Source organism: Hylobates moloch, unplaced genomic scaffold (genome assembly GCF_009828535.3).
Source record: "Hylobates moloch isolate HMO894 unplaced genomic scaffold, HMol_V3 SCAFFOLD_21, whole genome shotgun sequence".
In the NCBI taxonomy this organism is placed as follows: Eukaryota; Metazoa; Chordata; class Mammalia; order Primates; family Hylobatidae; genus Hylobates; species Hylobates moloch.
Window position 1 is genome coordinate 33,205,701 of NW_026652296.1, and position 68,544 is coordinate 33,274,244.

A 68,544-nucleotide genomic window follows, 5' to 3' on the forward strand; every position below is an offset into this window, starting at 1 on the left:
GCACGGAACCTTATGCCTGTAATCCCAGCACTTTGGGAGGCTGAGGTGGGTGGATAACCTGACGTCAGAAGTTTGAGACCAGCCTGGCCAACATGGTGAAACCCCATCTCTACTAAAAATACAAAAATTAGCCAGGCGTGATGGCAGGTGCCTGTAATCCCAGCTACTCAGGAGGCTGAGGCAGGAAAATCACTTGAACCCAGGAGGTGGCGGTCGCAGTGAGCCAAGATTGTGCCAGTGCACTCCAGCCTGGGTGACAGAGCAAGACTCCATCTAAACACACACACACACACATTTAAACCACCACACCAACATCTGGTTCAAGATGGTGGACTGAGAACTTGTCTCTGCCATTCCTGGCCCATCCAATACCACTGAGAGCACAGTAAGTAAAGGGAAAAGGAGATAGAAGGGCTGGGAATAGGATGGCTGGGGGATGGGAAGTATCCACTGCACAGGGATTTTGATTTACTTCTAGAAGATAGAAAGACGGAGGATCACGTTCAGAAACAGATGCGGGTAAAGGAAACCAGAGCCAAAGCACGTTGAGAGAAAGCTGCCCCAGAGGCCGGAGCAGGAGTGGATTCTCTACAGGGACTCAACACACCCCAAAGGGTTGGCAGCTGGCACACGTACCTCTCCACTCCCACATGTAACACTGCAGGGCAGAGGAAATACCCTACGTGAGTTCCAGCATCAATCAACCTGCCCTTTGTTCATAAAGATGAATTGGTTACCAGTTATTACCAGACAGGTGAGGAAGACCAACACAAAGAGAAAGATCCAGAAACAAACAAGCCAGGCACATTGGCTCACGCCTGTAATCCCAGCACTCTGGGAGGCCAAGGCGGGTGGATCACCTGAGGTCAGGAGTTCAAGACCAGCCTTGCCAACATGGTGAAACCCTGTCTTTACTAAAAATACAAAAATTAGCTAGGTGTGGTGGGATCCTCCTGCTTCAGCCTCCCGAGTAGCTGGGAGGCTGAAGTAGGAGGTTCACTTGAACCCAGGAGCTCGAGGCTGCATTAAACTATAATTGTGTCACTGCATTCCAGCCTGAGTGACATAGCGAGATCTTGTCTCTTAACAACAACAAAAAAGGTAATTCTTTAAATTGCTCACTTCATTGCTGCTTATATTCCACTGGCTAGAGGTTAGTCACATGGTCTCACGTCTTTATTCTAACAGGTGATGTGCCCGAGTAAATCCTGGGGCCCCAGCGCTAAGAAGTAGGGGGAGAAGAAGCCCTGCCCTCTTGCTTGAACCCTAAAGGTGGAGGTTGCGGAAAGCTGAGATCACGCCACTGCACTCCAGCCTGGGTGACAGAGTGAGACTCCATCTCAAAAAATAAAAATAAATAAATAAAAACCAACAGCAAAGAGCTATTGCACCCTTACTGTGGGCCTGGCAGTATTATGACAACTTTCTTTTTTTCTTTTTTTTTGGAGATGGAGTCTTTCTCTGTCACCCAGGCTGGAGTGCAGTGGCTCAATCTCAGCTCACTGCAACCTCCACCTCCTGGGTTCAAGCGATTCTCCTGCTTCAGACTCCGGAGTACCTGGGATTATAGGCACATCCCACCACACCTGGCTAATTTTTGTATTTTTAGTAGAGACGGGGTTACACATGGTTTCACCATGTTGGCCAGGCTAGTATCAAACTCCTGACCTCAGATGATCCACCCGCCTCAGCCTCCCAAAGTGCCGGGATTACAGGCATGAGCCACCACACCCATCCAGTGTTCTGACAATTTTATACTTATTAACTCACTTAGCAACCCTCTGAGCTAGGTGCTATTGTTATCTCCACTTACAGGAAACTGAGTCACAGAATGGACAGTAAAATAACCTTGACCGAGGTTTACATGGCTGGTAAGTGGCAGAGAAATGAAACTTGAACCCAGGCAACCTGTTTCCTGAGTTGGGCTCTGAACTACTCAGCCATACTGCCTATTTATTTATTTATTTACTTATTTATTGAGACAGGGTCAGCCGGGCATGGTGGCTCACACCTGTAATCCCACCACTTTGGGAGGCTGAGGGGAGCAGATCACTTGAGGCCAGGAGTTCGAGACCAGCCTGGACAACAAGGAGACAGGGTCTCACTCTGTCACCGAGGCTGGAGTGCAATGGTGCAATCATGGTTCACTGCAGCTTTGACCTCCCAGGCTCAAGCGATCCTCCCATCTCAGCCTCCCAAGTAGCTGGGACCATAGGCACCCACTATCATGCCCAGCTAATCAAAAAAAAATTTTTATAGAGATAGGGCTCTCACTATATTGCCTAGACTGGTCTCTAACTCCTGGGCTTAAGCAATCCACCCACCTTGGCCTCCCAAAGTACTAGAATTACAGGTGTGAGCCACCGTGCCTGGCCAATACTCCCTCTTTAATAAACTAAACCAAAAGTGAACAAACCAATCCCGGAGGGAAGAGATAATTCAAGGAATACAAGAAAACTTATGAAAAGAAAGATTCTAGTGCCAATATATTCATAAAACAAAAAAAGCAGCTATGAAAAGAAAGCAAAAAATAATTCTTGGAAATTTAAAATAGAACTGCTGAAATAAAAAGAAATTCAATAGAAAAGAGTGTGAACATCTGTGGTTTTGGTTTCCAAAATTAGTTCACTCTTCTTTTGGTAAAAATACCCTGATTTTCCTCCTGTATTCTCAAGCCCTGTGGGTTGGTGGGATTGACACCTCTTCCATTTACTGCACAAGAGAAGCATGTTGCTGCTCACAGTTCATTATAAGGAGCCAGCAGGTAAAGACAACACTGAGGGCAGACAAAAGATATATACTAACCCTGGGTCCTTGTGGACATCACTGAGTCCCTGGATCAAGCCTTACCTAAAGCTAAAGGGATGAGTGCTTCTCATTGTTAATAGCCGCTGATCAAATTCCACAGAAGGACTCCAATTATCCTTGCCTCAGTTGCGTGTCCAGCCTCGGATGAGCTACCATCAAGGGAAACTGCCAGACCTTGGTGACAAGCCCACCCACTGAAAATGGGGAAAAAACCCAAGTCACATCATTGAACTGAAAAAGCTGCAGTTCCCCAAAAGACAGGAGAGAAGGAATGCTGGATAAACACAACAACTACTTCATCTCAGTGCACCTGCAAAGAATCCAGGCACAGGAAGGTGGACACAGCAAGTAGTCTTTCTGGCTGACATAACAGAGACAACATCTGTTTCTTCTCTCAGAAAGAAATAAGAAAGGCAATTGGAGAACCAGAAACAACAAAATCTATTCCAGGACCAAATAGAAAGAAAACACATCTGAGGCATGATTTTGAACAATTAGTGGAGTGTAAGAAAAGAGAATCCATTTGACCTTGACATCTGAAACAGCAAATATTCTCCATCAAGCCACTTTAGGGTAGAGGAAATGATACTATATTTCCTTCTCAAAGGAGCTATCTGGTTACTTGGTTCTGCAGTAAATAACATTTATACAATCATAACATTCGTTGGTTTTCAATTTTCAGAATCAACCTGAAGATAAAGCATGGAAGATTTCATTATAATTACCGAACAGCATGTAAATGTTACAAACTTTGACCATAAAAATGTAAAAAAGAGGCCAGGCACAGTGGCTCACGTCTGTAATCCCAACACTTTCGGAGGCCGAGCTGGGTGGATCACAAGGTCAGGAGTTTGAGACCAGCTTGACCAACATATTGAAACCCCATCTCTACTAAAAATACAAAAATTAGCTAGGCATGGTGGCATGCACCTGTAGTCCCAGCTACACAGCAGGCTGAGGCAGGAGAATCACTTGAACCCAGGAGGCGGAGTTTGTGGTGAGCCAAGATCACGCCACTGCACTCCAGTCTGGTCAACAGAGCAAGACTCCGTCTCAAAAAAAAAAAAAAAAAGAAAAGAAAACGAGGCCGGGCGCGGTGGCTCACGCTTGTAATCCCAGCACTTTGGGAGGCCGAGGCGGGCGGATCACGAGGTCAGGAGATCGAGACCACAGTGAAACCCCGTCTCTACTAAAAATACAAAAAATTAGCCGGGCGTGGTGGCGGGCGCCTGTAGTCCCAGCTACTCGGAGAGGCTGAGGCAGGAGAATGGCGTGAACCCGGGATGCGGAGCTTGCAGTGAGCCGAGATCGCGCCACTGCACTCCAGCCTGGGCGACAGAGCGAGACTCTGTCTCAAAAAAAAAAAAAAAAAAAAGAAAACAGCAGAAATTAGAGGGAGATGGCAGGTGACCTGGGGCTGGGGGAGGCACGATTTTTCTTACATAGTGATAGGGCTCAAGAAATTCTTTCTAAAATTGATGTATGAGGAACGAAATTTTAAATATAGATTGTTTAGAACTATAAGTAGCACCAACATAGGACTCCAGTAATCACACAGCAAACAAAATTGAGAAAACAGACATGGGGGGGAGATGAGAAAGTGTGATTTCCATTCCCAGCTTTAATGATGAGGTGTCAGTAGATGCTCTCTTGAGTTACTAAATTGAGAAACAAAGATAAAGTATATTGTTTAGAGGTGTGATGTTCAAACTCCAGAAAGGGCTGGGCGCAGTGGCTCGTGCCTGTAATCCCGGCACTTTGGGAGGCCGAGGTGGGCAGATCACTTAAGCCCAGGAGTTTGAGACCAGCCTAGGCAACATGATGAAGCCCCATCTCTACTAAAAAAAAAATACAAAAAATTAGCAAAGCGTGGTGGTGCACACCTGTAGTCCCATTTGCTCAGGATCTCACTACTGTACTCCAGCCTGGGTAATGAGAGTGAGACCTTCTCTCTCAAAAAAACAAAAAAAAAACAACAAAAAAAAAACAACAAGAAGAAAACTCCAGAATATATAAAAATGAAAAGAGGATGGAAGAGTGGAACTGCAGGGTAGACAATTTTGCATTTTGTTTCATCTCTGTGTATATGTTGACCTTTTTTTTAACCTACATGTACTATGTCATATCCGCAGCCCCCAACCATCCACAAGGCTCCAACTGCTGTGTTTATATGGAGGGTTGAGCAATCATTCCTGCCTCCTGCCAGTTCGTCTTCCTGTACTGTAGAGGCTAGAAAACTAAATTTATATCATCCAGATTCCCTTCCAGCTACCTTAATGCTACCACCTCATTCAGCCATCATTGATTCTCCACTTCACCAAACTGGTCAATAATTGTCTCTTTTAAAAACTTTAGAATTGGGACTAAGAGACACTACAGCTGACCCTTAAACAACATGGGTTTGAACTGTGCTAGTCCACTTATACACAGATTTTTTTAAAAATAAACATATTGAAAAAAATTTTGGAGAGATGTGACAATTTGAAAAAACTCGCAAACCACGTAGCTAGAAATATCAAAAAAAAAACTGAAACAAAGTTAGGTAGGTCATGAATGCATAAATATATATGTTAATTGGCTGTTTATATTATTAGTAAGGCTTCCAGTCAACAGAAGGCTATTAGTAATTAAGTTTTTGAGTCAAAAGTTATACACAGATTTTTGATGAGGAGGAGGATTAGTGCCCCCCAACCCCCATGTTGTTCAAGGGTTAGCTATATTTGAAATCTGCTGGTAGCTGGAATCGGGCAACTAAATTCACGAGATGTGGAACGGTCGTATACATGGAGAATAAATAAATAAATAAATAAGTATTTGTTGGCCTGGCGCAGTGGCTCATACCTGTAATCCCAACACTTTGGGAGGCCAAGGCAGGCAGATGACTTGAGGTCAGGAGTTCAAGACCAGCCTGGCCAACATGGTGAAATACCGTCTCTACTAAAAATACAAAAATCAGCTGGGCGTGGTGGTGTGCACCTGTAATCCCAGCTGCCTGGGAGGCTGAGGGATGAGAATTGCTTGAACCTGGGAGTCAGAGGTTGCAGTGAGCCAAGATTGCACCACTGCACTCCAGCCTGGGCGAAAGAGTGGGACTCTGTCTCAACAACAACAACAACAACAAAGCAATTGTTAAGAGAATAAAAAGACAAGCCACAGACTGGGAGAAATATATTTGCAAAACAAATATCTGATGACCCAAAATACACAAAGAACTCTCAAAACCCAACACTAAGAAATCAAACAACCCCATTAAAAATGGGCAAAAGGGCCAGGCATGGTGGCGGTGGCTCACATCTGTAATGCCGGCACTTTGGGAGGCCGAGCAGGGCAGATCACCTTAGGTCAGGAGTTCTCGACTAGCCTGGCCAACATAATGAAACTGTCTCTACTAAAAATACAAAAATTAGCCGAGAGTGGTGACGTGCATCTGTGGTCCCAGCTACTTGGGTGTCTGAGGCAGGAAAATAGCTTGAACCCGGGAGGTAGAGGTTGCGACGAGCTAAGATTGTGCCACTGCACTCCAGCCTGGGCAACACAGTGAGACTCCATCTCAAAAAAAAAAAAGGGGGGCAAAAGATGTGAACAGACACCTCATCAAAGAAGATATACAGATGGAAGATAAGCATATGAAAATGTGCTTAACCTGATGTCATTAAGGAATTACAAATTGAAGCAACAAGATACCACTAAACCCCTATTATAATGGCCAAAATCCAGAATGCTGAAAACACCAAATGCTGGCGAGGATGTGGAGTGACAGGACTCTCATTCGTTGCTGGTGGAAATGTAAAATGGTATGGCCATTTTTAAGACAGTTTGGCAGTTTCTTACAAAACTAAACATAGTCTTACCATACAATCTAACAATTACACTCCTACATAGTTACCCAATTGAGTTGAAAACTTACATCCAGGGCTGAGCACAGTGGCTCACACCTGTAATCCCATCACTTTGGGAGGCCAAAGAGGAAGGATTGCTTGAGGCCAGGAGTTCTTTCTTTTTATTTATTTATTTATTTATTTATTTTCTTTTGAGACAGAGTTTCGCTCTGTCACCTAGGCTGGAGTGCAGTGGAGTGATCTCATCTCACTGCAACCTCTGCCTCCCGGCTTCAAGTGATTCTCCTGTCTCAGCCTCTGAGTAGCTGCTGGGATTACAGGTGCACACCACCATGCCCAGCTAATTTTTATATTTTTAGTACAGACAGGGTTTCACCATGTCAGCTAGACTGGTCTTGAACTCCTGACCTCAAGTGACCTGCCTGCCTCGGCCTCCCAAAGTGCTGAGATTACGGGCATGAGCTGCTGTGCTCAGCCAAGGCCAGGAGTTCTAGACCAGTCCTGGCAACACAGTGATACTCTGTCTCTACAAAAAAAATTTTTTTTAATTAGTCACATGTGGTGGCACACACTTGTAGTGTCAGCTACTGGGGAGGCTGAGGCTGAGGATCACTTGAGCCCCAGGAGTTTGAGGTTTCAGTGAGCCACGATTATGCCTCTGCACTCCACGGTGGGCAATAGAGCAAGAGAAAGAAAGAGAGAGAGAGAGGAAGGAAGGAAAGAAGGAAGGAAGGAAGGAGAAAAGAAAAGAAAAGAAAAGAGAAAAGAAAAGAAAGAAGGAAGGAGGGAAGGAGGGAAGGGGCAGTGGCTCACGCCTGTAATCCCAGCACCATGGGAGAAGGCTGAGCAGGGAGTATCTCTTGAGCCCAGGATTTCGAGGCTGTAGTGTGCTACGATGGTGCCCACTGCACTCCAGTCTGGGTGACAGAGTGAGACCTTGTCTCTAAAATAAATAAATAAAAATAAAATAAAATTTTAAAAGGCAATCTGCAGCAAGAGAAGATGAAGTTAGCAGGTGTCACCCAGTCTGGGTGACAGAGCGAAACTCTGTCTCAAAAGAAAATAAATAAATAAATAAATAGAAAGAAAGAACTCCTGGCCTCAAGCAATCCTTCCTCTTTGGCCTCCCAAAGTGATAGGATTACAGGTGTGAGCCACTGTGCTCAGCCCTGGATGTAAGTTTTCAACTCAATTGGGTAACTATGTAGGAGTGTAATTGTTAGATTGTATGGTAAGACTGTGTTTAGTTTTGTAAGGGAGGAAGGAAGGAAGGAAGAAAGAGAAAGAAAGAAAGAAAAAAGGAAAAGAAAAGAAAGAGAAACCTTACATCCATACAAAACCCTGCGCAAGAATGTTTGTAGCTGCTTTATTCATAATTGCCAAAAACTGGAAGCAACCAAGAAGCTCTCCAATGGGTGAAAGGATAAACAAACTGTGGTATATCTATGCAATAGAGTATCATTAAGTAATAAAAAGAAGACTTAGCAAACCACAAAAAGTAATATGCATACTAAATATGCATTTAGTAATATTAATATGCATTAAACAATAAAAAAAGATGTGTCAAGCCACAAAAAGTAATATCCATATTACTAAATGAAAGAAGCCAGTCTGAAAAGGCTGCGTGCTGTATGATTTCAACTATCTGACATTCTGGAAAAGGCAAAACTACAGACAGTAAAAAGATCAATGGTTGCCAGGGGTTCTGGGGACAGGAAAGGACGAATAGGTGGAGCACGGGAATTTTAGGTCAGTGATACTATTCTATATGATACTGTAATGGTGGAGCCATGATATGCTTTTGTCAAAACCCATAGAAAGTACAACACAAAGAGTGACTCTTAATGTAAACGATATGCTTTAGTCAACAATGTATCGTTATTAGTTCATTAATTGTAACAATGTACCACACTAATCCAAGATGTTAATAATGGGGAAGCTGCGTGTGAGGGAGAGGATACATGGGAACTCTGTACTACAGCTCAATAATTTTGTAAATCTAAAACTTTTTTTAAAATAAAGTCTCTTAGAAAACAATAAAAATAAATAATAAAATAAAAAGTCAAAATTTTTTTTTTTTTTTGAGAGGGAATCTTGCTCTGTCACCCAGGCTGGAGTGCAGTGGCACAATCTCTGCTCACTGCAACCTCTGCCTCCTTAGTTCAAGCAATTCTCCTGCCTCTGCCTCCCGGGTTCAATCAATTCTCCCACCTCAGCCTCCCAAGTAGCTGGGACTACAGGCATGTGCCACCACACCTGGCTAATGTTTGTATTTTTAGTAGAGATGGAGTTTTGCCATGTTGGCCAGGCTGGTCTAGAACTCCTGACCTCAGGTGATCCGCCTGCCTCAGCCTCTCAAAGTGCTGGGATTACAGGGTTGAGCCACCATGCCTGGTCTAAAATGTCCATTTTTAAAAGGCAGTCTGGCTGGGGCAGTGGCTCACGCCTGTAATCCCAGCACCATGAGAGAAGGCTGAGCAGGGAGTATCTCTTGAGCCCAGGATTTCGAGGCTGTAGTGTGCTACGATGGTGCCCACTGCACTCCAGTCTGGGTGACAGAGTGAGACCTTGTCTCTAAAATAAATAAATAAAAATAAAATAAAATTTTAAAAGGCAATCTGCAGCAAGAGAAGATGAAGTTAGCAGGTGTACAGAAAGCAGGACAGAGGAGAGTCCATGAACAACAGGGAGAGGAAAGTGGTCATGGTGGCAGCTCTAGGCTCCTGGCATATGTTCAATTCCCTGTTCCCAGCCCTCAGGAAGCCCAGATGTCCCCACCCGCCCCTACATACAAACCCTGGATCCTTGACATCAACTTCTCCTTTCCTTCATGTGCTCTAATGAGTTTTTGTTACTTGTGGAACATTTAACTAACATCATTAACCAAGTGGACCTGTCTCAGAGTGGTGTTATGAGAAGACAGCAACCAAAAGACAGCTGTGGCCAAGCACAGTGGCTCATGCCTGTAATCCTAGCACTTTGGGAGGCTGAGATGGGTGGATCACCTGAGGTCAGGATTTCGAGACCAGCATGGCCAACATGGCAAAACCCCCCTCCACTAAAAATATAAAAATTAGCTGGGTGTGGTGGCGAGCGCCTATAATCCCAGCTACTTGGGAGGTTGAGGCAGGAGAATCGCTTGAATCCAGGGGGCAGAGGTGGCAGTGAGCCAGGATCATGGCACTTCACTCCAGCCTGGGTGCAAGAGCAAAACTCTGTCTCAAAAAAAAAAAAAAAAAAAAGCTGCAACAAATTTCAAGTTCTGTGTGCTTTCTTTTTTTTCTATTTAATTAATTTATTTTAGAGTCAGCACCTCCCTATGTCACCCAGGCTGGAGTGCAGTGGCAAAGTCACAGCTCACTGTAGCCTCAACCTCCTGGGCTCAGGCGATCCTTCCACCTCAGCCTCCTTCCTAGCTGGGACTACAGGTGTGTGCCACCACATCTGGCTTGTGTGTTTTCTTTTTTTTTTTTTTTTTGAGATGGAGTCTCGCTCTGCCACCCAGGCCGGAGTGCAGTGGCACGATCTTGGCTCACTGCAACCTCCGCCTCCTGGGCTCAAGCAATTCTCCTGCCTCAGCCTCCTGAGTAGCTGGGAATACAGGCGCACACCACCATGCCCAGCTAATTGTTGTATTTTTAGTAGAGACAGGGTTTCACCATGTTGGCCAGGATGGTCTCGACCTCGTGACCTTGTGATCCACCTGACTGGGAATCCCAAAGTGCTGGGATTACAGGCGTGAGCCACCGCACCCTGCCTGGCTTGTGTGTTTTCTTACATACTGTCAAAAGGATACTCATAGTAAATGGCAACACATTCTCAAGCCCCTTCCTTTTCTTATCCTATCCGCTTTACCACACACCATAGCTGCTCTTACCATTTTCTCCTTAAAAACTCAAAAAACCTTCCCCCAACCTATCTATCCACTTCTTGTCCTCCCCTCAAACCCGCTCCATTTTGATTCTGCATCATAAAAACCAAGCAGAGTTCTGGGGAGGCAGAAGCCTCCTTGTATGATATTGGAAGTGGGTGGATGAAATTGAGCAGACAAAGCCAGAATCCTCTTTTGTGGAAAGATGGGGGCAGTGGGCAGAGGGGAGCAGGCTCATGTCTTCCCCTCTCTTCCCTTCCCTTCTCTTTCACACCACACGCTCCGCCTGGGTGAGCTCATCGTCCTCGTGTCTTTAATTTCCACCTCCAGGAGATCGACTGCCAAATTTCTACCCGCAATCCCAAACTCCACTCTGAGCTCCAGACCCATCTACTAATTGCCTAGTCAACATTTTCCCTGTGGAGTCGAATCAGATAGGATTATATTCTGCTGTGACTAACAGAGACTGAAAATTCAGAGTCCTAAACAAAAGACTTTCTTTTTCTTGTGCTGCAAAGTCTGGAAGTACACAGCCCTAGGCTGGAATAGGGATACTGCTGGGGTGCTCCGCCTCCTTGCAGGCTGCTCCTCTGCTATCACCAGGGTTGTCCCTCAACCACACTGTCCAAAGTGGTGACTGAAGGACCAGTCCTCCCACTGACATTCCAGGCAACAGAATGGAGAAGAACAGGCTGAGGAAGGAGGAACCACAGGCACCCTCCAGCTGTTTCAAGGAAGGTTCCTGGAAGATGCTACATAACAATTCTGTTTATATCTCATTAGCCAGGCTTAGTCACGTGGCAACACCTAGAAGCAAGAAAGCCTGGGAAATATACTGTTTCTGCTGGGTTACCTTATGCATGACTAAAAAGAGAGCGCTCTGTTCTTAGGAAAATGAGAATAGACTGGGTTGGGGGAGGACAACCAGCATTGGCTACACTGCAGCCCCACAACCTCCTCATGCTTGATGTGGCTGAAATAAAAAGAGCATCTCCCCTCAACATTTCCTTTCCCTTAGTCTTGTTCCTTTTCTGTACCCCATACCCTAGCAGAGGGGCAATTCTGTGGGGTGGGCTCACTGGCAAGGGGAGGTCTCACCCAAGCTCAGTCAAGGGTGAGCAGAGAGAATTGTACAAGGAAGCTAAATTTCCAGGGGTCTGGAGGAAACACTGAAAACCCCAAACAAGATGTCCAGGTGGAGCAAATGCAGCTGAGAGTTCTTGTCCAAGGGGACAGAATGCCAGCAGAGTAGGACACAAGGGCAGGTCTCTACTGAAAGCACCAGGGGCAAAGTCACCCAGCCCTTCATCCGGCTGGCCACCAAGCACATCAGCTCCACTCTGCCTCCTGCCCGTGCCACCCTTTGCACTTTTGTCTGTACCATCTCCTCCACCAGGAGTGCCCTTCCCGCTCCTCCATGTGGTATACTGTCAGCCACCCCTCAGGCTCAGATCCAGAGCCACCTCCTCCAAGAAGTCTCCACCTATCTGCTGGGAACCCTCACATCACACTGGGAGAAGCCAAAAATGGGGGGGTCAGTACAGAGGTGTGGGAGGTAGGTCCAATCCTGGCTGGACCTGGCTTTGGGCATCATTTGGGACAGGGTATTGGGGAGGTTCAGCAGGAAGGTGGGACCCCAAGGCTTTCTTTTTATGAAGGAGGAGGCACCAGCTGTTGACAGAGCAGCAACAGCAGGGAGCCACCAAGGCTGAGCCTTGAACCCTGAGCCACCAGGCTCCTGCAGGCAACTGGGAGCAGCTCAGCCTCTCACACTCCCATTTCCAGGGAGGAAGATGATGCAGCCTGAGGCAGTTGGCCACAGGGAGGAAGTTCAGCTGGGCGGGGCAGGCAGAGGAATTCCTGGAAGGAAGCTCACCCCTCAGCACTGGGGTAGAGGGACACTAGAGACAGGGTGGCCCAGGAGCTGCCCACCTCCTATCCCTATGAATAAGCAGGTGGGCCTGGGTGACCAGCTGGGAGCCACCCCTGGGTGCTCAGGTACCATGCTTCTGGCCCAGCCTCCTGAGCTGTGGCACAGGCAAGAGCACGGGCCCACGGGGTCTGCATGGGACAGTGACCTGTTCTCACTAAGCTTCAGCTTTCTCATCTGTAGAAAGAGGGTGAAGAGTCCTTCCCCACTGTGGTTGTGGTGAGGGTAACTGAAGTGTCAGGGTAGGGGACCCAGCGGGGCACCAGCACACTTGAGGTTCAGTCAACAAGGCCCACTGGTGAAAAAAGCCTCTCCCACCCTCCCGTCCCTCCTGAGGCAGGTGGTGAAGGCACCTGCCCTCCCCATTGTGTGTGCATGAGTGTGTGTGTGCATGCATGTGTGTGTGTGTGTGTGAATATGTGTGTGTGTACGTGTGCACATGCGTGTGTGCTAAGCTCTGGAGAACAAGCAGCCAGGCTTGGGCAGGAGCCCGGGGGCAAGGGGGGACATGCAAAGTTCTCTCCAAAGCCCCTCAGTGCTAACAGGCTGAGGTGGGGGATGACATGTCTTAGAAACAAACTTCACCCTCTGCCCTAAAACTGCCTGCTGGTCTGCCACAGGGCCAAGCAGTGGGTACTTGGAAAGACGGCCCTGCTTCTGCCTTCCAAACCCAGGAAGTCTTCTTCAAATCCCCATGGAGGGGACCTGGGGCCAGGGGACTCCCCAAGCAGACACAGCACCCACACGAGGGTCTAAGGGACCCCTTTCTCCCCAACTGCCTGAGGTAGGGATGGATGTGGACAAGCAGCTCAGGGCTGGGGCTGGCCTAGGTGGAAGGTTCAGAAGCACAGAAGGCAGGATGTGCCCGAGGGGCCGGACATGGGGTTGGAGGCTAGGGCTGGGAAAGAGAGTTTGGGAGATCAGCCAAGGGCAGTCCACACCTTGGCTCTTCTCTAGGTCATGGGGAGCCACAGAGAGTATAGGAGTGGTGATGGGATGGCACCAGATTTGTGCCTTTGAAAGTCACCTCTGGTTGCAGATAGAGATGGATTGGGGGCAGGGCTGAGAGGAAGGGCATCTCATGGGAGGGGAAAACCCTGACCACAGTCCAGAGGAAAACAGTGGGCCTGGGGAGAGGCTGCTCCTGGGGAGGACCTACTCAGAGGCTGATTCTTCCTCATGCTACCCCACCCAGGGAGATGCAGGAAGCTGGTGAGGTCAGTGGGTGGGCCCACGACCATGCTGGAGAGGAGCAGGAGGGAGACGGGAGGGCACAGAGAGGTGGAGGGCAGGGACTCTGAGGACCCTCATCCATGCCCACCTGGACAATTGAATCGAGCTTCCTCTAGTGTGGAATGTGGGCTCACTGGGGCTATTTGCTATCCTTCTCTCATGTCAGACCGGACGCAGCCCAAGGGTGGGGTCTGTGACTCCCTCATAAGACTGAGGGGGGCTGAAATGTGGGGGTGGGGGAAGGAGGGAGCTTCCAACAGGAAGGTTTGGAGGGCGCTGGCACTGAGGACAGGGGATACGCCCCCCATGAGTCTTCACCCCTGCTCAGAACCTGCTGCTGTGGCCCTCAGAGACAAGCCCATCTTTGGAGCTGGAGGTGGGGACAGAGGAAAACCAGGTGGAAGGGAAAAAGAAAAAAGGGGCAGGCATGAGTGTGAGGGGCCAGACCCTGCAGCCCCCAGGACATGCACAGCAGACACACACTTCAATCCCTCCTGGCTCTGCTCAGCCTCAAATGAGGTGCAGGCCTGTAGGCCCTGACCAAGGACCCCTGTTACACACAGACAAATGCAGACACACACTCACACACAGACATAAAGACACAAGATGCAGCAACACACACACATAATGCAGAAACACAGTCACACACTAGCATACACACACACAGTCAGACAATCCAAGAAACACATTCACACATGAACACAGACATACAAGCACATGCAAAGACACACTTAAGCACAGACACAAACACACCAACAGATGCACAGATGGACACACATAGATGCACACTGAGAGGCGGCCTGTGGAGACTGCTGATTGGATACCATGCTGGCTTGGTATCCAGAATTGTTGGTGCAGCGCACACCCCATGCCTGACCTCATTAAGTAGGCCTTCTGGGGCAGTGGCCCTGAGAAGAAAGGCAGCAAGCCTAAGGAGGTGACACTGTAGCTGGGGAGCATTTTGGCTGGGCAGAGAGGAGGAAGGAGAGCATTTCAGGGAGGGAAAATAGCCCTTGCAAAGGTTTGGAGTGGAAGAGCAAAAGGGATGTCCCAAGAACTGTGCCTCATTTGATGGGGCTGTGGGGCCCTTCTCTGACGGGCAGCCTTCCCAGGCACAAAGGGAGGTGGACTGAGAAGCATCTGGAACTTCTGTGGGGGCACATGGGGCAGAGGGGAAGGGGAACAGGCAGAACGAGTCAGCTGCCTTTGAAAGCTCCACGAAGGACCTAGCAGAAAGTCATTCATTCATTCATCCATTCATTCATTTATTTATGACAGGGTCTCTCTCTGTCACCCAAGCTGGAGTGCAGTGGTGTGATCACACTTACTGCAGCCTCAAACTCCTGGGCTTAAGCAATCCTCCACCCCAGCCTGCTGAGTACCTAGGACTACAGACGTGAGCTACTACACCTGGCTAATTTTTAAAACTTTTTTTTTTTGAGACAGAGTCTCGCTGTCGCCCAGGCTGGAGTGCAGTGGTGCGACCTCGGCTCACTGCAGGCTCCGCCCCCCAGGGTTCACACCATTCTTCTGCCTCAGTCTCCCCAGTAGCTGGGACTACAGGCGCCCGCCACCTCGCCCGGCTAATTTTTTGTATTTTTAGTAGAGACAGGGTTTCACTATGTTAGCCAGGATGGTCTCGATCTCCTGACCTCGTGATCTGCCCGCCTCGGCCTCCCAAAGTGCTGGGATTACAGGCGTGAGCCACCGCGCCCGGCCTAATTTTTAAAACTTTTTAGAGACAGGGTCTCCCTTTGTTGCCCAGGCTGGTCTTTGTTGCCCAGCCAGCTTCAAGCCATCCTCCCGCCTCAGACTCCCAAAGCGCTGGATTATAGGCATAAGCCATGGTTCCCAGCCCAGAAAGAGATCTTCACCCCACAAACCCCCTATTTGGAGGCCAAGTCCCAGCATCCCCAAAAGGGCTCCGGTTAGGACAAGAAAAAGGCTGTGAGCCTCGGAGGAGAGGCTGGGTGCCCCTTGGTGCAGAGTGGTCCCCTTGCGGGGCATGGGGCCTCAGTCTGTGAGACTCCGCGCCTCAGTCGTCTGAACTTGAGCAAAGACAGAGCTAGGCCTAGCCTGGGGACCCGAGGGCCTGCCCTCATCCGCAATTCTGCCTCTTTTCTGGCCACTGAGGACCGGGCTAGGGAAACTGTAGGGGCAGTGGGGGTGGGAGGAGAGAGGGTTCTGGGTCAAGGGACTGGAGGGGTCTGGGGCAGGGAAGTGGAGGGGTCTAGGGTGGGCCCTTCCCCCTCGGCTGTTGGGCCCTCGCTGAAGGGGCCGAGGCTGAGCCCCAAGGTGGGCCTGTGGGGGCGGGGCAGGGGAGCCCCTCAGCAGCTGGACCACAGGAGGCCGACGAGGGTCTGGAATTCCTCTTCCCCTCCCTACGCCGTCCCCTCTCCCTTCTCCCACCCTCTGGGCTGCTAGCGGAGCGGGGGAGGCGCAGGAGGGGCTCAGGGAGGGGCCCTGGACGCGGGACCAGGCTGGGCCCCTTGGCGGAGGCCCGCGCAGGCAGGCCCCGCCCCGGCCTCGCACATCTGGGCCGGGAGCGCGGGCCGACCCGGCGGCGCAGGCGGCGCGGCCATCCGGCCTGGGGGAGGGGGCGGCGGGCGGGCGGGGTGGGCGGCGCGAGGAGGCGGGAGGCCTCGGGACCGGGCGCACGTCGAGGACTGCGGCCGCCGCAGCAGGCACGGCCAACGGGCTGCGGGCCCGGGATCGCGGCGGCTGGACGGGGCTCGAGCTGTCGGGAGGGCGGAGGTGAGTTCTGGGGCGGGGGCTGTTGGGCGCCCCGAGTGGGGAAAGGCGAGGTTTGCCGTCCCGGGCTGTCGGCTGAGACCCCACCAAAACCTCCAGACTCCGGGTGTCTGGTGGGGACAGATCTGCAAGCCCCTCTCTTCAGCGAGGCTGCGGGCTCGGGAAGGCACTTGGGGCAGCGACCTTGGTCTCCCACCGGAGTTTCGGGGGACCACCTCCCCTGTCCCTCGCACAGCTGCTCAGAGGCTTAGGCTGGAGAAACTCCTGTGTCTTAGGGGCTGGCAGGACTGGTGTGAGCTGGGGCCCGCTCCAGGGAGCTAATTTGGGGGACCCGGTGCCCAGGTCTGAGGTGGAAACCTGGGAGTTGAGTGTATGTGTGTGTGTTGGGGGGTGCCTCAGGGGTCCCAGGCCTTGTGGTCCCGAAGCGCAACAGAGTACTGAGTGGTCCAGGTGCCAGGGTCTGAGGCTGGGACCTGGTCTTCCGGGCCAGCTTGAGGTCCAGGTGGGGTGGGGTCCAGGTTCCCACTAGGGCAGTGGAGCCTGTCTGTGAGGCTAGCATGTGTTGATGAGAGAGACTGGAAGGGAGTGAGCACGAAACTAGGGACTCTCCAGAAAGCAGACGCAGCGCAGGAATCCCAGGCGAGAGGGGTAATGGGGGGCTGTGGGCAGAGCATGGGAGGGGCTCTGTTGTTTGTGAACTGGCTGCTCCCATGATGAGGACCCAAGGGGGTGCGGCAGGATGTATGGAAAGCAAAGATGAGGACAGGGAGGGGCCATGGGAGGCCATTTCTGTCACTCCCTGCCCCAGCGCAGGATGGGGCAGCCACCTCACTCAGCCACACATGGCCCCATCTTCTTAAGGGCTCCTCTCCAGAATAGAGTGGGGCAGCCCTTTGGGTGCCGTTTCTGATCTGTGCTTTGGGCCCTGGTTGGCCCAGTCTGTGGCTTGGAAGAAACGCCTGTGGCCTCACTTAGCCCGCTGACGGAGTCCTGTTCCATTACAGGGCTGGCTGGGTGCTGAGCAGAGAGCGGCAGGCGGAAGAGGCAGGGTCCTAGTGAGGAGGAGAGCTGGAAGGACCTGGGTGGGCTCTTTGTCTACACAGGCGTCGTGTGGAGCCCTGAAACCCAGAACACTGCATTCCCATAGTGCTCCTGGGGACATGAGTAGCCAGCTGAAACACCCCACCCAGGAAGAGATCCTCCGAGGATTCTATCAGGCAAAGGGTCGGGCCCCTGCAAGGTGGCTCATGCCTGTAATCCCAGCACTTTGGGAGGATGAAGTGGGAGGATCGCTTGAGGCCAGGTGGTCGAAGCTGCAGTGAGCCGTGATTGTGCCACTGCACTCCAGCCTGGGCAACAGAGCAAGACCCTGTCTCAAAAAAAGGAGCGGGGGCTGGCGGGGGGGCAGAGTTCGTCCTAGGCTATTGTAAGACCAGGGGATACTCTGGGATGGGAGTCTCTGGTTGTGAGTCCCTATCCTATCCTGGTCCCCAGTGACTAATAGGCCCTGTCTATTGGGTAGAAGTCTGGGCCAGGGGTCAGGGTGAAGCTGATGACTAGAGGTCAATATGAAGCCAAGAGTTAGGGGTCAGTCCATGGGCAGGGTTAGGGATCAGGCTGGGGCCAGAGTTTGGCATGTGCTTGTAGCCAGGAAATGGAGTTCCTTTCTGTGTAAATCAAACTGTCCCACTCAATTACTCTCAAACCCATAGGCACCACCAGTCTGAAATTAGTAGGTCCCTGAAGCGGGGCTCAGCCTCCCCTCATTTTCAGCTGTGGACTCTGCCCAGACCTAGCTCTTGGGAGCTGGGCTTGTCCCGTGTTCTGTGGTCAGCATTCTCCTTAAGTGTTCCTGGGTGTGTGTGCTCACTTGGCAGTCAGCACCTCTTGGCTTACCTCCATCTCTCAGAATCCGTGGGATCCTCCTTCTTTAACACAATTTTTTCTTTTTTTTGAGACAGGGTCTCACTCTGTCACCCAGGCTGGAGTGCAGTGGTGTGATCATGACTCACTGCAGCCTCAACCTTCCAGGTTCAAGCAATTCTCCCACCTCAGCATCCAAAGTGGCTGGGACTCTAGGCATGCACTACCACGCCGGGCTAATATTTGTATTTTTTGTAGAGATGGGGTTTTGCTGTTGCCCAGGCTGGTCTCGAACTCCTGAGCTCAAGCAATCCACCCACTTTGACCTCCCAAAGTGCTAGAATTACAGGCATGAGCCACCACACCCAGCCTTTAACACAAATTGATTTAGTTCCTACCTCCTTCCTTAAAGAACTCATGATGACTAGAATGCAATTCTCAGTAAGACCAAAATATCTAACAAGAAAATTCAGAATCCGTATCACGAAGGGAAAGAACACTGCTCAAACCTGCCCAACTCCCTGCTTTTATCAACACCTTGCATATCTGGACTTGTTAACATAAGCCCTCTGTGTCACCCATTCTACAGGAAAGGGCACTGAGGCACAGAGATGTGGCATGATGCACTCACGCCAGGTGCCATAATAGGCTCCTGCCATCCCTGAAACCCCAGCATAGGGGCACTCAGCATATCGCACAATGAGAGACGGTAGACAACTGGACAAACTTCTGATAGCTGGGAAGAGTATAGGCCCATGGTTTGGATGTGGAATCCAGTGTAGAGCGAGGACTCAGTATTTTTTTTTTTTTTTTTTTCTTGAGATGGGGTCTTGCTCTTCTCGCCCAGGCTGGAATGCAATGGCGTGATCTTGGCTCACTGCAACCTCTGCTTCCCAGGTTCAAACGATTCTCCTGCCTCAGCCTCCTGAGTAGCTGGAATTACAGGCATCTAATACTACGCTCAGCTAATTTTTGTATTTTTAGTAGAGACAAGGTTTCACCATGTTGGCCAGGCTGGTCTCGAATTCCTGACCTCAGGTGATCCACCTGCCTCAGCCTCTGAAAGTGCTGGGATTACAGGAGTGAGCCACGGCGCCCGGCCCAGAGTCTTTTTTTTCTGATGGTTCTAGGTTGTTTCTCCTCCAGGAGAAAGCCTTGGTCCAGAAAATCCATTCATTCATTCAGCAAAGTGGTTCCCCAGTGCTTAGCACAGAGCCTGGCATGAAGAATCTCAATAAGTGTTTGCTGAAGAATCAGAACAACATACAAATAGGGCTGCCAGCTCCTCCCTCGAGACCTTGATCCAGTAGTATGCTGGTTAATGGTTTCCAATCAGCTCTGGAAGAAGGATAAAATCCTGATTTGTAGTGCTTGCCAATTTCTGTCGTGTAAATACTCCCAGCCATGACTGATTTGAAGCTACCAATGTGATGTCATTGAATGCAGAATTGGGAAGGGATAGAAAGAATCAGCTCATATGAGCTGGCAGGACCCAGCTCAGCATCCCACTCCATCATCCTGAGCTGGGCTCCTGCCCCAGGCTCCTAAGAACCCTCCCCTCCCCTCTCTGTGCTTTCCCTTTTCTCTTCAACAGCCAGCTGCTATATGTGTGCCCACAACCAGCACCCATCCTTCTTCTGATTCTGATTCCTGAGCACTCAACTGTGTACCTCCAATGGTACAGAGGACAGCAAGAGTGTCTGGAAATCTCCATGGTGCTGGCCATGCAGGAGAATCCTGGACATACAAGAGTGTGTGGGAGTCCAGGTGTCTGTCCACAATGGGGCTGGTTTGTGTGAAGTGTGTGAGCAAGGGTGTGTGCATGTGTGTATGGGCATGCCAGAGCCAGCTCTGTGTCTGCTTGTGTTCTGTAGCAAAACTTTCTGATCGGGCCGCTGGTGACAGAGAGGGAATGCATTGGCCCTGTGTAGCCTCCCCCTTTGTTTAGAGGAGCAGCCAGGCCCACCAATGAGAACACAGTGTCAGTGGTCTGCAGACTGGCTGAGATACACTGTTGAGCAACACTTCTCAAACTTCAGTGTGCACCTGAATCACCTGGGAATCTTGTTAAACTAGTCCAGACACGGTGGCTTATGCCTGTAATCCCAGCACTTTGGGAGGCTGAGACGGGCGGATCACCTGAGGCCAGGAGTTCAAGACCAGCCTGGCCAATATGGTGAAACCCAACTCTACTAAAAATACAAAAATTAGCCAGGCATGGTGGTGCATGCCTGTGGTCCCAGCTACTTGGGAGGCTGAGGCAGGATAATCGCTTGAACCTGGGAGGTGGAGATTGCAGTGAGCTGAGAACTGAGATCACGCCACTGCACTCCAGCCTGGGGGACAGAGTGAGACTCTGCCTCAAAAATAAATAAATAAATAAATAAATAAAAATAAAATACAGGTTCTGATTCAGCAGGTCTGGGATGGGGCCTGAGGTTCTGCATTTCTAACAAGCTTCCAGGTGATACCAGTGCTGCTGATCCTTAGCCCACACTTTGAGTAACAAAGCTGTTGATGGTTTGGAATATCCTGCCTATAGCCTGGCCCCAGAACTTCATAGACAGGATCGAGCCCCTCCCATCTTAGAAAATAAATATTCTTCCTCACCTCCCTTCAGCTTTAGTGCCCTCCAACTACTGCCCTCACATGCATTCCTGATCTCAGCCAAGCTTTTCAGAAATTCTAGCTCAATATGATTGCGTCACTACACTCCAGCCTGGGCAACAGAGTGAAACTCCATCTTAAGAAAAGAAGTTCTAACTCATGTGACCTCTTGCTCACTCCTCACCTAAGCTTACCTGCCTTGGGCCACTAAAACAGTGTTTCCAGTCTCATCTAGGACCTTTTACAGGGATCTAGCTTTACCCATCTCTTGGTACAATCTTCATGAGACCATGGGGCATCTCAATCTCCTTGGCCAGTATATGTTCCTTTGTTCAGCCTTTCTTTTTTTTTTTTGAGACGGAGTCTCGCTCTGTCGCCCAGGCTGGAGTGCAGTGGCGCAATCTCGGCTCACTGCAAGCTCCGCCTCCCGGGTTCACGCCATTCTCCTGCCTCAGCCTCTCCGAGTGGCTGGGACTACAGGTGCCCGCCACCATGCCCGGCTAATTTTTTGTATTTTTAGTAGAGACGGGGTTTCATCGTGGTCTCGATCTCCTGACCTCGTGATCCACCCGCCTCGGCCTCCCAAAGTGCTGGGATTACAAGCGTGAGCCACCGCGCCCGGCCTGTTCAGCCTTTCAATGTAGGTTCTCCTCGTGACGGAGTGACACCCTATCTCAAAACAAACAAACAAAAAAGGAAAGCCAGGCACGGTGGCTCATGCCTGTAATTCCAGCACTTTGGGAGGCCGAGGTGGGCGGATCACCTGAGGTCAGGAGTTCGAGACCAGCCTGGCCAACATAGTGAAACCCCGTCTCTACTAAAAACACAAAAATTAGCTGGGCATGGAGGCACTCACCTGTAATCCCAACTACTGAGGAGGCTGAGGTAGGAGAATGGCTTGAACCTGGGAGGCAGAGGTTGCAGTGAGCCAAGATCGTGCCACTGCATTCCAGCCTGGGCAACAGAGTGAGACGCTGTCTCAGAAAAAAGAAAAGACAAATTGAGTCATGCCCCTACCCCACCCTGCCACCTCAAACCTTTCAAGATTTGCTGTTGCCCTTCATATAAAATCAAATCTGAAATAGGGTGCACAGGCCCTGCCTGCAGGGTAAGCCCAGCCCAACCCTCCGTCCAGACTTACCATGTCCCCTTCCCACCCAGCATTATCCTTCCTAGCACTCAGCAACACTTATCATTTCAAAATCACTTGCCTGATTATCTCCTCCATCAGACTGTTGGTTTCTACAGCAGGGACAGTGTCTCTCTGGGTCACTAATATCTCCCAGCACCTGGCACAGAGCAGGCACCAGAAAACATGTAGGAGGATCCTGATTCCAAGAAAGTAAAGCCATTTTTTGAGACAAGCTGGGAACTGTGGGACTTTAGATGAGATTTAAGGAATTACTGTTAATTTCGTTAGACATGAGAATGGTGTTGCGATGACATTGTTTAAAACGTCTTTATCTCTTGGAGAGATGTATTAAAGAGTTCACAGGTGAAACAACATGATGGCTGGGATTTGCTTCAAAGGACTTCAACCAAAAGTAAACAAATAAAATAAATAAGCATTCTGATGAGGGAACAAAGGGACAAATAAATCCCACTCTGCTTGTCTGTTCCTGTTGACAGTTACAGGGCCTGCAAGGATGTTGGCTGTCCCGGAGATGGGCCTGCAGGGGCTGTACATCGGTAAGAACCCCCATCACTCTGCCCTGACCCATCACCACTCTGCCCTGACCCATCACCACTCTGCCCTGATCCACCCACGAGCAGGCACTGAGACCCACCTACAGGTTGTCCAATGTACCTCTCCCGCAGAGCTTCCCAACAGCCCTTCTGTGAGTGAGTGTGTGTGTGTGTGTGTGTGTGTGCGTGCATGTGTACAGGGCAGGTCTGTGTTTACTGGACCCCCCTGTGTGTGCAGGAAGGGTCTGTGTATGTGAGTATGTGTGAGTATGCGTGCACACAGGACTGGTCTGTTCACAGGACCCCCATGTGTATATGAGTGTGGGCTGAGTGCATGTGTGTGTGTGCCAGAAGGGTCTGTGCACACAGGAGTGTATGCATGTGCGTGTGTTTTGTTCAGGCTCTGTCCACAGGACCCTGTGAGTGTGTCAGTGAGTGTGTGTCTCTGCGGGCAGGTCTCTGTGCACAGGACCTGTGTACGGGAGTATAGTCTGCAAGTGGGCACACATGCAGAGAATTCTGCGTGTGCATGGAGGGTCTGTGTGCACAGGAATGTTTGCATGTCCATGTGCTTTGTTCAGGCTATGTGCACAGGACCCCGTGTGAGTGCATCAGTGAGTGTGTGTCTCTGTGGGCAGGTCTCTGTGCACAGGATCTGTGTATGGGAGTATAGTCCGCAGGTGGGCACGCAATGCAGAGAATTCTGCGCGTGCATGTGCGTCTGACCATAGCCTGGTCTGGGAGCAGGCTTGGGTTCTCTGCAGGGGTGGGAGGCCGGAGGCAAGAGGGACACTCCTCAGGAAGTCCATTCACAAAGACCTGGTGGGCTGGGCCCTTCCTTCCTGCCTCCCTTCCCAAGCTCGAGTCACAGCAACTTGGCCTCTCAGGCTGCAGCTGGTGGCAGGGCCAGAGCCTGCCCTGGCTGCCTGAGGAGAGGGAGCCCTTGAAATGTGGCCATTTTGTCCCTGCCCCTCCAGCACCTCAGACTCTGGCCCTGTCCAGGCACTTCCCAGAGTCCCCCTCATGCCTGGCCCTTCACCTGTGTTCCCAGGTTACCCCCAAGGCCAGGGAGAGTGGAGACCTGCCTGGCAGCACACGACAGGACTGTGGCTGAGGGAGCACAGGGCCTGCCCGGCTCAGCCTAAGGCGAGCCAGACCCGCCTGATCTGTCCATGGAGCTTCCTACCAGATCTCACTCTCCCTCCCTAGCCAGCCTCCCTGGCCTGTCCATGGATATCAAGGCTGCCCCAGTACTCCTCACATGCCCCTTAGCAATGCCCAGTGTGGTGGTGGCAGCTACCAGCAAGGCAGGCCCTCCTGCCCCATGAGCCGCCTGATCCTCGGGGCCAGGCCTGGGGCTGTCCTCCAGGGCTACTCCACTCCCTCCCACCAAAGGTCCAGCTCAGTCCCAGGCGTGCAAGAGGGTCTTGATGGGGCCTCCTGCCCTGAAATGCTGGCTCAGGGTGTGTGTATGTGTGTGGGTGGGGGTGGGAATCAGACTTCCTAATGTTGTGGACACCCCCAGTTCAGGACTGGGCTATCTCTATGAGTGTGGGAGGAGGTGCTGCCCCTCCTATATCCTCCTCAAGCAGCCAGCTGGGCCTGTCTGTGGCCCTTGTGGGCATGGGACCCGCGGAGTTCCCTCAAGTCCTGATTAGAACCACGTGGCCCAACTTTAGGGTGGAGGGGAGCAACCCCACCTCCTAGCCAGTTAGATCTGTAGCTCCACCTTTTGAAGGAGGAGGGCTTCTCTCTTCTCTACTCCCTCCCAGGAGCTCACCTGCCCTATCTCCCCTGCCCTTCCATCTGTGGACTGAGTCTCCCTGCTACACAATGCTTTTCTGACTCTCTCCCCTCCCACACTGTGTGTCTGAGGGGCCCTAGTGGGGAGACAGTGAGTCCCCAGGGAAAGCATGGGTCACCCACTGGGGAAACATTGCCTCTGATAGCAGACCCTCAGCTCCTGCCCCTATGTCATGTGTGTCTTTCCTACACCCCCCAGTCCTCCTCCCCAGCAGAGAGCCCTTTGCCTTAGCCCAGCAAGGACTGATGGAGAACCTTTGGGTGCCTGGCTTGGGTCCCCGCTGCCATCCTTACCCTGCTTGTGCCAGGATGAACTGCCGTTTCTTCTCTGCAGGCTCCAGCCCGGAGCGGTCCCCAGTGCCTAGCCCACCCGGCTCCCCAAGGACCCAGGAAAGCTGCGGCATTGCCCCCCTCACACCCTCGCAGTCTCCAGTAAGCCCGGAGCAGGGATCAAGTGGTGGGTGGCCTGGGTGGTGTGGACAGGGTTGTGCCTGGCAGTCATGGCAGGGCCTGGGCTAGGAAGGAGGAGGGGATGGGGGTACCACCATGCCTCTTGTCCCCGTACACTCCAGTCATGTGCCCCCCAGAAGGATTGGTCTTGGGCGGCCCTGGACTATAAGGGTAACAATTCTACTGAGAAGGTGAGCCCCATGTAACTAACTCCCAACCCCCCCACACAGGAGGCACCCACGGCCATTGAAGCTGGCCTGGCTGAGGCAAGTGTTCCTCTGAGCACGTGGCTTTTCTAGGTCCCCAGAGCACTGGGCCCCCTGTTGACCACAGCCCACCTTAATCCAAGTCATATCTGAAGGAGAGGAGATGTGTTGCTAAAAAATAGTCTGGAAACCATTAGCTTGGGCTGGGCGAGGTGGCTCACACCTGTAATCCCAGCACTTTGGGAGGCCGAGGTGGGCAGATTGCTTTGAGCTTAGGAGTTCAAGAACAGTCTGAGCAACATAGCGAAACCCCATCTCTACAAAAAATACAAAAATTAGCCAGGCGTGGTGGCGTGCACCTGTCATCCCAGCTACTCGGGAGGCTGAGGGTGGAGAATCACTTGAACCTGTGAAGCGGAGGTTGCAGTTAGCCAAGATCACACCACTGCATTCCAGCCTAGGTGACAGAGTGAGACCCTGTCTCAAATAAAAAGGAAAGTACTAGCTTGAAGTATCCAGGACACCATCTCCCCACCCCCAAGCTCCGTGGGTCACCCCACCTGGATGACCTTGCCCTGGTGATCCAGCTTAGGGACCCCCTTATTCTTAGGGAGTCCAGCCCTGGCATAGAAGAAGGCACACACTTCTCTGGGGACATGCACGTGCCCTGTCCTCTCTGCCACAGAATCAGACAGTCTGGTTTGTGTCACTGTGGCCACAAAGAGCAAGAGGATAAAATATATACACTGGTCCATGTGCTGTAAAACTGCCTGGAGGAGCAAAATTGCTCCCAGCTGGGCCCAGACTAGTGGCTGCCTATGAAGATGGTGTGAGGTGGGGGTGGGGCTAAGGCAGTCCAGAGGGAGGGTGGGCAGAGGCTGGAAGCAGGAAAGCAGGAGCTTGAGCCAAACCCTGCCTGGGGCTACCTGAGAGACACGTCCAAGGCTCAGCCTGGAGTCTGGGAGGGCAGGGGAGCCCGAGCAGGTGGCCAGGTGGGGTGGGCCAGGTCCAGGGCTGGTCTAGACCACAGTCAGTGGAGGGGAGTGTCTTCCCCATGCAGAGGAAGCGTTGGGGGTGTGAGGGGTGGGGGTGTCCCTGCTGGCTGCTTGCTAATTCTAAGTCTTGCACTTTCAGAAGCCCGAGGCCCGAGCCCCCCAGCAGGCCTCCTTCTCTGTGGTGGTGGCCATTGACTTTGGCACCACGTCTAGTGGCTATGCTTTCAGCTTTGCCAGTGACCCTGAGGCCATCCACATGATGAGGTGAGGGCAGCTGGGTTGGGAGAGTGAGGTGGGGAGGGGGGGGAGTTCCTCATACCTTGGTCCCAAAAGTACTGTCACCGAGACATGGGGTCTCCTCAGAGGCCCTGCCACCCCTAGTCTGGGGCTCCCCACTGGGGCAAAAGTTGGAGGATGGGCCCCAGGCCTGGGTCCCCGGCCTCAACTGGAGCAGCTCCCAACCCACTGAAGGGAAAGTCAGACTTTGTTTTTAATTTTGAATTTTTTTGAGATATAACAAACATAACAATAAAATATGCAAATCTTTTTTCTTTTCCTTTTTTTTTTTTATTTGAGATGGAGTCTCACTCTGTCGCCTAGGCTAGAGTGCAATGGCACGATCTTAGCTCATTGCAACCTCCACCTCCCGGGTTCAAGCGATTCTCCTGCCGCAGCCTCCCAAGTAGCTGGGACTACAGGTGTGTGCCACTATGCCTGGCTAACTTTTGTGGGGGGGTTTTGTTTTTTTTGGACAAGAGCCTCACTCTGTCGCCCAGGCTGGAGTGCAGTGACGCGATCTCAGCTCACTGAAAGCTCTGCCTCCTGGGTTCACGCCATTCTCCTGCCTCAGCCTCCCGAGTAGCTGGGACTACAGGCTCCCGCCACCACGCCCAGCTAATTTTTTTTTTTTTTTTTTTTCTTTTTAGTAGAGACGGGGTTTCACCGTGTTAGCCAGGCTGGTCTCGAATTCTTGGCCTCGGGTGATCCGCCCACCTCGGCCTCCCACAGTGCTAGGATTACAGATGTGAGCCACCATACCTGGCCTTTTTTATTTTCTTTCTTTCTTTTTTTTTTTCTTTGAGACAGGGTCTCACTCTGTCACACAAGCTGGAATGCAGAGGTGTGATCATAGCTCACTGTAGCCTCAAACTCCTGGGCTCAAGCAATCCTCCCATCTCAGCCTCCTGAGTAGCTAGGACTACAGGCAGCACCACCACACCTGGCTAATTAAAAAAAAAAAAAAAAAAATTTTTTTTGGAGAGACAGGGTCTCACTGTGTTGCCAAGGCTGGTCTTGAATTCCTGGCCTCAAGTGATTCTCCCACTTTAGCATCCCAAAAATGCTGGAATTACAGACGTGAGCCACCATGCCCAGCCCACAAATATTTTTCTAAGCTTGTAGACAAACACACACAAACATATATGTGTTTTTTAAGTAAAAGTGAGATATACAACTTGCTTTGTTTTAAAGCTTCGACACTATTTTGTAGATATTTCATGTCGGCACACACGAAGCTACCACTTTCTTTGAACAGTTGCCTAGTATTCCATAGTACAGATGTGTCATAATTTATCCATTCCCCTATTGACAGTTTTAGGGGTTTTTTTTCCTCCTCTCATTTTTCACTATTACAAAAAGTGCAGCAGTAATATCCTTCTTTGAAAACTTGTGCTGCAATCTCTATGGGGTAAATTCCTAGAGGTGATTCCTAGGTCCAACATCTCAAATCTTTTTTCTTTTCCTTGTTTAGTAAAAAGGAAAAGAAAATAAAAAATAATAAAACAAGAAATAAAAATAAAAACAAGAAAATGAAGGTTCTAAGGGCTGGGTTGACAAGTCACACAGTTGTTTTGAAAGACATGTTTCAAAAATCCATTCAGATGTTGTTGGGTTTTGTGTGAACACTCCCCTTGGGACCTCAAGACCCCAGTCCTCTGAATGTGTCCTAGAGGGTCGGCAGGCAGTAGATGAAGCTATTGGAGACCTCAAAGCTCTCAACCCAGACTGGGATGGGAGGTAAGAGGGGCTTCCCAAGGCCTGGAGACTGGATGGAAGGGTGAATAGAGAGATAGACAGGTAACTGCTCCCAAAATACATGGGACTTGAGCTTCGTGAGATTGGACTGTCCTTCCTTCCACATCACAGGAAACCACAAAGGCTCTGGGCACTTACAGCCCTCTAGAAGCTGCAGGGCATCCCAGATGTCTTGCTGATCAACACACACGACTGAGGCCATGCTGGGGCTAAGGACACATCCAGGAACACTGTCTCTGTCCTGTGGAGGTCACAGGAAATAACTGGGGGACATTCCAGCCTCCTCCTAAGCTCTCTCTTCCCATCAGACACCACGCCCCTAACATCTCTAGATGTTTCCCTAACATCTCTAGAATATCCATCTACTTCTCTCCATGGCCATTGATCGTGCCCAAGTTCAGCCCCGACCTTCTGTCACCTGGATGGCTGCAATATCCTCCTCCTTGGTTTCCTTTCTCCATGCTCCCTTCCCTGCATTCTGTTGCTCCATGGGAGCCAGTGACCTTTCTTTCTAAAGGCAAATGTGGTCATACCTCTTCGCTACTTTAAATCCACAAAGACAGAATTCTGAATGGCCTTCTGTGCTCTTCATGATCTCACCTTAGTATTCTTGTATTTTCTCCTGCTGCCTATGGAGCCGACCCATAGCTAGTTCTCCTTGCTCTTTCACATCTGTAAGTTTTTGCACATGCTGTTCCCTCTGCCTGGATTCCCACCCAAGAAGGAAGGGTTGCACTGACTGCCCTGTGCCTCCGCAGGAAATGGGAGGGCGGAGACCCGGGCGTGGCCCACCAGAAGACCCCGACCTGCCTGCTGCTGACCCCAGAGGGCGCCTTCCACAGCTTTGGCTACACCGCCCGCGATTACTACCATGACCTGGACCCCGAAGAGGCGCGGGACTGGCTCTACTTCGAGAAGTTCAAGATGAAGATCCACAGTGCCACGGTGAGTCACAGGGCTCCAGACAGGGAGGCGGGGCCAGCATGGAAAAGGGCAGGGCTAATGGGGGTGGGTGGGACAAAACCAAAACGTGTGAGGACCGGCCCGATGGAGTCGTGGCTGAGAGGGGGCGGGGCTAAAGGGAGACGTCGGACTCCGGTGTGGGCGGAGCTCAGAAACGAGGTGGAGGCGGGGCTAATGTGGGTGGGGCTAATAGTGAAGCTGGGGTTGCAGGAGGGGTGGGACTAAGGAGAGGGGTTGGGGCAGAGCTAATGTCAGATTGGGGCAAGAGTGGGACGGTGGTAAAGAGGAGGGAAAGCTCCAGGAAACGGGGTGATTTTAAGAGCGAGGTCGTCAGGAAATGAGTGCCGAGCTGAGGCCTCCTGCAGAGCCGCCCTGTGTCCCTGCCAGGATCTCACCTTGAAGACCCAGCTAGAGGCAGTAAATGGAAAGACGATGCCCGCCCTGGAGGTGTTCGCCCATGCCCTGCGCTTCTTCAGGGAGCACGCCCTTCAGGTGCGCTGCGGCCCCACCTCTGCCGACTGTGGCAGGGACCCCCTATTTTCCCCTCATCCGAAACCGCTCCCCCATCCCGTCCCCGACATTGGATGGGTAGCCACTGCCAGAGCTCAGAGGTTATCTTCTCCAGTACCCTCCTCCCTTTTTGTCTGGTAGAGCCTGCACCAAGCCATACTGATGGGAGGGGGGCCGATTCTTCCAGCTCTGCTGGGAAGTCCTTCCTGTGGTTTGATTGGTACCTCCAGTTCCGCAGAGGGCTGAAGACACCCTCCCTCCAAGCCAGCTTTCCTCTCACTGCCCCCTCCTGCACCAGGAGCTGAGGGAGCAGAGCCCATCGCTGCCAGAGAAGGACACTGTGCGCTGGGTGTTGACGGTGCCTGCCATCTGGAAACAGCCAGCCAAACAGTTCATGCGGGAGGCTGCCTACCTGGTGAGAACATGCAGGCGGGCCCGAGAACACTGCTCAGGAAGGCCCAGGCCTGTCCCCATGCCTGCATGCACCCCACCACCCTTGAGACCACAGAGTTATTGTAGAAAGAACTTCAGCCTCCTCCTGATGGGAGTTTGTAGAGTTGCTCCCACCAGGAGAGGGAGTGGGCCTGCAGGAACAGGGGACAGAGGGACAACAGGCACAGCCCAGGCCAGTGTAGACAGTGCCTTAAGTCAGGTGTCCTAGAAGCAGAGCCCAAGATGGAAAGTCTTATACGTGAGGTCTATTGAAGAAGGTTTCTCAGGAGAAAGGCGAGGGAGGGAGGGAGGCAGGACAGAAGAAGGAGCTATGAAGGATGTGGTCTTGGCTGGAGTCTAGCCTCAGGTTTAGCCTCAGCTAGATCCCATGGGGAGCTGCAGAGGGAGAACTGTAGCACAGAGTTGGGGCCGGCTTCTTCCACATCCGTATCAGTCTGCCACTGGCTCTGGGGAAATGGGAGGGAAACCTCTCCAAGTGAGGCCATTCCCATTCAGCTGAGGGCAGTTATCCAGAGGAGGTAGCAGCTGTGAGCGAATAACAGCCAACACTCACAGTGGCAGGCAGCGTACCCAGAACATTCACTTCACTTGGCATCAGTATTTTGAGGGACACCCCCACTACCACCCACCTTTGCTGGTTCTTGAGCAGGGGAAATAAGACTATGAAAGTATAAAGGGAGGTGATTCTGGCCAATGCATACAGGTCTTCCTACCACTGAGATGCTCAAAGGTCTAGAGCAAGGAGTTGGGGGAGCTCCAGTGGAGACAGAGAAGGCATAGCCTCAAGACTCATTGCTTGGTCGTAAACCTGGAGCCTTGGATACAGACCCTAGGCTGTCCAAAAGGGATCTCAAGCCTGCCTGTTTACACCCTGGAGGGGCCCCCAATCCTCCCATACCTATGGGCCAGGCATGACCCAGGGCCAGGTCTGTAGATGTCTACACTTTTCACTGGAAGGAGCTAACCCTGAGCACAGTGGACATCCCTGTGCAAGGATCGGGACAGAAGCAAGGCTGTCCCCAGCCAGAACAAACACCTGCTCCCCCAGCGTCCCCTTACCTATTTCCCCACCCTCATTCTTCTCACGCTGTTCCCTGGCTGCTCAGGAAAGTCTGGCCCTGGGTAAAAGTCTCCATTCACACCCTTATCCCTCTCCCCTATCTGGTCAGAATCTGGGGAACCCTACAAAACCATAATGTCCTTCCCACAGGGATCCCCTGCCCTGAAGGAAATAATTCCAGATCTCAAGTGTTTTCTCCACCCAACTGGCCTGTCTTGGTGCCTGGAATTTCAGCTTCCTCCCTGCTGTATCAGATTCCCTGGGAACAAAGTTCTCCTGGAAGTGAGGTGGCCTATGGCTACCGTCTGACACCACCCTAGTGGAGAAAGAGGGTTCAATGAGCTAAAAGGGCTCCCCACTGCCTCCTCTGAGCCACCACACCCCCCCCCCCACATTGTGCTAGAGTCTCTGGCAACACCCCCAGCCAGCGCTCAGCTGGCCACTTGTACCTGTGAAGGGGAACCTTGCTGCAGCCCTGCTATCTTGGGAAATTTGAAGGGGCAGATCCCAGGGGTTCTAGGTCTGCATTCTGTCTAGAGTCTTTTCCTGCTGGGCAACTTCTTGGCATATTTTGCCAGGGCCATTCCCTCCCCAGCCTGGTCACAGCGTGGCTATGAGGCAGCTCCAAATTTGTGCAGCACAGAGAGGCCTGAGAGGCCTAACATGGGTGGGGTGTGATGGAGGAGGTGGGAGCCCCACAGGCCGAGGTTCCCCACCTCGCAGTGCCATCTTAGGTGTGACAGCCCATAGTGCTGCCTGACCCTGCCCACCACCCATCCCCAGGCTGGACTAGTGTCCCGAGAGAATGCAGAGCAGCTACTCATCGCCCTGGAGCCCGAGGCCGCCTCGGTATACTGCCGCAAGCTGCGCCTGCACCAGCTCCTGGACCTGAGTGGCCGGGCCCCAGGTGGTAGACGCCTGGGTGAGCGCCGCTCCATCGACTCCAGCTTCCGTCAGGGTGAGCTGCCCCCAGGGACACCACCCACCCTTGGAGGGTCAGAGGGTCACTGAAGCCAGAAGCTCAGCCATGTCTAGTATGAAGGGGAGAGGGTCCCCACCCTGGAGGAGCCCAATTTGAGCAGGCAGAAACATGTCTGGTGGAGCCCGCCTGAGGGAGGGAGGCACAGCCCTGCCCAAGGGCAACCTCGTCTCAGGGTGGGACATGCCCTACCTAGGGCAGCCCAATCTCAGGGTGGAGATTTCACCTTGCCCTAGGGGAGCAAGGTCTGAGGAGGGCAGGACTCTGCCCAGCCCTGAGTCTGAGGGTTGGGGGAGACACAGCCTACCCCAGGAGGAAATTGCTGGAGTACTGACAAAGGAGGAAGTCAGCCCACTGCATCAGCTGTCCCCTTCACTCCTCTCATCTTCCCCGACACACATCAGCCCCAAGCTCCTGCTGCCAGGACCAGGCACCCAGGCCAAGGACAGCTATGGTCATCCTCCCAAATGCCATCTCCCAGGGCAAAGAGAAGCCCTAAGTCCTGAGTCCCCTCTGAGACTCCAAAGACCTACCTGCCTCCGCTCCTCCCAACCCCTCTAACTCTGATTTTGCCATGACCTGAGGCCTCCTGGGTTAAAGGAAGGCCCTGTGTCCATAAATATTTCCCCCCAGCTGTTGGATACAGGGTGGGAGTTTGGGGTTCAGGATTGCCCTCTCCCAGTCAGGAGCAGGTTGGAGTTTCAGAAGCACTGGCTGCTCCCAGTGCCCACGGAGGGCCTGGGCAGGAGGATGGGAGTTGAACGCCATAGCTGGAGCACCTCCTTCTAATCTCACTCCCTGCTGTCTCCTGACCCCCAGCGCGGGAGCAGCTGCGAAGGTCCCGCCACAGCCGCACGTTCCTGGTGGAGTCGGGCGTAGGAGAGCTGTGGGCAGAGATGCAAGCAGGTAAGGGGAAAGGGGGATGGAGAGTTATCCTTGGCCCCTACCGGGCACCGTATACTGATGGGAGGAAGGGCATGTTTGCAAAGCCCGTCTCTTCCTCCTCCATCCGCTGTACCTAACCTGGCCGTCCCCTCACAGTCACCCGCACCCCCACCCCACTCACAGCGGCGCCCCTAACTCCCACTCCTCCAGGGGATTCTCCGCGGACGCTCGGGTGGAGTTGCAGAGCCTCTGGAACCATTTCTCCCCCACACCCTGCGCCCATATGTGGTGGTCTGAGGTTCAAGCACCTGAAGCCCCTCACGTCCCTCCCCCGACCCTGCAGACAGGCCTTGGGACCCGGGGCAGGGCTGGAGGCTGGGCGAGGCTGGAGGGGGCGCAGGGCTGAGGGTGCGAGGCCGCCCACGAGTGTGTGCCCGCGCTCGCCGCCGCAGGAGACCGCTACGTGGTGGCCGACTGCGGCGGAGGCACCGTGGACCTGACGGTGCACCAGCTGGAGCAGCCCCATGGCACCCTCAAGGAGCTCTACAAGGCATCTGGTGAGTAGCCAGGCGGCGCCCCGGTACCCAGCGCGACCAGGGCTCCGGCCCCGCCACCGCCCCCTGGCGGCCGGGTGAGCGCTGACACCCCCGTGAGCTCTGACGCCCCCTTCGCACCCTGCTCCACCCCAGGGGGCCCTTATGGCGCTGTGGGCGTGGACCTGGCCTTCGAGCAGCTGCTGTGCCGCATCTTCGGCGAGGACTTCATCGCCACCTTCAAAAGGCAACGGCCGGCAGCCTGGGTAGATCTGACCATCGCCTTCGAGGCTCGCAAGCGCACTGCTGGCCCGCACCGTGCAGGGGCGCTCAACATCTCGCTGCCCTTCTCCTTCATTGACTTCTACCGCAAGCAGCGGGGCCACAACGTGGAGACCGCTCTGCGCAGGAGCAGGTGGGTCCTAGGCCCGCGGGCTCAGGCAGGGTTTGCCGACCCGGGAATGACCGTGCACTGGAGGGTCCCGGGCCCCAAGGAACGGTGGGGGTCTGCCTGATTCATCCCACATATACACTAAGCCAGCAGGGCGTCGGGGTGGGGCGGCGGGGAGCGGCGAGTGAGTGCCCCAGCCCAGCAGGCTCCACCCACGGAATCCGCAGCCCGAACTGGGGCAAGACAGAGAATCATGGCGGGGAAGCGGCAATGCCTATCTCCTCCTAGCCTTCTCTACACCCCCACCCCGGGCCCTAACGGCCCATGCTCCATGGTTTCCCTGCACCAAAGCAAGGGGAGGCCCCTCCCAGGACCTCGTACCTGGAACCTGGAGCAGGCTGGCAACTAAATCCTCTGAGTGAGTAGGGTGGAGATAAGGGACTAACATTCAGCAGGTCCAGTCCTCCAGACACCACATGCAGTCGGTGCCCAGGCACTTCTGCCTGGAGGCAGAGGTAGAGAATAAGGACCACGGACCCCAAACTGGGGCAAGCAGCTGGGCCCTGACCGATGGATCTTTGCCCCTTTCACCACCAACAGCGTGAACTTCGTGAAGTGGTCCTCACAGGGGATGCTCCGAATGTCTTGTGAAGCCATGAACGAGCTCTTTCAGCCCACCGTCAGCGGGATCATCCAGCACATAGGTGAGCACCTGAGCTTAGTCCGCCACCCGCCCCCACATAAACAAACAGATGCGGAATAATTCCCCCCCCCCCCCCATCAGTGCCTAGAAACCTCCACACATCCATACACTGGGATGAGACCTAGAATCATCTAGAACACCTGGGGGATGAAGTGCAGTGGTGATTAAGAGCTAGGGGGTTGATATGTAGTCTTGCCAAGGCAAAAAACTTCTGGTGCCTCAGTTTCCTCATTTATAAAATAGGATGATAGTATTGGGTTCTCAAAACGTTATCACAGGGATAAAATGAGCTGAAGTACCTAGAGTGAGCACAATGTCTTGCACACAATGTCTAGGTGTTTAATACGTGTAAATGCATATCCTTATCTCTCGTCCTCCACGTCGTGGTGGGAGAGAAGTAGGGAGCATGAGTGTTGGGGAGGCGAAGCCCTCGAGGACTCCTGGGAGCTCTCAAAGAAAGTGCTCAAATGGCTACTTTCTAGTTGCCAGGCGGGTACGGGCTAGGGAGGGGAGGCGCCGGTGGCCGCCTAGTGGTGGCCTCAGTGGCTCTCTCTTCCCCGCCCCTTCTCCTCTGCCCCCTTCACCCGCGTCCCCCCGTCCTGTCCCGCAGAGGCGCTGCTGGCACGGCCGGAGGTGCAGGGTGTGAAGCTGCTGTTCCTAGTGGGTGGCTTTGCCGAGTCAGCGGTGCTGCAGCACGCGGTGCAGGCGGCGCTGGGCGCCCGCGGTCTGCGTGTCGTGGTCCCGCACGACGTGGGCCTCACCATCCTCAAAGGCGCGGTGCTGTTCGGCCAGGCGCCGGGCGTGGTGCGGGTCCGCCGCTCGCCGCTCACCTACGGCGTGGGCGTGCTCAACCGCTTTGTGCCTGGGCGCCACCCGCCCGAAAAGCTGCTGGTTCGCGACGGCCGCCGCTGGTGCACCGACGTCTTCGAGCGCTTCGTGGCCGCCGAGCAGTCGGTGGCCCTGGGCGAGGAGGTGCGGCGCAGCTACTGCCCGGCGCGTCCCGGCCAGCGGCGCGTACTCATCAACCTGTACTGCTGCGCGGCCGAGGATGCGCGCTTCATCACCGACCCCGGCGTGCGCAAATGCGGCGCGCTCAGCCTCGAGCTTGAGCCCGCCGACTGCGGCCAGGACACCGCCGGCGCGCCTCCTGGCCGCCGCGAGATCCGCGCCGCCATGCAGTTTGGCGACACCGAAATTAAGGTCACCGCCGTCGACGTCAGCACCAATCGCTCCGTGCGCGCGTCCATCGACTTTCTTTCCAACTGAGGGCGCGCCGGCGCGGTGCCAGCGCCCGCTGCCCGGCCCCGCCCTCTTCCGGTCCAGGGGGCCTGCGGAGCGGGGTGGGACGGGGGAAACGATGCTTCTGCAGTCTGCGCCTCTTTCCACGCCCTCCGGCCCCGGGGAGATGAGGTCATGGGAGGGTGGGTGGGGACACACCCAGAGACTGGCTTTGGGATTGGGCACTGGTCCGCTGACTGCCAGGCTGAAGGGACCCGCCAAGGACTGAACGGGTAAGGGTGACTGAGAAGAGGTTTGCAAGACAGAGCGCGCAGCCCGGCAAGGGGCATGTGACCCCGAAGGAAGAACAGAAGAGTCCTGGTCTGAACTTGGCCGAGTAGGGGTGGGGGTGGGATGGCAGGAGGAGCCGCAGGAGGAAGGAGGTTGTGCAGGGTCTGGACCTGCAGGGCTGAAGTTCACTCATTGATGGACTCAGCCCGAACCGGGAGCCAGGCAGAAAAACCCTGTGCCGTAGGAAAGTGACTGGAAGTGGACTCCAGAGGGTAGCACAGTCCTGGTGTGGTGCTGACCACCCAAATATTACTGTGAATTGTGGAAAGGGCAGTAGATCTCTAATGGGGAGATGGGAACATTATTGTGGTGGAGGCAATTATGAGGGGATATGAGGGTAGCATTTCTTTCGAGACAAAACACCCATCTGGGAAGGCCCCAAGGGCAGCTGATGAAGGACCCCACTTGCACCCCACCCCAACCATGGAAGGGCAGCTGGAGGGTGGATGGGGAGGCCAGAGGGAGCACTGAGGGGTGGTCCCAGCTCTGCTATTGACTCGGTGTGCCTTTAGGACATTCTCTGACCGCCCATGGGCCTCAGTTTCCTAAAGTGTGAAATGTCAGGCACTTCCCTCCAACTGTGACATGCAACAGCCCCACCTGCCTGAGAGCCCTGAGGTGACAATAAAACATTTATGCTCAAGGGGAAGCCACAGCCTGCTGATATGGCGTGGAGACCCTAATAGTGGGAGGAATGCAGGGGTTCCGGGTGCTACAGAGAGAAGGGAGAAAGCTTTCAGCTGTGCGTAGGGAACTGACCAGAAGGGGGTGCTGCTGTCTCCCATCAAGCATCCCAAACAACTCCACTGCTTAAGACCTCTCTGGCCTACACATGAGGTCCCTCTCTCCTCCTTCAAACTAATTGTCTTGGCAGCCAGCTTCTGGCCTAAAATGCCACCACTTGTGCCTACCTCTTGTGGGGCTAGGTGCTATAATACCACTCGGTGCCCCTACCTCCTGAAAGAGTGAGTCTACCCAAGTCCTTCCTTGGCCCATCTGCAAAGGAGTAGGCATTACCCCAACCCCAGAGAACAAAAATCCACCTGGCCTCTGGTATCCACTGGAAGTTTTATTTCTTTAGGGTTCTATCCCAACCAGTCGCTTAAAAACCAAGTAACACAGACCTGAGGGGTGAGGGCTGGGGACTGCACCTCCCTCCTACTCATGGTGGACAGCACTGGGGACGAGGGAGGGGCAGGAGAGGTGGCTGAAGCAAGGCAGCAGCAGCAGTAATGGGGCCACGACGACACAGAGCCAGCTCCATCCTCTCCCAGACCCTGGTTGGAGCCCCTGTGGCTTGGGGTGGGGAGTGGGGAACCCACCCCAGGCCCTTCCTCTCCCTTCCTCAGACAGCCTCCTTTCGGGCTCAACCCATTTCTTCCGGCAGGAGACTGAGGCACACGGAGAGGAGGAAGTGGGAGAGGAGGACGAGGGAGGGGCAGGGTGGCAGCACAAATGAAGGCAGAGGTGAGAGGCATGGGCAAGGCCACTCCACCCCCACGCCCACCCCAGAGAGGGGTGAGGAAGCCACACCATCACGCAGCATGTCGGGGGACAAGGCAGGGTTTAAGGCTGAGGGGCCCGGGGCAGGCGGGGCCTCGGGCCTCAGTCAAAGCCATGCCAGTCGCTGTGCTCTGAGTCGTATTCCAGCTCAGCGCCCACGCACTTGACACCATCCAGCAGCATGGGCGTGCCGTGGTGCCGGTCTGCAAGGCAGGGTGCAAGTCAGTGCCATGCTGGCCCCCGGCCCCACCCATGTGGCCCACTAAGGGGACCCACTCCCCTTCCCTCAGGGGTCAGCTGGAGGTAGGGACCCGCCAAGGAGGTTGAGAACCCCCGAGCCAGGCAAGGATCCCTTGTTCAGCCCTGGTTCCCTGAGGAGGACAGAAACCCTTGCAGTCGAGCTTGTGCATCCCTCCTCCAACCAGGAGCCTCATGCTCTCACCCATGACGCGGGCCTGCACCGTCACGCGCACACAGGTGCCAGTGCCACCTTCGCAGGCTAGCAGTATCTCCTCTTTGAGGACGCCCTCTTTGTGTGCCGAGTACTCGCACTTGACACTATAACCTGCCCGGGGACAGGGGCAATTGGTCAGCACCTCCCCCAGCCTCCTGATCCTGCCCCTGGCACTCACTGGCCCCTACCCACCACCATGGGGGGGCTACATGCTAAGCCCCCCCAAGAAAGGGGCAGGGATGGCCCTTCTGGAGCCCAGAGACCCATTCCCCCTAGCAGGGGTGCACAGGTCTCAAAAACCCATTCTTCAGTGAGCTGGACATGCCTCCAGCCTGTGGGCCACCCCAATGTAGCTCCACGAGTGAATGAAGTGGGGTCCAATTCAGGCTTCCAAAAGAAGGGCTGGCTGTTTTCTCCCAAAAGGAAGGCAGGGAGAGGCGGTGATAAGGAGTGAGGGGGGCAGGGCGGGGTAGGCTCTGAGCAGATGAGATGGCAAGAGGTAAAGGCCTGAGGGGTGTCAATCCATTGAAGGGCAAGCTCATGAGGAGGCTGGTGACGGGGACATGAAACTGAAGCTGGAGCTCCACGAAACTGACACCCTAGCCTCTGCCAGGCTGGGAGTGGGGCGTGGGGCAGGGCCTGAAGTGAGCCTGATAGGAACAGCAGCCTGAAACCCAAGGTCTGGGACTGGTGGGTGCTAGGAGTTATCCACACGGTGTGTGTAGCTCCAGCAGGTTTTTCTCGAGGCTTAGGGAGGCAGGAGGGAGGGCTGGAGGCTTCAAACCAGTTCCTCAGCAGCTCCCATCTTGGTTACTGCCCCACGGAGGTAACCATCACACCATGGGCAGGTACAGGCAAGTACGAGCTCATGGACTTCTGTTCAGGACAGGGAGCAAGGCCTGGAGTGTGGGACCTGCCATGCTGCCACACTGCAAGCTCACAAAGAGGTGCCATGTCCCCGACTTGCTGAGCTGCCCACCCACCCTAGTTGGGGGTAAGGGAGCACCCCATGTCCTCACTCCCACTCCCATCCAGGCCCTGCTGGAGGAGGGGACGCACCTTCAGGGACGGGCACCACGCTGAGCAGCTTGAGGTGCAGGCTGGGGACAGGTGCCTCGCGGACATCCTTGCTCAGCCTGTGCACTGGGGGCAGAGTGAAGGTAATCTCATACCTGTGCAGGATCTTCAGGAAGCCAACCTATAGCAGGAGAGGTGAGGGAGGGAGGCACCTTCACTTCCTGCTTCCCACAGGCCCACCCAGTTGTGCCACCTATGATCCCATGGGCCCCAGCACCTGCTTCCCCAGAGATCCCAGAAAGCCCAACTCCCTCCGTCACTCCAGCTGATCCACCCCCTAGCCCAGTGGCCCCAGCCCTTTCACAGACCCCTTGAGGGTCCCAGCCCTACAGCTTGGCCAGCAAGATCCTCAGCATCTGTCTCACAGGCCCCAAAGTCCTCAGTGGCTCATTTCATAGACGAGAAAATGGAAGCCACAAAATGACTGGCCAAAGGCTATGTAGTGTGGCCAGGGTCAAGTCCTCCCTAGACTTCTTGGCCATTCCTGCCATGCATGGCACCCAGCAAGGTACCACCCATTGCCTACAAGGAAAGGTTCAAAGTCCCACAGGTCATCCCCCTGTCCCCATCACTGCCAGTATCGCAGGGTCAGGGATGCTGGCCCTCCATTCGCTCATAGGATGACACCAGGCCACAGACAGTGCGGGATGAGGGATGGGATCAAATTAGAAACATGACAGTAGACCAGCTGTGTCAGCCCAGAGCTGGCCCACAGGCCTGGCACCAGCCATTGAACTGGGGCTGCTGGCTGCCCTGCTAGCACCGGACTGTGGATGCCTGCCCGCCCACTCAAAGGCTGACTGTGCCCAATGGCTCATACTCATGACCCAAGCAATTTCTGTTGTTCATTCACAGTGCTTGGTGACAACCACCCTCTGGGACAAATGCCATTCTTGGAAACTCCAGTAGTATGAAGGGTCACAAGCCAGGGTGGTTGCTGAGCAGGGTGGCTGGCGGGGGTGCCAGGCCAGCAGGCAAAGGGTGCATGCTGTACTCTCAGCTCGTATGGGCACACAGAGTCCTGCTCACAGTTACTGGGGCTGGGCAGCCCCATCCCTGGGGACCAACTGGGACTGGCTGCAGAGAGTTTTAGCTGTTCAATGGGACCAGGTTGATATTGCTACATGACAAACCTCAATCCATGTGCCCCCCTCACGCTGTGCTGGTAGACGGCACACCCCTCAAGAAGGCTTTCTGGCTGTACCTGCTAACTGTGACCCTGTGACCCAGGGGTACTACTTATAGAATTTTCCAGGGGAAATAGAGGTGTGCAAAAAAATACTCTTCACTGCCCTATTTATAACAATGAAAACAAAAACAGCCGTTAACACCCAGGAATAGGGAGCCAGCTAAGTCAATGATGACACATATCATGGACCAGTAGGCAGTTGTAAAATTTCGTGGAAAATTATTTACTGACACAGGTAGAAGACAGTTCACAACAGAAGCAAGCAAAAACCAGTGTGGACACGGTGATGCCAGCTTTTGTTTTTGGAAACAAAGTTTTTTAAAATAAGCTGGATTAGTCACCATAGTGTTTTCAGAAAAATAAATAAATAAATAAAATTTTTAAAAGCTGGAATAAGCCAGGCGTGATGGCTCACACCTGTAATTCCAGCACTTTGGGAGGCTGAAGCAGGCGGATCACGAGGTCAGGAGATCAAGACCATCCTGGCCGACAGAGTGAAACCCCATCTGTACTAAAAATATAAAAAATTAGCCGAGCATGGTGGTACACGCCTGTAATCCCAGCTACTCTGGAGGCTGAGGCAGGAGAATTGCTTGAACCCGGGAGCTGGAGGTTGCAGTGAGCTGAGATGGCGCCACTGTACTCCCGCCTGGTGACAGAGTGAGACTCCATCTCAAAAAGAAAAAAAAAAGCTGAAATAACACACATCAGAATATTAACCATGGTTATTTTGGGATCGTATGACTGTGGGTACTTTTAAATTTCTTCATATTTTCTCTGTCTTCCAAATTTTCTCATGTCTATTAAGACATGAGTGGATTTTGCAATGATGGGAGAGAGCTATTTTTAAGTGTTGGTTTGTTCCGTTTACTCTCTTGGGGAAGCTGTCAGCTGTAGGACAAAGAATGGGAACTTCAGAGTTGGACAGAAATGGATACAAACCTGAGCCCCCCAGGTTCTTTTTTGTTTGTTTGTTTGAGACAGAGTCTCTCTGTTGCCCAGGCTGGAGTGCGGTGGCACAATCTCAGCTCACTGCAACCTCAGCCTCCTGGGTTCAAGCAATTCTTCTGCCTCAGCCTCCCAAGTAGCTGGGACTACAGGCGTGCGCCACCACGCTCAGCTAACTTTTGTTATTTTCAGTAGAGATGGGTTTTCGACCCGTTGGCCAGGCTAAACCTGGGCCCCTTTTGAGCAGCACAGCAGACCCCCCACTCAGGGCCATCTCAACGGGCCAGACCTCCCCCAACCCAAGGGCACTCCTGTTCAACTCTGGACCCCTGATTTATTGACCAACCTGAAGGTCTCAGTCTCCATTTTCCCCAATCCAGCTCCACCAAGCAGAAAATGCAGTGATTAATACTACTTCAAAGAGCCTAACTCAGCCAGAGATTTGGCAAAGAAGGGTTAAAAAAAAAAGTTGCACCTTGTTATTGCCATAGTTAGCTTCACACCTGTATCACATACATACATTCTTCCATTCTCACACCAACTCTAGGGGATGTGATTGTCTCCACTTGAGAGAAGAGAAACTCAGGTGACCTTCCCAAGGTCACAGAGCCAGAATGGCCGGCCTAGACCTGAACTCAGGCCAGTGGCACCACAGCCGCGACACTGTCTTCCATTGCTATTGTCTGGGTGAAGCAGATGACAGTAATGGCTCTGCTCATCTTGATCTGGATAACATTCTAAATGCTGTCATCTCATTGAAATCTCACTGCCTCCCATCTGACAGATGGGGAAACCAAGGCACAGAGAAAGGCACAGACATGCCTATAAGCCCAGCTGAGAGGAACGGGGATAGGCACCCAGAAGTCAGGCAGAGCCGGGGAGGGGGAGAAGCTGCTGATGGGGGAGGTGTGCACGTACCTTGACCAGAAAGCTGCTGTCACTCTCCTGGGTGACCATGACCACCGAGTCATGCAGCTTCTCATCAAAGTGGACGTGGCTGTGGGATCCTTCTGCATCGTGGCCTGCCGCAAAGCGGATACTCCGGACTCTGGGCTTGTTGCCTAGGAAGAGTGGGAGAGGGCTCTGAGGGCTTTCCCTGTCCCCAAGAAACTCCTCCCCCTTGTCCCCTCGTCGCCCCCAAGACTGCCCTTGACATCATCCAGCTTCCACTGGCTGGGCTCTTTTCAGGGGTCTTTTCAGGCTAGGATCATGAGGCTTGGGGCCTCCCCCTCGGCCCCGACCTGCCCCTCCCACAAAAATCCATCCCCTGCGAGTGAGCATAGGGGGACTCAGGGACTGACTAATATGACCCTTGCTTGGAGGGGATGGGGCTGGTGCCAGAGCCAGGAAGGGACAGTCTTCCAGACTCCCACCAAGCCAGGGCAGCGTGGGGCTCAGCCCAGTCCTCTGGATACCCTGCCCAGTGCTCTCCTTCACAGTGCAAAGCTCCCCATCCCTGGGGCCTACCCCTAAGCTGTGTCACTGCATGAGGCCCCTGCCTGCCCATCCTCATGGGCAGGGACAGGAACAGGCTCTAGGGGATCTGCCTAGGGGTGGCAGAAACAAAGGGGATCAAAAAACACACTCAGCCCACCTAGGCGAGGCTGCAGCTGCCACTAAACCTCACTGGCCACTGGCAGCAAGAAGAGAGAATCCAAGGAGGCTTCCAGACCCACCCCAAGACCCCCTTCCTTCCTCTGCCTAGCCCACCATCAAGGCCCTCAGCTGTCTCTGAGCTGGGTCAGGTTCTCCAAGGCCAGAAAGGGCAGAGGAGTGAGACAGGCAGGGTAGCCGGGAGCCGAGCTGAAGGCCTGGACTGGATGAACGCTCAGGCTGCAGAAGCCGAGAGCATGGCCCTAGTCCTCCCTGACCCCTGGCCCCTAGGCCCTCCCACCAAGAGCCCTGCCCAGGGTCTTCTTAGTGGGAGGACCTGATCCAGCTTTGAGCCGGCCTCTTGGATACTCGGAGGCCCAGGAGGCCAGCCTGGCACATCCACAATCCCTGGTGAGCCCCACAGAACTAACCCTCAAATCTCACCAGATCACCCTGGCCTAAAACCCTCCCTTATCCCTTCTGGACTCTGAAAGAAACCAAAATTCCCTTCCACAGCCTGCTGTGGCCCTCCCACATCACCAGTCTCAGTGCTCACCATAAGCCCCTCGGCTCCCCCAACCCCCACAGTGGAACGGCAGGGACACAAGAGCACACACCTCCACAGACCAGCCTAAGGAGTCAGCAGGGCTCTGCAGGGGTCCCTGCTAGGGCTTGCATGAGCCCCAGGACCTGGCACAAACACTGACATATTCCCAATCACATTCGCACACCAGCACACACGTACTCACACATGCACACACACATAAAGGTGGTGCGGGCCCTACCTGCAGCAATGGCCCTCCTACCAGGGCCCACTGGAAGAGCTTGTGCAAGCCCCACCAGGCCAGGAAGGCACTTACCCTTGTTGGCTGCCGCCATGGACGCCCTCCCTGCCACGCAGCTCCTGCCGGACACCGCCACTCACACTCAGCAGCCTCCCATGCTCCAGGGACACCAGCGGGAGCCTGAAGGATAGGGAGTGGGGAGGGCAGGGGTCAGGGCCACCCATGGACCCATGGCTCGGGGACAGCAGAGGAGCTCCCTTTAGGAAGGACTCAAACCCCTACTGCTCTCGGCAGCCCAAGTGGTGCCTGTACTGTCTAGCACGGGGGCTTCCGCCCACCCTCTACCAACTGCCCACATTCACCAAGAGCCCTCACCCCTTCCTGATACCCCAATGACTCAGGGTCCTGCCAGCATGTGCTGAGCTGCAGCTTCTAGGTGCCAAAGCAACAGCATAGGACTCCTATCCCCAGCACCCCCGGAGGCTGGCAGGAGGGGCAGCCTGGAAAGGAGGACTTTATTGGTGTTTTCCAGGGACCAGTTCTGGTGCTGCTGACCCCAAAGGCTGGGCCTGGAGCTACATTATTCAGGTCACACAAGCAATGCAGCTGGGTGAGGTCAGAGGCAACAGTGTGCTCGATGGTGGGCAAGAACAGGGGACCACATAAAATAAACATGCCTTTAGAGCTTTCCCTCCTGGTGATCGGTCAGGGCCATGTGCAAAACAGATGCCTGTGGAGGGGGTGTGCCCCCACCTGAACCCGCCATTCAGACCCTGCCCTGAGTCTCAGGCCTGCCTCTGGCTCAGCTCCCCAGTGGCAGCCTCAGCACAGGGGCAGTGAGAGGCGCCCCAGGAAGCCTCCAATGGGCCGAGCTGGGACCATCTGAGCATCAAAAAGAATAATGAGTGCAACTGATGGAAACAGATGGAACACATAAAAGCAGTGCATTCACAGAGATTATTAGAAAAGAAGAGAGAAAGCAAAACAAACAAACCCAAGCCCTCAAAAGCCTTCATTTGTCACCACTGACGGTAGCAGTGCCCTCTTTACTCTGAAAGCTAGGGATTAAAGAGAAAGAATTCAGCCTGTCTCTTGGCCTTTCTTGTAACCAAATTGCCCTGGTGGTTGTCGGAAAGCTCTTCTTTCGGGAAGAATTCTTGCTAATAAATAACAAAGAAATGACCAAATGCTAAGTCATTCTGCAACCCCTAAAGGAACAAATGCTGGAGGCAGCAAGAGCCAGTGGATGTTAAACCAGAGGGGAAGGTTGACAGGAAGCAGATACTCACAGGTGCCCAAGTGTCACTGAGAGAGGACCTGGTGTGACTTTTGTTTTTTTTTTTTTTTTTTGAGACGGAGTTTCGCTCTTGTCACCCAGGCTGGGATGCAATGGCACGATCTTGGCTCACTGCAACATCTGCCTCCTGGGTTCGAGCGACTCTCCCACCTCAGCATCCCGAGTAGCTGGGACTACAGGCACCCACCACCACGCCTAGCTAATTTTTGTATTTTTAGTAGAGACGGGGTTTCACCATGTTGGCCAGGCTGGTCTCGAACTCCCGACCTCAAGTGATCCGCCCACTTCGGCCTCCCAAAGTGTTGGGATTACAGGTGTGAGCCACCATGCCTGGCCGAGGACCTGGTGTTTAAGAGGAATAGCACAAGTTTACAATGGAGATATGTGACTTCTCCCAGTCACACAATGGTCTATCTCTCTACTCTCTGCAGGACAGCCTGTCACACTGATGCCTCCTGAAGTAAGGCAGCCCAAAGTCACAGCATCACTGACAAGAGATTCCTGCCAAAAAGGTTTAACCTGGATCTAAACCAGCCTCTAGCTTCAACTTCTCATTTGCTGAAAACACAGAGGAGGGTGGAACAAATTTAACAACTACATGAGAAAGCAATGAGGCAAGCCGAGAAGGCAGGACATTCTACAGGATGACTGACCTGTTTTTTGCTTTTGTTTTTGTTTTCAAATGTCAAGAAGAAAAAGAAAGCAGGCTAGGCACAGTGGCTCACGCCTGTAATCCCAGCACTTACGCGGATCACAAGGTAAGGAGTTCAAGACCAGCCTGGCCAACATAGTGAAACCCCGTCTCTACCAAAAGTACAAAGATTAGCCGGGTGTGGTGGCGGGCACCTGTAGTCCCAGCTACCTGGGAGGCTGAGGCAGGAGAATCACTTGAATCCGGGAGGCGGAGGTTGCAGTGAGCCGAGATCATGCCACGGCACTTCAGCCTGGGCGACACAGTGAGACTCTGTCACAAGAAAAAAAAAAAACAAGAAAAATAAAACGAGGGAGATTGTTCTAGATAGGAAAGCAGCAAACTACAGCTGATTACACAGCTGATGGTAGTAGGGTTGCTGCCTGTTTTTTTGGGTTTTTTTTGAGACAGGGTCTCACTCTGTCCAGCCCAGGCTAGAGTCCAGTTCACTGCCACCTTAATCTCCCAGGCTCAAGCAATCCTCCCACCCCAGCCTCCCAAGTAGCTGAGACCACAGCCACGCACCACCATGCCCGGCTAATTTTTGTAGAGACAGAGTTGCCCAGGCTGGTCTCAAACTCTGTAGCTTAAGCGATCCGCCCACCTCAGCCTCCCAAAGTGCTGGGATTACAGGCGTGAGCCGCCGGAACTGGCAAATAAAGTTTTTTGCAAATAAAGTTTTACTAATAGAATACTACACTTCATTCACTTATATGTTGTCTGTTTTTGCACTAAAACAAAGTTACTTCCAAGTAGTTATGATAGAGACCATATGGCCTGCAAAGTCTAAACCATTTATTATCTGGCCCTTCAGAGCAAAAGTTTGCCAACCCCTGTTCTAGATCAACACACACTTAACAGACCAAAAAAGGATAATCTTCAGGACAACTGACCTGTTTTTTTCACCACATCAGCTGCAAGAAGAAAATTAAAGGAGAGGGTGTTTCAAACTACCTATCAAAGAAGACATTTTGGGGGGGCTGGGTGCTGCGGCTCACACCTGTAATCCCAGCACTTTGGGAAGCCAAGGCGGGTTGGATCACCTGAGGTCAGGAGTTTGGGACCAGCCTGGCCAACATGGCGAAACCCCATCTCTACTAAAAATACAAAAATTAGCTAGGCGTGGTGGTGTGCACCTGTAATCCCAGCTACTCAGGAGGCTGAGGCAGGAGAATCGCTTGAACCTGGGAGGCGGAGGTTGCAGTGAGCCAAGATCCCGCCACTGCACTCCAACCTGGGTGACAGAGCGAGACTCTGTCTCAAAAAAAAAAAAAAAAAAAAAAAAAAGACATTTGGGGGATCTGGAAAATGTAAATAGCCTGGATATGAGGTGACACTAAGAAATGAGTTGATCATGGAATTGTATTATGTAAAGAAGTATGTCCTTATTTTGTCAGGGAAACTCACTGAACAACTTAGAGATGAGTGACACTGGCTCGTCAGTCCAGGGAAAGAAGAAGAACTACAGGGTGGCCTCATAGTCTAGGGCTGGGCCTGTGGAGGGCATGACCTCTAGGTCCCTCTGGTGCCAAGCTTCCCTGGGAGCAGATGTGGCCTCACCTTGCTCCCCACTTCTCAATGTGGGCAAAGTCCACCCAGGCCCAAGCCTTGCCTCATGGGCAGGGTGTTCACAGTTTGGGTACCATCAGGAGCCCCCTTTGGCCAATGGACCAGGCCAGCAACCCCCTCTTGGAGGTGAGCTTCCAAGCCCCAGCCCAGGGTGCAGGAAGTGGAGCTACACCCATTCACCTCTGGCCAGGGCCACTGTGGGGTCCGTTGCCTCAGACCTGGAAAGCTCAGCTTGTCCCCAGGGAACTTGGTCTTGGAGAGCAGCCTGCCGTAACCACCACCCGACTACAGCTGCCCCCAAAGCTGTGAACTCAGAGTATATGACAAATGGCCAAGTGAAGAGTGTGAGGCCCTCCTCCTATCCTGCAGAGGCTGCTCCAGCCACACCTCTGCAGCCAGGAGGCAGTGACAGCCCAGTGTCCACAAGGTCCCCCCATCTCCCAGGATGCTTCCTGAAGGCTCAGGTTAAACTGCACCAGTGGCTGGTGAGCAAAGGCTGCAGGCCCTTTTCACAAAACACTCTGACCCGGTCCATGCAGGGCACCCTCCCTGTCTTCCTCCCAACCTACTGCCTGACCGCGCCCCCGCCCCGCCTTTGCCCAGGTCATCCCTTCAGCCAGGAACAATCCCGTCCCTCCCAGCCACACCTTCGACAGGGTCTCAGCCCCAACATTTCTTTTTTAAGGACGCACACCCTGCAAATCCCAGGACAGGACTACAGCTCTTTATGGAATCCCCTTTCTCATGTCTGGGATAATTTGATATCCCTCTTCCTCACCTTATAAGGGTAGTGACTGTGTTTTTGTCAAACCCTGTGTCCCCGGCACTCAGTGCAGCACCAGACAGGGAGGAGCTGTGTTTGGTTTATGTTTGTTGAATGAATGACCACATCACATTTCTTTGGAGGGCCTGGCCAAGGCCCATACTTCAGCGCTAAATGATATGGTCAGGGCCAATGACTGCACTGGGGGCTCTCAGGAAGCAGAACTCCCCACCCCACTCTCTTACCCCACCTCTGCCCTGGGGGGCACTTCCCTCTCCCTGGCCCCCACCAAGTGGCCTCCAACTGACATTCCTCAGGCCTTGCTGCAATCAGCTGTTTACCTGTCCATGCCTGCTTTGAGAGGGACATGCCCCATGTCTACTGAGGGTAGGACCCACATCCATGCAGTGCCAGTACTCAGTAAAGGCCAAACACTCAGGGCCTGTAACCCTCCGGACAGCGAGAACATACAGGCAGGAAGCAAGTGACTTCAGGAACCCAAAGGAAACTGAGAAAACCAAACCTCCTTTCTCAATGGATAACCTGCTGGTCGCTGTCCCCCGAGAGCTAGACTCTTGTCCACATACAATTCCTCACCAGAAACAGGCACAGAGGACACTGGGCCTCCCCTGCTGCAGCTGTGTCCACAGAGAACAGCTAGGCCACCACACAACCCCAAGCCTGGCCCTGCCTCCAGCCTCCTCCTGTGCCAACCAAGGCCTCACCGTGGCTCAATCCACATGGCCCCCAGAGGCAGCAGTCCTGGTTCAAATTCAGGATCTGCCCTTGCTAGCTGCATGGGTGAGTTCTTTCACTTCTCTGTCCCTGTTTCCTAATGTGTAACACAGGAATAAGCAGCAGTGGCCTCTTCCTCCCAGGGTTTGCTGCAACTGTGCCTGAAGCTCTGTGACAATGCACCCCCCACCTCTGCAAAAGCAAACCCCCAAAGGCCTGGTTTCTAAAGCAACAGCAATTTCAGCAGCACCGTCAGAGAGGCACTTCAAGCCAATCCTGGAGGAGACAGGAGTGACCCTTAGAGTGGGCCCCAGGGACATCAGCCTTCTTGGAAAACAGCTCAAGGGGTGAGGGGGCCTCCCTCCTCCTGCCTCCCCCTTCTCCCACTCCCAAAGCAGCCAGGTCCCTAGGGAGGGTCAGAGAACAGATGCTGGGAGTTTCCAGTCCCCCTAACCAGAGGGGGTGACAAGGAAGATGTGCAGAATGAACATCCTGGGAAACTGGGAAATGACCAGGGAGGAACATGGTGCCTTCCCCCACAGCAAAAAAAAATTATACCCTCCCCCATGAGATGGAGTGTCAGCAAGCTTCCAGGCCCCAGCCCAGGGTGCAGGAAGAGGAGCTACACCTATTCACCTCTGGTCAGCATGCTCCCAACGTCTGAGACCTCATTTCTCATTCCTTCTTCAATCCCCATTCTCACAGTGGTTCGAGGTCTTTCTCTCTGAGCCAGGACTCCACAACCTTCCACCCTCCCTACCTCTTCCTCTCCTACCCCAGCTTGGGGCTCAGTCCTGGCTTAAGCACTTAGTCCAGCAGAAGCACTGTGTAGCCTCCCATTAAAGCTAACGCCTGTGAAAAGAACACCCATTGAGGCCTTGAGATGGGGCCACACTGACCTGCTGACTCTCAGGACTGGACACAGCAGGGGCCACACATACTCAGAACAAGGCCTGGAAAGTCAAGGGTCAGTAGTTGTGGCAGCTTCACATCAACTCAGCCTTAATGTGACTTAATTTCCTTCTCCCTCCAGCGGGCCAAAGGTGCAAAGATAAGTATGGCTGTTCTCTCTCCCTCTAACAGTGAGGTGCTGGGGGTGGGGGTGGGGGAATATGGAGAAGGGACCCTCACCACCCACACCTTCCTGCCTCCCCAACAAGTGCTGCCCTCCTCTGCCCAGCATTCTCCCCACTTTGCCCTCAGCTAGTGGGTGCTTAGCCTCCAGATCGCATGCCCCACCTAAGCCCTGCCCTGGGCCTGTGATCCAGAGGTCCTAAGAAGCAGAGGCCAGGCTGGATGCAGGGGGTCAGCCAAGGTGAGGGTGGGAGCACACAGGATTATCTCCCAGGGACAGGGCTGCTGCCTCGTAGCTCAGGATGGATAGAATGTGGGGGGATACCCAGCTACATTTTCCCTCCATAGAAGACCAGAATGGGAGGGGGATAGGGGTGCTGCCCCGACTTTCTTCAACTCCCCGAGGCAGAAAAATACCCTACCTCCACTTTCCAGTGCCAAGATTCAAGAAGAAAGGCAAGCGGAGACTTCCCTTTCTCAGTCCCTGCTTACTAATGGAAACACCGGTCCAGAACCTAAATCCAGTCCCTCCTCCTTCGTACCACCGGGAGGGAGGTGCAGCCCAAGCCCCCGAGGCCCCAGGGGTCCAGGTGTAAGACCCTTTATCCTCTCCGGCAGCCATCCCTGTGGGTGTGGCACCCCCGCCACACCCCATTCTTGTCATCTCAGGGGGAGGGGGGAAATGTAATCGGACAACCCCCCCATCCAATCCATCCTGAGCTGCGAGGCGGCGGCTCTGTCCCTCGGAGATAATCCTGTGCGCTCCCCACCTTCACTCACCTCGGCTGACGCAGGAGTCTCCGGAGCCCGCACTCCCAGACATCAATGCCCTCCTTCCTGAGGGTGCTGAGGCTTGGAGGCTCAGAGATGCTACTCGTCCAAGGTCATGCAGCGAGGCAGCGGCAATGAACAGGGTCGTGGGGAGGAGGGGGCGCTGACCCCCATACGCCCCCGCCCTCACCACCGCACTCGTGCCCCCGGACAATCGCTTCGCGGAAAACACCCCAGCTGCACCAGCTAACGGTCACTGCGCCCCGGGAACCTGACATCACTCTAGTTCAGGTGCTGGGGAGTCCTCCAGGCCCGGCCCCGACAGCGGAGCCCCCCACCCCAGCCCTGCCATCACGGCCGCTGGGGTCCCAGGCACTGACTGCTCGGGACAGGGCCGGGACTGGGAGGGGACCTCGGCGAACGGGAAGGAACCGGGAGGCAGGGAGCAGAGGGGTGGCCTCACCTTGCGGGGTGCACCCCGGGGCCGGGGAGGGCACGGACGACCGCTGCGGCGGCAGCGGCTGCAGGAGCTCAACGCCGAGCACGAGGAAGGGAGCCCCGCGCCGCGGCCGCCCTCCCGTTGGCACGCCCCCGCCTCCGCCCATTGGTTGATCTGGGGGGGGTGGGGCGAGGGACGCTCCGGACCAATGAGCGGGCTCCAAAGAACAGCCAACTGGCGAAGGCCGCCTACGTCACGTGCCAGGGTCGCTGAGGCAGCGCCCTGCGAGTCCGCGCCTGCGGGGCTAGCTCTCGCGAGGAAGGCGGGCAAGCGGCCCAACTAGGCCAGGGGCCAGAACTGGGCACTGGAAGAGGGAGAAGGAGGGCCTCCGATAGGCCCCGCCCCCGCTACGTCTTCCGCCTAGGGGATAGCGCCTCTAGCCTTGACCCTTGCTTAGGACGCACCTCCCTTGGGCCCTTCGCTCTCGGGAGGGCTGTCGGGCGCGTCTCGGGGCTGGGTGGAGCTCCTCAAGGTGGCCTTTCTCCCTGAGCTTCCACGCCGGCTTCGGCCATCGATACGGGCCATGTTGGTCTCGTTCAGGAGCTGAGGAACCCTCCATCACTCCTGTTTCGACCCCAGGGTTTGGACCTCTTCCCCTTCCACCCCATCCCCTGTCTCGGAAGAAGCGCCCCCGTGCGGGCCCGAGACGCGTCCCGGGTGCCCGGCCCGGCCTGGAGAAGCATCAGAACAAAGAAGGCACGCGGGCTGGGGGCTGGGAGAGCCTGTGACGCGCCCCCGGGGACCACAGCCTCTGCTCCCGGTCTCCATGGAGGCGGTCGCCATGGCAGCGAGATGCGCCTCGCTCCGCACCGTGGGGTGGGATGTGGGCGCCTGCAATGAGCCGGGGAGCGAGAGGCGTGGCCCTCCGGTCTGCGGGGGTTCTTGCCGGTGCTCTCCGCCCGCCAGTTAGCGAACACTCCACCTATACTTCGCCCGTGGTGACGGATTCCCCAAAGTGCCCTCAGTAAGCCGCCGGAGCACGCAGCGCCTTGCTTCCAACGAAACTAGAGAGACCGCCTGGGCGGCGGAAGGCCAGCCTCCCTTCGGCAGGGCCGGGGTCGCTGCCTTAAAGGAGCCCTCAAGTCTGCCACCCTGTGGCCCATAACCTGTCTGCTGATCTCCAGTCTGCACACTGTTGGCAAATTAATCTTTCTGAGCTCTTGTTTTCATCGCGTCCCTCTCCTGCTCCAAAGCCCTCTGGGATTGTCTCCAGCAGCGCTTCACAAACTTTAGCAGCATTTTGGGTGATTCATGTGCCCTCGCGTTTGAGAGACAGCGCTTACATTGAGAGCTTTTCACATTCTGATCTCAGCCCATCCACTCCTGCCCACTCTACCCACTCCCACCCCACTACCTTTAGACCTTGTCTTGAAAGTCTAAAGTTGGCAGACGGTGGGCCTCAAGTGGCCCGTAGGTGTATTTTGTTTAGCTCACATGGGGCTTTTTTAAAAAAGTCCTTCCCCCTCCCGCCTCCTCCGCCTCTTTCTGGAATCAGGAATCTGGTTTCGTGGCTTCTTTTGAAATATCAGAAGATCTAACAACATGGGCTCACATTCCAGCCTGGCATTACAAGCCCCTTTAAGAGCACATCAATTTACCATAGTCCCCACCAATCCCTATTTCTCACGGTTAATTACCTTCTGGGTCTGTGCAGACATTTGTGATCCCCTCCCCCTCATTATCCCACCTTCCAACCTGGAAGGCCCTCCCCCCTCTCTTCCCATAGCCAAAATTCAAGCCCTCTTCAACCAAGATAAGTTTTGCCTATTTATTTATTTATTTATTTATTTATTTTTGAGACAGAGTCTCACTCTGTCGCCCAGGCTTGAGTTCAATGGTGCCATCTCAGCTGACTACAGCCTCCACCCCCTCCCCCGCCCGGTTCAAGCCATTCTCCTGCCTCAGCCTCCCAAGTAGCTGGGATTATAGGTGCGCGCCACCACACCCAGGGCTAATTTTTGTATTTTTAGTGGAGACAGGGTTTCACCATGTTGGTCAGGTTGGTCTCAAACTCCTAGCCTCAAGTGATCCACCTGCCTCAGCCTCCCAAATTGCTGGGATTACAGGCATGAGCCACCGTGCCTGGCCCAAGCCTGCCTTTTTCAAAAGTCTTTCTAGCCAACTTCTCAAAACCATCTTTGGTGTGGGCTCTCTCAAACACAAACTAGCTGCTAACTGCACAGCCCGGGGTTATTTCCGAATTGTCAACTCCTTTCAGCAAACATTTACTGAATGTATCTGATGAGTAAGTTATTGTGCTAGGCTCTGTGGAGTGGAAGGCGCTCACAGTTTAGTGTAGGAGGGACACCACACACAAAGAACTGTGGTCTCCTGTCCTTGCCAAATGTTCCTCACACTCCCAGGCATCGGGCAGTCTGGCCCACTGGGAGGAGCTGAAATACAGAGCTGCCCATGCCTAGGGATGCTACATGCTCTCAGGGAAGGCCAAAGATGGTTCTGGAAAGCCTCCAGGAGAAAATTAGACTCTTCGTGTCAGGAGGAAGTCAGGGCAGGAGTTACATGGCTGCTCCATCACTGCCCAATGTGTCTGTGTTACCACATGAGTGGTGCCCAGGCTCTGGGGCCCTTACCAAAGTTAGATGGCCCTGCAAGGGAAACTACAGGCCCATACCCGGCTCCCTGGAGATGGAGGCAGGACAAGAAGAATTAGGAACAACTCCAGGTTAGGAGAACAGATGGAGCACGTATAAAACATCCACTCACGGCCGGGCGCGGTGGTTCATGCCTGTAATCCCAGCACTTTGGGAGGCCGAGATGGATGGATCACGAGGTCAGGAGATCGAGACCATCCTGGCTAACACGGTGAAACCCCGTCTCTACTAAAAATACAAAAAATTAGCCGGGTGTGGTGGCGGGCGCCTGTAGTCCCAGCTACTTGGGAGGCTGAGGCAGGAGAATGGCGTGAACCTGGGAGGCAGAGCTTGCAGTGAGTCGAGATTGCGCCACTGCACTCCAGCCTGGGCGACTGAGCCAGACTGCATCTCCAAAAAAAAAAAAAAAAAAAAAATCCACTCACCATGAGAACCTGGTGAGTTTTAAAAAAAAGACAACACTTGCTACAGCTCCAAACACATGGTATTCTGTACCCTCTTAGTTTTTTTATTTTTATTTTTCAGAGACAGGGTCTCACTATATTGCCCAGACTGGTCTCAAACTCTTGGCCTCAAGCAATCCCCCGACCTCGGGTTCCTAATGTGCTGGGACCAGACCAGAGGCACGAGCCACTGTGCCTAGCCCTCTATTCTTTTTAATTAAAAATTAAACAACTATAACCTCATTGGAAAACTGTTTGGCAGTACCTAATAAAAATGATAAATGAAATGAGTAATTCCACTTTTTTTTTTTTTTTTTTTTGAGACAGAATCTCACTCTGTCACCCAGGCTGGAGTGCAGTGGTGCAATCTCGGCTCTCTACAACCTCTGCCTCCTGGGCTCAAGCACTCCTCCCACCTCAGCCTCCTCAGTAGCCAGGACTACAGGCTCATGCCACCACACCCAGCTAATTTTTGTATTTTTTTTTTGAGATTACAGACATGCGCCACCACGCCGGCTAATTTTGTATTTTTAGTAGAGACAGGTTTCTCCATGTTGGTCATGCTAGTCTCAAACTCCCAACCTCAGGTAAACTGCCTGCCTCAGCCTCCCAATGTGCTGGGATTACAGGTATGAGCCACCGTGCCTGGCCAATGTTTTTGTATTTTTAATAGAGACGGGGTTTCACCATGTTGGCCAGGCTGGTCTCGAACTCCTGACCTCAGGTGATCGACCCACCTGGGACTCCCAAAGTGCTGGGATTACAAGCTTGAGCCACCATGCCCAGCCATGGCATGTGTTTAATTTTAAAAGAAACTGGCAACTTGTTTTCCAAAATGATTGTACTTACTTACACTCCCATTAGGAGAGTATAAGAGTTCCTGTTGCTTCACATCCTCATCAACATAAAAATTAGCAATTTTGTAAAAAACACTACACCATGCAAACCAAACAAAGCAGGGCAACGGACTACCAGTCTTCAGCCTCTCCTCTGAGCCATGCCCTTGTAGAGGACAATTTCACAACAGCTATCAAGATTACAAATGCACACACAGAAAAAGAGAAAAAAACCAGCCTGGCCAACATGGTGAAACCCCATCTCTACTAAAAATACAAAAAATTAGCCAGGCGTGGTGGCAGGTGCCTGTAATCCCAGCTACCCAGGAGGCTGAGGCAGGAGAATCGCTTGAACCCAGGAGGCGGAGGTTGCAGTGAGCCGAGATAGCGCCATAATACGCCAGCCTGGGCCACAGTGCAAGACTCTGACTCAAAAAAAAAAAAAGAGAGAGAGGAAAAAAACACAACAAAGATTATAGATGCATATATTCTTTGATCTAGGAACCCCAGTTCTGGAATTTATCATTTAGATATACTTCCACATGATACTAAATCATGAGTATATGAGGTTATTTATTGTTGCATTCTTGTAATAGCAAAAGATTGGAAATAACTCAAATGTCCATAAATAGAAGACTTCTTAAATAAATTTGGTACAGACAATATAATCTTATATGGCTTTAAAAAGAAAAAGAAAAAAAAAAAAAACAGAGGAAGTTTTCAATGTCCTCCCAAGTAGCCAGGATTACAGGCATGAGCCACCATGCCGGGATAATTTTCGTATTTTTAGTAGAGATGAGGTTTTGCCATGTTATCCAGGCTGGTCTCAAACTCCTGGCCTCAAACGATCCACCCGCCTCAGCCTCCCAAAATGCTAGGATTACAGGCATGAGCTACCATGCCCAGCCTGCTAAGGAAAGATTTTGTATTAGCTAGGATTCTCCAGAGAAACAGAACTAGGAAAGAGGGCAGATAGGAAAGACTGACATATTATAAGGAATTGGCTCACACAATTATGGAGTCTGACCAGTCCCAAGAGCTGCAAGGTGAGTTGGCAAGTTGGAGACCCAAGAGAGCCAATGGTTTAGTTCCAGTCTGAGTCCCAATGCCTGAGAACCAGGAAAGTCAATGATGTAGCTCCAGTCCAAAGGCCAGCAGGTTTGAGACCAAGGAAGAATCAGTGTTTTAGTTTGAGCCCAAAGGCAAGAAAAAAGCTGATGTTCAAAGGCCACCAGGCAATAAAAATTCTCTCTAATTTGGGGAGGGCCAGCCTTTTTCTTCTATTTAGGTCTCAGCTGACTGGATGTGGCCCACTCACATTAGGGAGGGAAATCTGTTTCACTCATCTGCTGATTTCTTTCTTTTTTCCTTTTGTTTTTTGAAATGGGTTCTCACTCTGTTGCCCAGGCTGGAGTGCAGTGGCATGATCTTGGTTCCCTGCAACCTCCACCTCCCGGGTTCAAGCGATTCTCCTGCCTCAGCGTCCCGAGTAGCTGGGGTTACAGGCAATCACCACCACGCCCGGCTAATTTTTGTATTTTTAGTAGAGACGGGGTTCCGCCACGTTGGCCAGGCTGGTCTTGAATGCCTGACCTCAGGTGATCGGTCCGCCTTGGCCTCCCAAAGTGCTGGGATTACAGGCGTGAGCCACCATGCCCGGCCTCATCTGCTGATTTAAATGTTAACCTTAGCCGGGTGTAGTGGTTTATACCTGTTTTCTCAGCACTTTGGGAGGCCGAGGCGGGCAGCTCACTTGAGCTCAGGTGTTTGGGTCAACATGGTGAAACCCTGCCTCTACTAAATATATAAAAATTAGCTGGGGATGGTGGCATGTGCCTGTAGTCCCAGCTACTCAGGAGGCCGAGGCACGAGAATCACTTGAACCCAGGAGGTGGATGGTGCAGTTAACTGAAATTGTGCCACTACACTCCAGCCTGGGTGACAGAGCAAGACTCTGTCTCAAAAATAAGAGTAAGACAAATGTGCATGTTTGTTTATAGTCACATAAAGTCATTCCGGAAGGATACATAAAAACTAAAGATAGAGGTTCCCTATTAGAGATGTGCTGGGAACAAGAAGACTTTTCACTTTTTATGTGTTTTTTTTAAAATCATATATATGTTTTATCTATTCAAAACATTAAGTAACAAAGTTTAAATACCCTTTCATGCCTTCCTCTCCTGTAGGGTTGTGAACACTGGAGGGAACAAATCATGTTTTATACTCACTTTTGTATTCCTGGTATTTAGTACATAGTAAGTACTCAATTAAATAGAGGAAAGAACGAATGAATGAACCAGAAGATAGCAGATTTAGTGTCGGTTAGAGAGAGGAGAGGGGCCAGGCACAGTGGCTCACACATGTAATCCCAGCACTTTGGAAGGCCGAGGCAGGAGGCTCACTTGAACCTAGGAGTTGGAGACCAGCCTGGGTAACAAAGCGAGATCCTGTCTCTACAAAAAAAAAAAAAAAAAAAGGCCAGGCGCAGTGGCTCACACCTGTAATCCCAGCACTTTGGGAGGCCAAGGTGGGTGGATCACCTGAGGTTAGCAGTTTGAGACTACTAGGCCAATGTGGTGAAACACTATCTCTACTGAAGATACAAAAATCAGTTGGGCGTAGTGGCAGGTGCCTGTAATTCCAGCTACTCAGGAGGTTGAGGCAGGAGAATCGCTTGAATCTGGGAGGCAGAGGTTGCAGTGAGCCGAGATCACACCACTGCACTCCAGCCTGGATGACAGATTGAGACTCCATCTCATAAAAAAAAAAAAAATTAGCTGGACATGGTGGTATGCACCTGTCCTCCCACCTATTCCAGAGGCTGAGGTGGGAAGATTGCTTGAACTTGGGAGGCTGGGGTTGCAGTGAGCCAAGATTGTGCCACTGCACTCCAGCCTGGGCGACAGAGTAAAACCCTGTCTCTAAAAAAGAAGGGAGTTATGGCTGGGTGCGTTGGCTCACGGCTGTAATCCCAGCACTTTGGGAGGCCAAGGCTGGTGGATCACCTGAGGTCAGGAGTTTGAGACCAGCCTGACCAATATGGTGGAACCCTGTCTCTACTAAAAATTCAAAAATTAGCCAGGTGTGGTGGCGTGTGCCTGTAATCCCAGCTACTTGGGAGGCTGAGACAGGAGAATCACTTGAACCAGGGAGGTGGAGAGCGCAGTGAGCCGAGATCATACCACTCACTCCAGCCTGGGTGACAGAGCAATACTCTGTCTCAAAAAAAAAAAAATAAAGAAAAAAATTTTTTTAATTAAATTAAAAATAAGGGAGTTATAATCTTATGTAATCACAAAAGTTGACATCCTATCACATTTGCTATATTCTACTTATCAGAAGCAAGTCACTAAGTCCAGCCTACATTCAAGGAAAGGGGTACACATGGCGGTGATGTCCAGGAGGCAGGTATTACTGGGAGCCACGTTAGGAGCTGTCTACTACAAGGAGGAAAAAGCAATGAAAGGATGAAATCTAGGATGGTGGTTATCTCTGAGTGGAAGCAAGGGGGAGAGAGGCAAGAAGCACATGGCAGGTGAAAGTTATTTGTAATAATTCCATTCTTGGGGCAGGTGGTGGGTTTATAGGTGTTCATAAGTGAGTTGATTATGGACAAATGGGGAGAGAGTGTCATGAACCAAGGATTATATTTAGTCCAATTCAGTAATATTTAAAATATTCAATAATAAATGAAATAAAATTGCCAACTACTCCTGACCTTGTTCTGAGCCCCATCCATGCACTCTACCTGATCTTAGGTTAACACTGGCTCCACCTGACCCTCCACTTGCCCCAAACTAACGATTAGCCCTTCACACACACTGACCCTTGCTATAGCACCACGATCTCTCCACAGTCTGCAATAGGCCCCCGGAGTTCTATTCTCTGAAACTTTTACCCATGTAACCTCACCTGTAGGCTGCTGTATGTAAAGATAGTAGGAATGGCTGATGGAGTGGCCCAAGGACCAGGAGACAGGGCAGGCTAATAGTTCTGCCTTAGCAGTAGCACTGTGGGCCCAGAATACAGGTTTGATGGCTAGTGTCACGACCTCACCTATTGGCCTCCTGCATGGCAGAGGCTGGGCCAGGTCCTGATGGTTCTTCCTCTTTGAGGCATCTGCTCCTGGTATCCAGATATAGCTGTCTGTCTCTGAGAAGGTGCACCTCTGCCACAGCACCAGGCCTGTAACTTCCTTGTTGGTAGCAGACTCTATCAACTCTCTCCCTTCCTGGCTTTGATGAAGTAAGCTACCATACGGGAAATGGCCATGTGTCAAGGAAATGAGAGTGGCCATTGGCCAACAACAAGTAAAACACTGAAGCTTTCAGTCTGACAGCCCACTAGGAAGTGAATTCAGTCAGCAACCAAGTAAGCCTGGAAGCCTGGAAGCCTGGATCCTTCCCCAGTTGTGCCTTCAGATGAGACAGCAGTTCTGTTGGCCCTTTGCTTGCAGCCTTGTAGGAAACATTGAAGTGGAGGACCCAGCCAAGCCTGGCCTGGACTCTTGACCCACAGAAAATGTGAGATATAATAATAAGTATGTGTTGTTCTAAGCTGCTAAATTGGTGGTAATTTGCTACACAGTAAGAGATAATGTATACAGGTTCTTTTCATTCCTTTTGCTATTACAAAGAGTGTTTCTATGGGCCAGGCATGGTGGCTCATGCCTGTAATCCCAGCACTTTTGGAGGCCAAGGCAGGTGGATCACTTGAGGTCAGGAGTTCGAGGCCAGCCTAGCCAACATGGTGAAACCTGTCTCTACCAAAAATATAAAAAATTAGCCAGATGTGGTGGCATGCATCTGTAATCCCAGTTACTTGAGAGGCTGAGGCAGGAGAATCACTTGAACTCAGGAGGTGGAGGTTGCAGTGAGCCGAGATCGTGCAATTGCACTCCAGCCTGGACGACAGAGTGAGACTCCATTTCAAAAAAAAACAAAACCAAACAAAAAGAGTGTTGCTATGAACGTTGCTGTAACATGTCTCCCAGAACACAGAACACAAGAGCCTAGGTTTCCCTTGGGTATGTGCTGGGTATATGCCTAGGAATAGAATTGTTAGATCTCAGGATGTTTGTTTTGTTTTGAGACAGAGTCTCATTCTGTTGCCCAGGCTGGAGTGCAGTGGTGCGACCTTGGCTCACTGCAACCTCTGCCCCCCGAGCTTCAAGCAATTCTCCTGCCTCAGCTTCCCAAGTAGCTGGGACTACAGGTGCCCACCACCACGCCTGGCTAATTGTTTGTATTTTTAATAGAGATGGGTTTTCACCCTGTTGGCCAGGCTGGTCTTGAACTCCTGGCCTCAAGTGACCCACCTGCCTTGGCCTCCCAAAGTGCTAGGATTACAGGCCTGAGCCACCATGCCCAGCTGGATCTCAGGATTTACAAATGTTCCACATTACTGGTAGTCAGAAAACCATTAAAGTTAGGGTCAGGCCATGGCTGCAGTGTATTGGCCAGGGTTGGGAATAAAGCTTGGCCTCAATCCATTGAAGCTGGGATTGTCTGTGGACAGGGTTGGAGTCGTACAGAGGGCCGAGTTAGGGGTCAGTCCATAAGTAGGGTTGAGGGTGAGTGAGTGGCCACATTTGGGAAGAATTTGAAGCCTGGTTTGGGGTTGGGCTTGGACAAGGTTGGAGAACACTGTGAGGGTGGGTTTGGGGGTCAATCTAAGGCCAGGGTTAGAAGTTAGGCTGTCATCCTGTGCAAAACCTGACCCCTGGTGATATCATCAACCTACCAAGCTGTGGCCACACAGGACTCAGCCACCCACAACATGAGATCCACTCTGGGTCCAGAAAGCTCTTTCACTCAAGGCGGGGGTGGGGAGATGGAGGACAAGGGAAGAAGAAACTGGCTCCCCTCAGAGATCTATGCAGAAAGAGAAGGCAGGCACAGGAAATAGAACACAACACTAACTTTAATGGGGCAGCCCTGAGCCGTATCCTTCAAACCTTCCCCCTCAGTACCCCGTGCGCGAGGAGGGAGAGGCGACTGCTACAGGCACATTGTCAATGTCCTCCCTATTCCTGGCGATCCCACTCCTCACCCCTTCCTCTCCAGCTGCTGCGGTCTCCGTCGCCGAGGTGGGTCCCGGGTAAGCTCCCAGGAGGGGCAGGGGAGCCCCTCAGAGGCCCGGGGCAGATTTCCCCATGGCTGAGGGCATGGGGAACTAGCCTGGATGGAGACGCCGCCGTCCTCAGAGCTGGGCGGGGACCTGATACTGGGGGTGTGGACAGAGCCAAGGGACCGCCCCCCAAGGCCCAGCGTCGGGAGCTGCAAGGCCGGGACCAAGGTGTTGGACACTGCTTTAGGGGGCAGGCTAGGTCTCTGCACGTGGCTTCTGGGCTCTGGAAAGCGGTCCATTCTCCTGACCCGGATCTCCGGAGTGGGAGGAGGCGGCTCAGTCCCGGGCCTCCGCTCCTAGAATTTCTGTCCCATCTCCTCCCACGTTCACCCATACCAAGGAAGGAGGGCACTCGGGCTCCAAGAGGCTCGTGAGAGCAGCGGGCTCCGCCCTCCCAATGGTCTGTCCATCGGTGGGTGGGTGGGGCGCGGCGTCGGGGCTCTTGCGGGTACCGGGGCGTCCCCGCGCGGCCCGGGCCGCCGCTCACCGCTGCTTACGCTCCGCCTGCTGGAGCCGCCGGGAGAGGTCTTCGATCCGCACATTCTTGAGCTGGAGCAGGTGCTCCAGGCGCCTTACCTTCATCTGCAGGACCTAAGCCGCGCCGCGCAGCGCAGGGGTCAAGCCCGGCGGCCTGCTCTCTCCTGCCCGGCCTCTGCTGGCCACGAGCCCCCACCCGCAGCCTTCCTAGACCCCTCACCTGCACGGTCTCTTGAGAGGCCAACAGCTCCTGCTCCTTTTCAGCGATCTGGAGGACGAAGCTTGGGTCGCCCTGCAACTCCTGGTTATATGCTGGAGGCCGAGGCGCCGGCGGCCGGTCCCAGCTGGGGTGGGAAGCAGCTTAGCGGAGGCTTGGACCTCGGGCCCTACACTTACCCTTCCAGTGCCCTCGACCAGGCCTTCCCTTCTCTCCCTCTAGCTCCTTTCCTGCTTCCCGACTGTCTCAGGCTCAGCCTACCGTGCCCCCCAACCCCAGCTGTGTGCAGAGATCACCAGCCTGGTGAAGTCGGGAACTCCCAGCTTCTTTACCTGAGCTGACCCCCTCGCTGGGGGTCCGGGGCACCTTCACCTCGGGCCTTCTGGGATAAACCTGAGACAGAGCAAGTGGAGGAATGACTGTGCTGGAGTCTCATTCTCCTGCTTCCCCCTCCCTACTTCCACTCTCACAAGCGACAGGAAGAACAGAAGGAAAGCTCCACCCAGGACGGAGAAATGGAAAAGGCCACCTTACCCACATCCATGTAGCCACTGCCATCCTGGGGAGCCAGCTCCTGAAAGAACCCCGGGGGTCCGCTGTAAGCCCGGGCTCAGTCATCCCCAAGGAGCCCCATGTCCCTTCCACGGGCCCCCAGGCCAGGCTCTATTAGCCAAGCACCCTCCCCGACACTTATCACCCAGGCTGGCCTTTGTGTGGTCTGGGGAGCGCCCCCCACCCAGCCCCCAGAGCAGTGGGAGAAGCTTGAGCGGGGTGGCACCTGTAAGGAGCCCACGCCCTGCTTCCTGCGCCTCTGCCTCTCCTCCAGGCGCTGCCTCAGCGGGATGAGCACCAGCTCCACCACGCCTGGGGTACACTGCGCGATCTTGTGCATCACGTCATCTGGTACTGAAAAGTTCAGCCTCTTCAGTACCTTCCTGAGGGGTAGACACAGGGATAGCAGATTGGGTCCTGGGGAAATGAAGTGAGGGGATGGGGGAGAGGGAAAGGGGCATGGTGGTTGCAGTTCTGAGTGCACAGCCCTGGGGGAGTGAAAGCACATCGCATCTGAGCTTCCTTGTTTGGGTGTCCCAAGGTTCCTTGCCTCCTTCCAAATAGAAGAGTCTCTTGGCCGGGCGCGGTGGCTCACGCTTGTAATCCCAGCACTTTGGGAGGCCGAGGCAGGCGGATCACGAGGTCAGGAGATCGAGACCACAGTGAAACCCCGTCTCTACTAAAAATACAAAAAATTAGCCGGGCGTGGTGGCAGGCGCCTGTAGTCCCAGCTACTCGGAGAGGCTGAGGCAGGAGAATGGCGTGAACCACGGAGGCGGAGCTTGCAGTGAGCCGAGATTGCGCCACTGCACTCCAGCCTGGGTGACAGAGCGAGACTCCGTCTCAAAAAAAAAGAAGAGTCTCTTGATTTTGTAATCGGACGAATTCTGTCTGTGTTGACCCTCCCCACCCTGCCACCAAAACAGTCTCAGCCTGGGCAAAGAAGACCATAGGAGATGATGGGGCTGGGGTAGTCCTTCCCGGGAACCCAGGGTGGGGGCTGGAGATTCCCACTCCTGCACCCAGGTGTTCTGCTACCTGTTCAGATGACCCCAGTTGTTGAGCTTCTGCTGGAGAGAGTTGGCGGGGACATAATTGTGCATCTCTACCATCTTGGGGAAGTAAAACTTGATGACCTCTGCAACCAGGACTGAGGGAGAGGGGAGCAGACATGGAAAGTGGGGGCATGGGTAAGGAAGGAGGAGGTGAGAGAAGGTGGGGGTGGGAGAATCAGGCATGGCAGAGTGGTGGAACCCAATGGAGGGGTGGAGATGCAGAAAGGGGAAGGATAAGGAGGGAGACAAAGACATTAAGATTAGTGATAGGTAGAGGAGACTAAGTCTCCAGCATACCTCAGAGGAGCTGCATCCCTTCCCCATTAATTTAGGAATGGGAATACTGAGTCTCTGGTCCTCTAGTAGAGAATGAGTCAGCCAGCACAGGGGCTCACATCTGTAATCCCAACACTTTGGGAGGCTGAGGCGGGCAGATCACCTGAGGCCACGAGTTCGAGACCAGCCTGGCCAACATGGTGAAACCCCGTCTCTACTAAAAATACAAAAATGAGCCGGGCATGGTGGTGCATGTAAACCCAGCTACTTGGGTGGCTGAGGCAGAAGAATCGCTTGAACTCAGGAGGTGGAGGTTGCAGTGAGCTGAGGTCATGCTACTGCAATCCAGCCTGGGTGACAAGAGTGAGACTCTGTCTCAAAAAAAAAAAAAAGAGAATGAGTCTCCAAGAGAGGCTTTCAGGAGCCCAGGGAATTCACATAGATGAATGACACACACACACACACACACACACACACACACACACACACACTCCAACACCAAAGTTCCAGGAGAGTAAAAGACTCACATAAGCAGAGACACATGTGATAAGATCTTCCTACACATAGATACATAGGGCAGAATGTGTAGACACATAGAACAAACACATGCTAGACACACATAGGCACACATGTAGAACACACATAAACAGAAGCACAAAAAGCCACATATGCACACAGCCTCCCCAAATATACAGATACAGAGATGCATAGAAGTACTTGACATGAAAAGATGACAGATAAGTATTTCTGTCATTGAGACCCCAGGAGACATTCCTAGAAACACAAACACCTTCACAATCACAAAGAAACACACGCACACAAGACCCCCCCAATACAGAACTAAACATGTCAACACACATATGAACACACATATGCTCAGACTCCCACAAGACACAGAACACATAGCAATGAATTAGCACATACAGAAATGCACAGATACATATGCAGACACATATCTTAATCATTAATGTCCCTGGAGGGAGTTAGAGGCACACCCCCCCACATGCACACAGGATAGAACATGTAGACATACATATATGAACACACATCGTTCACACACAGATGCAAATAGAAAACAAGCACACACGTCTAAAATTTGAAGTCCCAGGAGACAGATTCCTCCCCACTCCCACAAGCACACAAACACAAAGAGTTTGCATAGAGACCCGTTACACACGAACATACAGGACAGAACATGCAGACACACAGAGGCACACACCTCCATCACTAAAGTCCCGGGAGAGGTTTCTCTTGGGCCGGGACAGAGGGATGTTGTCTACCCACAGGTACAGCTGGTGCAGCGCCTCCTCGTCCACGCTGCTCGCCATTGGCGTTCTCAAGGCCTGGCCGCCCCAGCGGTGCCGGGTCCAGCCCCAGCCTCACGACCCTTCAGGCGCTTCCTTTCTCGCCACTACAGAAGCCCATAACTGCCTCTGCCTGCCTAATCCAGAGACTCACGTCCCAGCTGGGGGCGGCCATATTGTTTTCTGAAACCATGGAAACCATCCCCGACTCGCCAGGGAACAAACACTTCTGGGAGTTGTAGTTTCATCCCCTCCCCGCTACCTCCTCTCAGGCCCGAGCTCTGAAAAGGCGATTAGCTGCCCTTCTTCCCAAGAAAGCATCACTTCTGTGCCCACGCCACCTGGTGACCAGCCACTCATCCATTTTGGGACCAGCCAAAGCCAACCAGGACCCCAGAATTCCTGCATCTGCACCCCTAGAGTGGGGATTCCCCTTCTTGACCCTTTAGCCCTTTAGTCCCAAATGAAGGGAGCACTCCAATGTTTGTCAGCTTTATTTGGGGGTGCATTGTTGATAATCTGCCACCCAAATGGATTGTGTGATACAACTGCTTCCTGCTTTGTCCCTCTCCAAAACTCTATGCTCATGGGACCATTGCCACTCACCCTTCCCAGCAGTGTTCTAGTGAGGTATTTAATAGGTAACCCAGACTCCCAGGGAGAACACCACAGTTCAAGGCCAGTACCTTGGCAGGTCATTTAACTTCTTAACTCTACTTCCTCCTTTGTGAAATCACAATGGTTCTCACTTATTTGTCCCAAAGCACTCATCTCCCGTCAATGAGCTATTCTTCCATGGATTAGAAATTGATTTCAGGTTGGCTAGGCGCGGTGGCTCACGCTTGTAATCCCAGCACTTTGGGAGGCCGAGGCGGGCAGATCACCTGAGGTCAGGAGTGGTGGCCAACATGGCGAAACCCTGTCTCTACTAAAAATACAAAAAAGTTAGCCATGAGTGGTGGTGGATGCCTGTAATCCCAGCCACTGAGGATGCTGAGGCAAGAGAATTGCTTGAACCCAGGAGTCAAAGGTTGCAGTGAGCCAAGATCGCGCTATTGCACTCCAGCCTAGGCAACACAGCGGGACTCCGTCTCAAAAAAAAAAAAAAAAAAAGAGAAGAAATTCATTGCAGTACCCAGTTCCATTCCAAAACAGCACTACCCTTAGGAGGGTTAGGAGTATGGGTCCCTCCTTAGTGAAGAGGTACTTCTAGAGTCAGGATGGGAAGAGAGCTTGACTAATGGTGTGGCCTTGGGCACCTGACCAGACCTCTGCCTGGTTTCTCATGGCTTTACCTACCTTATAGGGGCTTTGTGACCATCTAAAGCATTTAGCACAGAGCAGGGGCTATCATTAATGAGACAGTCTCAGTTCCAGCAAGAAGTATTCTTTTTCACAGGAGACAAATGGAAGTAATTCGCCTTGTTGCAACCTGCGGTGACGTAGCTGGGTTAAACAGGAGCACCTGGGCAAGCAGGCAATGCTCCTCCTGCTCACTCCAGAGCAGGTGGGGCTTCCTTGTGGCCTTCTGGTCTCCAACTCCAGGGCTCGGATTTGGGGCGGGAAGGTGGTGGCAAGGGGGATCCCAACTACTTTTTGTTGTCACTTCAAAGCCCTCAAGGCCTGGAGGGGATTCCTGAATGCCAGAAGTGCAGGCCAAGAGTGGAAGTCACCCCTATTTCTTGTTTTAAAGTCATATACAATGGTCTTGATTTTCCACAAGGGGCCATAATCAGGGCAGGCCAGGGACAAGAGATGAACTGGATACTCCCTCATTAACATTCCCAGTGTTGGAGAGGAGAAACTTGGTGGTAAAGGTGGGCCGGGGCTGGGAAGGAAACACAGAAGTGATATGCCAGCCTCAGGTGAGGTGGGAAAACCGGTTTGGGGCCCAGAGCTGCCAGCCATGCTCAAGCCCAGGCCCTCCACTGGTTGGAACCGCTGGGGCCTGAGGGCCTCAGTGAGGGAGGGGTAGGGAGGGAGGGGCTGGCTCTGAAAGGAAAAAGGGTAGGATCAGCAAATGGACCTGACCTCACCTTTGTACTGAGGGCCCCCTGGAAGGCACTGCACAGGGAGTTACCAACCATCCTCTGCAACCTGTTCCTAGCAATTTCACCTTCCTCCTGCCACCGTGCCTAGAGGTGGCCACCAGGCTTGGAGATGCCAATCACTGAAAGGCCTAAAGGGCTCCCTCTTAAGGCACCAAAGGTAAACCAAAGGGTGCCCTGTATGCCCCTCCGAACTCCAATCTGGAGCCCAAAAGCTGCCCCAACACTCCTTTCTTTCTGTCCTGACCCCACTCCTGCAAAGGCCTTCAAACCAGCCTCGGTAGGCCTAGTCCCCACATGCATATTGATTTGCCCCCCCGAGACTGACGGCTCCCTCCCTCCTGCCCCAGCCAAGTGACCCCAAGCTTGAGGTCTCCTCCTGCCCCTCTTCCAGTCAGGGCAACCCTCTCAACACTTGCTTCCATGTCCCACCAGAGCAAGGACCAAAGGGAGCCAGGACGAATATGTCCCCCAAGACAGACGCAAGCCCAGACCATGAAGGATGCACCCTTGGCTGTTAAAATGTTCACCCCCACAAAAGGGGAGTGGACAGATTTATTGAAATCAAACTGGGAAAGGAGCAGCTGGACGGCTGGACTCTGGGCCCAGCCCCAGGCCCCTCTGCCCAGGATGGGGCCCTGCCAGAGAGGGAGGAGAGACATGGGGCCTGCAGCTGCCCACAAGGGAAGTGCCCTGTGTCACTCCCACGGTGGGGGGCCTCTTGGAAATCTCCAATCTGGAAAGAAAAACCAAGGGCCAAAGTCACATGGACAGGGCCAGAGAAAGGGACTGGGGAGGTGGAAAGCAGGCAGAAGCAGGCTCAGGAGCCCGTGGTGAGTTAAACTGTGCTTCTCGAGGCGGCCTGGGGGGTGGGTGTGGGGGCTGCCAGCCTTGCAGGGGGCCTAGGCTGGACCTTCTTCTGGAGCCCTTCCCAGAATGGCTTTGGGGTCCCCCCCCACCAAAGACCTGGCGTGGATGGCAGAGGGGAGAGGCACTCTCCGGCCGGGAACCTCCAGGGCCCATCCCTGGCTGCTGCTGTGGCTAGTCCACTGAGGGCACGGTGTGGTAGCACCGGACAGCTCCCCACCCGCCCCACCTGGTCCCCTGAGCCCAGGGCCAAATGGGGAGGAAAGAGGATTCTGAGAAAGAGGCAATAAGCAGGCAGTGAGGCTGACCTCAGTCCCGGGCCTGGCCGAGGTGACTGGGCCTTTTGCAGGGCCAGGGGAAGCATTACTGAAGGATCTGGGGCTCTGCACTCTGGCTCCATGCACAGCGGGTGCCCAGAGAGTCCTCTGCCCTGGGGTGGTGCTGCCAATCTAGGCTGGGGGCACAGCTAGGTCCAGTGACTCAGCTTTGATGTCCAAGACCCCGAACTCCCGCCTGCCTGGCGTGGTTCTTCCTGGTCACATGAACCAGATCGTGTTCCAAGTGGAGGATGTGGCTCTGCACGCGGTCGTCAATGGGAAAGGAGGTCAGGTACCTCTTGACCATGGCAAAGTAAGCCATGGCCTCCCCAAAGCTGGGT

At 53.3% G+C, this 68,544-nt stretch overlaps 4 protein-coding genes across 7 annotated transcripts in view; 1 reads left to right on the forward strand and 3 right to left on the reverse strand.

Annotated features, from left to right (window-relative positions):
• Positions 1 to 16,315: 16,315 nt before the first annotated feature.
• On the forward strand, positions 16,316 to 37,099 carry HSPA12B (heat shock protein family A (Hsp70) member 12B). 2 transcript variants are annotated; one of them, XM_032143132.2, is made up of 13 exons: positions 16,316 to 16,435; positions 22,532 to 22,591; positions 24,726 to 24,823; positions 26,182 to 26,306; positions 28,835 to 29,021; positions 29,427 to 29,531; positions 29,848 to 29,964; positions 31,846 to 32,020; positions 32,861 to 32,947; positions 33,379 to 33,483; positions 33,616 to 33,874; positions 34,451 to 34,554; positions 35,164 to 37,099. In XM_032143132.2, the coding sequence occupies exons 2-13, from the start codon at positions 22,549 to 22,551 to the stop codon at positions 35,817 to 35,819; spliced, it is 2,061 nt and encodes a 686-aa protein (XP_031999023.1). In that variant the 5' UTR covers positions 16,316 to 16,435; positions 22,532 to 22,548; the 3' UTR covers positions 35,820 to 37,099. The 2 variants fall into 2 exon arrangements, with proteins under 2 accessions (XP_031999023.1, XP_058289043.1); XM_058433060.1 differs by lacking the exon at positions 16,316 to 16,435 and adding an exon at positions 16,673 to 16,724.
• A 69-nt stretch (positions 37,100 to 37,168) lies between these two features.
• On the reverse strand, positions 37,169 to 51,167 carry ADISSP (adipose secreted signaling protein). Of its 2 annotated transcripts, none has more exons than XM_032143163.2 (6): positions 51,035 to 51,167; positions 43,747 to 43,851; positions 42,212 to 42,354; positions 39,139 to 39,277; positions 38,068 to 38,190; positions 37,169 to 37,828 (listed from the first exon to the last, which is right to left on the reverse strand). In XM_032143163.2, exons 2-6 carry the CDS (start codon positions 43,763 to 43,765, stop codon positions 37,728 to 37,730), a joined length of 525 nt encoding a protein of 174 aa, XP_031999054.1. In that variant the 5' UTR covers positions 43,766 to 43,851; positions 51,035 to 51,167; the 3' UTR covers positions 37,169 to 37,727. The 2 variants fall into 2 exon arrangements, with proteins under 2 accessions (XP_031999054.1, XP_031999055.1); XM_032143164.2 differs by having other exon boundaries at positions 50,581 to 51,144.
• A 9,698-nt stretch (positions 51,168 to 60,865) lies between these two features.
• SPEF1 (sperm flagellar 1) lies at positions 60,866 to 65,206 on the reverse strand. Its single transcript, XM_032143160.1, has 7 exons — positions 64,887 to 65,206; positions 63,375 to 63,486; positions 62,563 to 62,719; positions 62,319 to 62,358; positions 62,117 to 62,177; positions 61,788 to 61,911; positions 60,866 to 61,681 (listed from the first exon to the last, which is right to left on the reverse strand). Exons 1-7 carry the CDS (start codon positions 64,993 to 64,995, stop codon positions 61,574 to 61,576), a joined length of 711 nt encoding a protein of 236 aa, XP_031999051.1. The 5' UTR covers positions 64,996 to 65,206; the 3' UTR covers positions 60,866 to 61,573.
• A 1,077-nt stretch (positions 65,207 to 66,283) lies between these two features.
• CENPB (centromere protein B) overlaps positions 66,284 to 68,544 on the reverse strand; it is a 3,899-nt gene continuing 1,638 nt past the window's right edge. Inside the window, exons 1-2 of one of the 2 annotated variants that reach the window (XM_032143148.2) lie at positions 68,195 to 68,544; positions 66,284 to 66,403 (exon numbers count right to left, since the gene is read on the reverse strand). The exon at positions 68,195 to 68,544 is cut by the window's right edge and continues 1,638 nt beyond it. In XM_032143148.2, coding sequence (XP_031999039.1) covers positions 68,367 to 68,544 — 178 coding nt within the window. In that variant the 3' untranslated portion in view covers positions 66,284 to 66,403; positions 68,195 to 68,366. The other variant, XM_032143149.2, reaches the window with a different exon arrangement.

Excerpts from the sequence above, each read along its gene's own strand:
- HSPA12B (XM_032143132.2), top strand. The coding sequence starts at position 22,549 with ATGTTGGCTGTCCCGGAGATGGGCCTGCAGGGGCTGTACATCG. Across the intron at positions 29,532-29,847 it reads TCAGGGAGCACGCCCTTCAG|GAGCTGAGGGAGCAGAGCCC; the intron begins GTGCGCTGCGGC and ends CTCCTGCACCAG. Across the intron at positions 32,948-33,378 it reads GTGGGCAGAGATGCAAGCAG|GAGACCGCTACGTGGTGGCC; the intron begins GTAAGGGGAAAG and ends TCGCCGCCGCAG.
- ADISSP (XM_032143163.2), bottom strand. Across the intron at positions 38,191-39,138 it reads CGTGGTGCCCGTCCCTGAAG|GTTATAGTGTCAAGTGCGAG; the intron begins GTGCGTCCCCTC and ends GTCCCCGGGCAG. Across the intron at positions 37,829-38,067 it reads GGTGCAGGCCCGCGTCATGG|ACCGGCACCACGGCACGCCC; the intron begins GTGAGAGCATGA and ends CCTGCCTTGCAG.
- SPEF1 (XM_032143160.1), bottom strand. The coding sequence starts at position 64,995 with ATGGCGAGCAGCGTGGACGAGGAGGCGCTGCACCAGCTGTACCTGTGG. Across the intron at positions 63,487-64,886 it reads CCGGGACTTTAGTGATGGAG|TCCTGGTTGCAGAGGTCATC; the intron begins GTGTGTGCCTCT and ends CCTCTCCCTCAG. Across the intron at positions 62,178-62,318 it reads CAGTGGCTACATGGATGTGG|GTTTATCCCAGAAGGCCCGA; the intron begins GTAAGGTGGCCT and ends GCTCTGTCTCAG.